At 37.3% G+C, this 72,089-nt stretch overlaps 2 long non-coding RNA genes across 2 annotated transcripts; both read left to right on the top strand.

Annotated features, from left to right (window-relative positions):
• The first annotated feature begins 27,251 nt into the window (after positions 1-27,251).
• Positions 27,252-31,324, top strand: LOC148771708 (uncharacterized). The gene is made up of 2 exons (XR_016030515.1): positions 27,252-27,560; positions 31,100-31,324. It is a non-coding gene; the product is annotated as an uncharacterized LOC148771708 (long non-coding RNA).
• An 11,773-nt stretch (positions 31,325-43,097) lies between these two features.
• LOC148771707 (uncharacterized) lies at positions 43,098-47,170 on the top strand. Its single transcript, XR_016030514.1, has 2 exons — positions 43,098-43,406; positions 46,946-47,170. It is a non-coding gene; the product is annotated as an uncharacterized LOC148771707 (long non-coding RNA).
• Positions 47,171-72,089: the final 24,919 nt, after the last annotated feature.

Raw genomic sequence — 72,089 nt, 5'->3', positions numbered from 1 at the left:
TGTGGCACTTGATTGATATTTGCGATGTTTATGTGTGGGTCATAAGCATGATTTCGAAAAGTTGCATTAAAAGGTTTTTAAATTGAAAGATTAATGGAATATCGGGTAATAAACAACTCGGATATAGTGGGCCGGTATCCAACTAGGATGATGTGTGTTGTTGTTTGATTCCACTTAGTGAAAACGGGCTCGTAACAGGTTTGTTATCCAGGTACAGAAATTAATCTTTCACGGATCCGATAAAACAAAAAATGTTTTTTCATGATTTTTACAAAAAGGGCATTTTGGTCATTATGCAGAAGTGCGTGATTTTGTGTGAATAATGTGTTTTCGTGAGTTATGTGATTTTATCGACTGTCTTGTACGGAACGTGGGTAAGAATGGGTATATAATATTATATTATGTATCATGTATTTTCAAAGTTTGATATTTCATCGGATTTCTTAATGAGCTTTATAGCTCATATAGATGCCTTTTAATTGCAGGTAGTAGTGCTAATAATCCTCAACTGGGATGGATCGAGTAGCGGATCGAGGTCTTGCCCGGGATTTTGGAAGTTGTACGAGGACCTATGAACGATGCTAAATATTTTGGGTTTTCCTTTTTGGTGATGTAATATAAAACCTCCGTATTTCCCCTTTCGTATCTTTTGAACTCAAATCCGGTATGGATCGTACTTAACTCTTATTATAAAATAGTCCGTTTGGTAATTTTGTTATTTCACGCCTCAATTAGTAATTTTTGAATTATTCACCAAAATACCCTTTCAAAACTCTGATTTCTTCTCGAACCGAAAATCGATAGTGATATTGTAGCACTCGAACGAAAAACCTCCTTTCGAAACTTGTTTCCAAACGAAACCTTTATTCGGCCATAGTAACCTAAAGAAAGATTTCGAAAAATTCTAAGTTTTGATAATTGCGTTTTGGTCCCATTCCAAAGTTTTAAAAATTACAAAGAGATCCTTTGCTTCCGCTAGTGTAATGAATATTCCGATAAACCGGTTCTATTTATCGCCCGACCAGAAGGGGGGTGCTACAGCTGTTAAGTGTGTATTTTTACACTTTATCGTATCTTTTTATTTGAGCTTTTGGTGTGTTTTAACGATAATTGGTGCTTAAAAAGTTGATTTATTGTATTTTAGGTACAAATTGAAGAATTGGAAAAGTATGGGGTCAAAACTGCAATTTTGGCGAAAATATGGGTCAAAAGTGAAAATATCAAAATTCTGAAGAAACAAGGCTCGGACCCCCGTCCCAGTTTTAGTGCAAATTATGGGACCCCCGTCCCATACCCCGAAGTTGCGCAGTAAAGGGATTTTAATTGCACAAGGAAACTGCCTTCTTGCCCAAGTTCTTCACCCTATATAAGACCAATCCAAGCACACAATTAGGGATCTTTTTACGCAATTTCAAGAGCAACAAAGCAATAACGAAGACGAAGAATTCGAAGACTCTAAGCATAGATTTATCGTTTATGACTTATTTTATTTGTGTTTCTCCTTTAATCATGAGTAGCTAATTTTCTTATTTCTAGGATTTTATTTGGAACCCTATGTGGGATTTATGAACCCAATTCTATGATTTTATGTATTACTTGTACGATACGTGCACTTGCGTGTAGGTTTTCGACCAACAAGATTTTGGCGCCGTTGCCGGGGAATATTTTAATTATTTATTTTATTCTAGCTCTAGATTTGAAAAATTTTCACGATTCACCCATTTAATTTTTGTTTTATTTTTTTTAGGTACTGTGTATGCGTAGAAGACTCGATCTTGCTAGAGAACCGTTTGATCCCGAAATCGAACGTACTTTTCGAGCGGCTAGGAGACTTCAACGCGAAAACAATACAATGGAGGACGAAGAACGCAGACGGGCCGCGGGCAATTTACTCGAGGCCAACGGAAACCAAGTCCAAGACCCACCCCCTCAAATTCCAGCACAGCCGGCAGTTCGTCCACGAGCACTTCAAGACTACATAATCCCAACTCTAGACGGATTCCGCCCGAGCATCCAATATCCACCCATTGAGGCGCACAATTTTGAGATCAAGCAAGGCCTTTTGACGATGCTCCAAAATAACGGGCTATTTAGTGGGTTGGCAGGTGAAGATCCCCATCTTCACATTGTCAATTTTCTAGATACCTGTAATTCCCACCGTCAAAACGGCGTTTCCCAAGAGGCGCTTCAATTAATTCTCTTCAAGCACTCCCTACAAGGAAGAGCTCGCCAGTGGTTGATGTCCCAAGCCCCCCACTCTATCTCGTCATGGCCTCAACTCCTCAACCTTTTCATGAAAGTCTATAGCTCACCCGAGAAGGACGAGAGAATCCGACGAGAAATTCACAATTTTGTCCAAGAGCAAGGCGAGCAATTATACGAGGCATGGGAGAGATTTAAAACTCTTTTGCGGCAGTGTCCAACACATGGAATCGAACAATGGCGGCAAATCCACATCTTCTACCAAGGGATTAACGAGAATGCACGAACGGTCTTAGATGCATCAACCGGGGGAAATTTTATGAGTCAATCGATACCGGATGCTTTCATCATGTTGGATCAAATTGCTCAAAATCGGTTTGCCAAGTCAAGCAAGAGGACGGTTAGTGGAGCTAAGAAAGTTCCCGGAGTGTTGGAGTTAGATGCAATTACGGCCCTTCAAGCTCAAGTGACCCAAATTGCTCAACAAAATCAACTCCTTCTACAGCACATCAAAGCAAGTCCACCACAACAAGTTCAAGTAGTTGATTCTCCATGTTGTGAAATTTGCGGTGGAAATCACTACACGCTCCAATGCCAACAAGATGTGGAGTCGCTCAACTACGTCAACAATGCGCCTCGCCAATTCCAAAATCAAGGGTAGAGATCACAAGGGCAATATGGAGGAAATCAACAAGGCCAAGGGTATCAAAGACCTCAAGGTCAATTTCAAAATCAAGCCCCTCCTCAACAAAGCTATCAAGGCAACAATCCACCGGCCCAAAAATCAAATACGGATGAGATATTGGCCCAATTCATGACCGCTACCCAAGCCTCGCTGCGGAATTTGGAGAATCAATTCGCTCAATTCGTTGTGAATCAAGAGAAACGTCCGGCGGGAGCATTGCCATCGAATACGGAAGATCCTCGAAAGCAAAAGTTCGAGACGTGCCAAGCTATCGATTTCAAGATCGAGAAAAAGGAAGAAAGTCAAGTCAAGCCGCAAGTCACTGTAGCCGAATGGGTCGAACCAATCCCATATCCACAAAGATTGTTAACGAAAAAGATCGAGGTCGAGACCTGCCAAGCAGTCACCTTGAAGAACGGTAAGCAATTGGAGGAAGCCCCACGAAAGGAGAAGAGAAACACGGTAATCGAGAAGCCGAAAGTGAATGAGGAAAAAAAATCAACTCATGAAGAGTCACCATCAACGGTGCCTTCACAAGTCCCTCCAATTCCTTATCCTCAAAAGTTTATAATAAAGAAGCTCGATGCCGAATATCAAAGATTTTTGGACAAGTTGAAGGAAATTCGCATAAATATTCCTTTCATTGAAGCACTTCAAAAGATGCCAAAGTGGGTGAAATTCCTCAAGGACCTCGTGAAGAAAAGTAAGAAATTGCATGGGAACGAGATGATCCAACTCACGGAGCAAATTAGTGCAATTCTTACTCGGCCTCTTCCACAAAAACTCGGCGATCCAGGTAAGTTTACTATTCCTTGCACTATAGGAGGTAAAAATTTTAGATCGCTCATTGATTTAGGTGCTAGCATTAATCTTATGCCGTACTCTACTTTTAAAAATCTTGGGTTAGGAGAAATTGAACCGACGGCTATAACTCTTCAATTAGCCGATAGATCTTTAGTTTACCCAAAAGGTATTTTAGAGAATGTGCTAGTGAAAGTCAATAAATTTATCTTCCCTGTCGATTTCGTTATACTTGATATAGATGAGGATAGGGAGATACCTCTTATCGTAGGGAGACCGTTTTTAGCCACGTCGAAAACTTTCATTGATTGTGCTAGTGGTGATCTTACAATGACTGTGCATGATCAAACAATCAAATTCAATGTTTTTAGTGCTAATAAAAATCCATATGATAATAATGATTGTTTTGCTATTGAGCTTATGGATTTTACAAATAATGAAAAGTTTGATGTTTCGATCTTGGACAATGGGAAAGCATCTTTGAGTGCAGGAGATGATGGCGGAAACGGGAATCGGACGGAGCAAGTTTATTTCATGGACTCACTTTTAAATCCTCCGAGACAAAGTCATGCGAGTCGAGGTCTTAACAACGATGAGAATGCAAGGAAGATGTTGCCACCCAAAAGCTCGAGCAAGTCACGAGAGAAGGATGAGTCAAGCTATTGTGGTCGTAAGGAGAAAATCAAAAAGGAATTGCACAAAGGACAATTGGTGTTATTGTGCAAATCCCGTCTTTGGTTATTTCCAAGGAAGCGCAAATCAAAGTGGTCGCGGCCATTTATTGTCCAAGAAATTCTTCCTCACGAGGTGGTCAAGATAAAGGAGCGGGATTCAAATCGTACGTTCAACGTAAAACGGAGCCGGCTCAAACCGTATTGGGAAGCGAGTGAAGATTGCCAAGTGACTTCGGTCACTTTTGCTTGAAATTAAAGAAGCAACGTCCGGCTGAAGACTTTAAACTTAGCGCTTCTCGGGAGGCAACCCGAGCTTTATTGTTTTTCGTATTTTTCTTTAATTTTTCGTTTTTTTTTATATCATAAGCATGCATTCTAATTTATAATTTTAATTTTACTTTACAGGGTCGAAAACGTGATCGAGAGTCGAGTCGGACGTCCGCAAAAAAAAAAAAAAAAAAAAAAAAAAACAAAAAAAATTGCACCACTGCCTGTGGGACGGCCGTCCCAAAATATTCCTAAAATGTGGGACGGCCGTCCCAAAACCAGTAACGAGAAAAAAATTTCGGACGGCCGTCCGAATTTTAGCACAAAAACCGGGACGGCCGTCCGAACCTAGTTGGGGCGTTTTAAATGTTTAAAAATCAGATTTTCTCCCCCATTATTTCCTAAACCCTCCTCTTTCCTTCTCTCCAACTCTCACACACAAAAGGAAGCTAGAGTATCAAACCAAATTCTCCAAAATCTACTCTTTCAAGGCACGCCCACAAGGTGTTCGATAATTTGCTCCAACCAAATTTTGAGTTCGATTGTCAACCAATTCTTACCGAATCTATTCCAATCTCTCTCCCAACTTTCTTGTCCAACAAAAGAAGCCGCACGAGTGAAGCTTCATCTTCTAAAGGCAAAGGAAAAGGCAAGAAAAGTGCCACCAAAACGACGATTCCTCTTCCAAAGCCGCTCCTCAAGCCCGAGACGACCCCGAAGCCTCAAGCTCCCGTGCCGATCGACGATTCCAAATGAAGATGGAGCGAGAGAGCTTTCCGATGATGAGAAGCATGAGAGAGCTAGGGAGGAGCACCCCGATCACATCGACTCCGACTAAATCAGGTGTTTTCTACCCTTAAACTTTGAGCTAATTTCGTTGAGGGCAACGAAAATTTTAAGTTTGGGGGTGTTGTGCTTATTTGTTTTAGTTTGCATGCATTAGGTTTTATTCGTTTTTATTGTTTTTCTCGTTTTTTCGGAATATAAAAAAAAAAAAAAAAAAAAAAATTGCTTGAGTCGAATGCATCTATGATTTATGATGATGAGAGATGATCAATGTTTGATGATGAAATTGCTTGTTTTATGTGATAAGGATTTGATGTTTGTTTAGCTTTTGATTCAACGGGACTTAGAAGCGAATTATTGTTAGGAATCACATTTTGTGCATTGCTTTTGTTGAATGTTTTGTATTTTAAATTTGGAATTAATTTGTGCTAGATCATGCTATGTTCGGTTTTAAGACTCACCTTAGGAAATTTATGATACGAAGTATTGAGTAGTGAGTGATTTGGGATATGATTTGGGCCTTCTTTGAACCGTTTGAGCCTTTCAAGCCGACATTTTTATCGAAATTATCCTTAGAACCTTGATTTGAGCCTCGGAGAAAAGGTGTTCTTTCTTTTAGCCAATGTGTAAGGTAGAATAGGTGGAGATTCTTGAAAATTACCCCTTGGAGTTCGGTCGAAAAATTTTATAAGGTCCTTCTTCTTCTTCGGGAAAAAAAAAAAGAGAAAAAAAACGAGAAAAGAAAAAAAAAAAGAAGACAAATATCTATGCTTCTATATATATATATATAAAAAATAAAATAAAAAAAAAAAAAAAAAAGAGAGAGAAGAAGAAGAGACTAGAAGGGAGAAATAGGGACTAGTTGTTGAATTATTTTTGAAAACTCGATCCATTGCCTCAAAAGCAAAAGTGGAGACTTTTGAACTTTTGAGAATCGAGTTTATTAAAGTCCGTAGAGGTGAATTCATTGTTTCAAACGCCTATCTTTCAAATTTTGGCGTAATCACCTAAATTCAAGAAGAATAGCCACACATACCCATATTTCCTACCTCGAACCAAAGAGCCTAACAATTGAAAGCCACAAAGCCCCAATGATCCCAATAGCTTAATATTCGATATTAGTAGAGTAGAATAATTTGGTGAGTATTTGGAGTCAAGCATATGCATGTAAGTATAAATTTTTTCTATCTTTAATTTGCAAATATTGGATGCTTGAAGCAATTGTATGAATTGTGGTTTTTGGTAATGGTGAGTGACTAAGTGTTGTTGAATTTTAAGCTTGCGAATGCCTAAGAATTGTCATTATAATTACAAGTTCTGAAAACGTGAAGCTGGTCATTGATCTATGTGATGAGATGTTATCGTTGAGTTATTTGCTTATTGGTAAATTTTGCTTGAGGACAAGCAAAAGTTCAAGTTTGGGGGTGTGTTAAGTGTGTATTTTTACACTTTATCGTATCTTTTTATTTGAGCTTTTGGTGTGTTTTAACGATAATTGGTGCTTAAAAAGTTGATTTATTGTATTTTAGGTACAAATTGAAGAATTGGAAAAGTATGGGGTCAAAATTGCAATTTTGGCGAAAATATGGGTCAAAAGTGAAAATATCAAAATTCTGAATAAACAAGGCTCGGACCCCCGTCCCAGTTTTAGTGCAAATTATGGGACCCCCGTCCCATACCCCGAAGTTGCGCAGTAAAGGGATTTTAATTGCACAAGGAAACTGCCTTCTTCCCCAAGTTCTTCACCCTATATAAGACCAATCCAAGCACACAATTAGGGATCTTTTTACGCAATTTCAAGAGCAACAAAGCAATAACGAAGACGAAGAATTCGAAGACTCTAAGCATAGATTTATCGTTTATGACTTATTTTATTTGTGTTTCTCCTTTAATCATGAGTAGCTAATTTTCTTATTTCTAGGATTTTATTTGGAACCCTATGTGGGATTTATGAACCCAATTCTATGATTTTATGCAAGTTTTAATTCCGGATTATTTCTTCTACTTGTTTTATTAAGTTCATGAAACTGGCCACTTTATGCGCTTTTATGTTATTGTTAATCGCATGAATCGGAAGATCGGGTTAATAATTAGAACTGTGGTAGAAGAGCCTTTGTGGTATTAACATAGGAATATAGTTAATCTCTTAGGTAGCCATTATTGAGATTTGTGCTTAATGCTTTGTTCTAGAATTAATTGCATAGGAATATAGTAATTGAATCTAGAGTATTAGAATTGTAATACACGCGGAAGCGGGTTATGATTATTTTAGCATCTCAGGTTAATGATCCGGGTTAATTGCTTGCATAATTGAAGGAATTGGGGGAGTAATAATCACATAGGGGGAAGAATAAAATCCTAGGCTTGTCTACTTTGATTAATCTTCGTATTTTAAATTGCTTTCTTGTTTTTGCTTGTTTTTAATTTAGTTCAATTTAGTTTATTAATCCTTATTCGACTGTGTAGGGTGGGCTTGATAATAATTGGTAGAATTTGGCGTCTAGGATTAGATAATTAAATATTCCCTGTGGGTTCGATATCCGGACTTAATTGTCCACTATATTACTTGTACGATACGTGCACTTGCGTGTAGGTTTTCGACCAACAACAGCTAGTAAAGATACGCACATAAGTAAAAGTACAAAAGCATGCACAAAAGTACTCACGCAAAAGTGCATTCGTAAAAAGGATCATGAAAACACAAACTACAATCTTGGGACATTAATACAAATCAACAAACATGCACAAACACACTCTCTCAAATGGACATGCACAAACAGACATGTAAAAAAACATGCGCAAAAGTGCATTCGCAACAACGTTTTTAAAAACACGAACTACAACACTAGGACTTTAATACGCATAGCAAAACAACAGCAAAAACACTAGATACAAAAGATACAGTGGAGTGTAGAAATAACACCCGACGTTTACGTTTACGTAGATTTTTTTTTGGATTAATTTTTTTTTTAATTGGTCGATTTAGTATCTTATAGGTACAAATCGATAATTAGGTGTCCATGAAGCAAAAATGATCAAAGAGTAAGAAAATAGTTGAAATTAGGAAAACAAAATCAAATTAGAAGAGAGGATCCCTCAACATCTTTGGTAGTGTCCACGAAGTCGAGCATAACTTTCTCATCCGGCCTCCAAATCAACTGGTTCCCGCGGCATTAGAAAGCTATTTAAGCTGGCTACAATTCTTGTCTAACGTCAAATTTCCAAATTTGGACTCGAACATGGTCAAAATTTGATTCCAAAAGCGATCATGAAAATATGTACTACAGTTCGAGGACATGAATGTGGATCACAAAATGTGCACAAGAACACTCGATTGAAAAGGTACGCACATAAGCAAAAGTACAAAACCATGCACAAAAGTAGTCACGCAAAAGTGCATTCGCAAAAAGGATCATCAAAACACAAACTACAATCGTACGACATTAATACAAATCAACAAACATGCACAAACACACTCGCTCAAATGGAGATGCACAAACGTATATGTAAAAAAAACATGCGCAAAAGTGCATTTGCAACAGCGTTCTTTAAAACACGAACTACAACACTAGTACTTTAATACGCATAACCAAGCAACAACAAAAACACTAGATACAAAAGATACATAGGAGTGTAGAAATAACACTTTACGTTTACGTTTGCGTGGATTTTTTTTTGGACTAATTTATATATCTGCTTTTATTGGTGGATTAAGTATCTTATAGGTACAAATCGAAAATTAGGTGTCCATGAAGCAAAAATGATCAAAGAGTAAGAAAAGAGTTGCAATTAGGAAAATAAAATCAAATTAGAAGAGAGGATCCCTCAACATCTTTGGTAGTGTCCACGATGTCGAGCATAACATTCTCATCCGGACTCCGAATCAACTTGTTCCGGCGGCATTTGAAAGCTATTTCAGTTGGATACAATTCCTGTCTTACGTCAAATTTCCAAATTCGGACTCGAACATGGTCAAAATTGGATTCCAAAAGCGATCATGAAAATACGTACTACAGTTCGAGGACATGAATGTGCATCACGAAACATGCACAACAACACTCGCTAGAAAAGATACGCACATAAGTAAAAGTACAAAAGCATGCACAATAGTACTCACGCAAAAGTGCAATCGCAAAAAGGATCGTGAAAACACAAACTATAATCCTAGGACATTAATACAAATAACCAAACATGCACAAACACACTCGCTCAAATGGACATGCACAAACGTACATGTAAAAAAACATGTGCAAAAGTGCATTCGCAACGACGTTCTTAATTTATATTTCTGTTTTTATTGGTGGATTTAGTATCTTATAGGTACTAATCGAATATTAGGTATCCATGAAGCAAAAATGATCAAAGAGTAAGAAAAGAGTTGCCATTAGGAAAATAAAATCAAATTAGAAGAGTGGATCCATCAACATCTTTGGTAGTGTCCACGAAGTCGAGCATAACTTTCTCATCCAGACTCCGAATCAACTGGTTCTGGCAGCATTAGAAATATATTTTAGCTGGCCACAATTCCTATCTAACGTAAAATTTCCATATTCGGACTCGAATATGGTAAAAATTGGATTCTATAAGCGATCATGTAAATACGTACTACAGTTCGAGGACATGAATACGTATCACGAAACATGCACAAAAACACTCACTTAAAAAGATACGCACATAAGTACAAGTACAAAAGCATGCACAAAAGTACTCACGCAAAAGTGCAATCGCAAAAAGGATCGTGAAAACACAAACTACAATCCTAGGACATTAATACAAATAACCAAACATGCACAAACACACTCGCTCAAATGGACATGCACAAACGTACATGTAAAAAAACAATGGCAAAAGTGCATTCGCAACGACGTTCTTAATTTATATTTCTGTTTTTATTGGTGGATTTAGTATCTTATAGGTACTAATCGAATATTAGGTATCCATGAAGCATAAATGATCAAAGAGTAAGAAAAGAGTTGCAATTAGGAAAATGAAATGAAATTAGAAGAGAGGATCCCTCAACATCTTTGGTAGTGTCAACGAATTCGAGCATAACTTACTCATCCGGACTCCAAATCAACTGGTTCTGGCAGCATTAGACAGCTATTTCAGCTGGCTTCAATTCCTGTCTAACGTCAAATTTCCAAATTCGGACTCGAACATGGTCAAAATTGCATTCCAAAAGCCATCATGAAAATACGTGCTACAGTTCAAGGACATGAATCCGGGTCAAGAAACGTGCACAAAAACACTCGCTAAAAACATATGCACATAAGTAAAAGTACAAAAGCATGCACAAAAGTACTCACGCAAAAGTGCATTCGCAAAAAGGATCATGAAAACACAAACTACAGTCCTAAGACATTCATACAAATCAACAAACATGCACAAACACACTCGCTCAAATGGACATGCACAATCTTACATGTAAAAAACCATGCGCAAAAGTGCATTTGCATCAACATTCTTAAAAAACACGAACTATAATACTAGGACTTTAATACGCATAACCAAACAACAGCAAAAATACTAGATACAAAAGATACAGTGGACTGTAGAAATAACACTCTACGTTTACGTTTACGTGGATTTTTTTTGGATTAATTTATATTTTTGTTTTAATTGCTGAATTTAGTATCTTATAGGTAGAAATCGATAATTAGGTGTCTAAGAAGCAAAAATGATCAAAGAGTAACAAAAGAGTTGCAATTAGGAAAATAAAATCAAATTAGAAGGAGGATCCCTCAACATCTTTGGTAGCGTCCACGAAGTCGAGCATAACTTTCTCATCCGGACTCCGAATCGACTAGTTTTGGCAACATTAGAAAGCTATTTTAGCTGGCTACAACTCTTGTCTAACGTCAAATTTCCGTTTAGGACTCGAACAGGTCAAAGTTGGATTCCAAAACCGATCAATGAAGTACGAGGACATGAATGCGCATCACGAAACATGCACAAAAAAGTACTCACGCAATGCGCTAGAAAAGATACACACATAAGTAAAAGTTCAAAAGCATGCACAAAAGTACTCACGCAAAAGTGCATTCGCAAAAAGGATCATGAAAACACAAACTACAATCCTAGGACATTAATACAAATCAACAAACATACACAAACACACTCGCTCAGATGGACAAGCACAAAATTACATGTAAAAAACCATGCGCAAAAGAGCATTCGCAACCACGTTCTCAAAAACACCGATTACAACACTAGAACTTTAATACGCATAACCAAACAACAACAAAAACACTAGATACAAAAGATACAATGGAGTGTAGAAATAACACTCTACGTTTACGTGTACGTGGAATTTTTTTTTGGATTAGTTTATATTTCTGTTTTAATTGGTGGATTTAGTATCGTACAGGTACAAACCGAAAATTAGGTGTCCATGAAGCGACATCGATCAAAGTGTAAGAAAAGAGTTGCAATTAGGAAAATAAAATCAAATTAGAAGAGAGGATCCCTCAACATCTTTGGTAGTGTCCACGAAGTCGAGTTTAACTTTCTCATCCACACTCCAAATCAACTGGTTCTTGCGGCATTAGAAAGCCATTTCAGCTGGCTACAAATTTCCAAATTCGGACTCGAACATGGTCAAAATTGGATTCCAAAAGCGATCATGAAAATACGTACTACAGTTGGAGGACATGAATGCGCATCAAGAAACATGCACAAAAACAGTTGCTAGAAAAGATACGCACATAAATAAAAGTACAAAAGCATGCACAAAAGTACTCACGCAAAAGTGCATTCGTAAAAAGGATCATGAAAACACAAACTACAATCCTTGGACATTAATACAAATCAACAAACATGCACCAACACACCCGCTCAAATGGAGATGCACAAACGTTCATGTAAAAAAACATGCGCAAAAGTGCATTCGCAACCACGTTCTTAAAAACACCAACTACAACACTAGGACTATAATACGCATAACCAAACAACAGCAGAAACACTAGATACAAAAGATACAGTGGAGTGTAGAAATAACACTCTACGTTTACGTTTACGTGAATTTTTTCTTGGATTAATTTATATTTCTGTTTTAATTTGTGTATTTAGTATCTTATAGGTACAAATCAAAAATTAGGTGTCCATGAAGCGAAAATGATCAAAGAGTAAAAAAAGAGTTGCAATTAGGAAAATAAAATCAAATTAGAAGAAAGGATCCCTCAACATCTTTGGTAGTATCCAATAAGTCGAGCATAACTTTCTCATCCCGACTCCAAATCAACTAGCTCCGGCGGCATAAGAAAGTTATTTCAATAGGCTACAATTCCTATCTAACGTGAAATTTCCAAATACGGCCTCGAACATGGTCAAAATTGGATTCCAAAAGCGATCATGAAAATACGTACTACAATTCGAGGACATAAATGCGCATCAAGAAACATGCACAAAAACACACGCTAGAAAAGATACGCACATAAGTAAAAGTACAAAAGCATGCACAAAATTACTCACGCAAAAGTGCATTCGCAAAAAGGATCATGAAAACACAAACTACAATCTTAGGACATTAATACAAATCAACAAACATGCACAAACACACTCGTTCAAATGGACATGCACAAACGTACATGTAAAACAACATGCGCAAAAGTGCATTTGCAACAACGTTCTTAAAATAACGAACTACAAAACTAGGACTTTAATACGCATAACAAAACAACACCAAAAATACTAGATACAAAAGATAAAGTGTAGTGTAGAAATAACACTCTACGTTTACGTTTACGTGAATTTTTTCTTGGATTAATGTATAGTTCTGTTTTAATTGGTGGATTTAGTATCTTATAGGTACAAATCGATAATTAGGTTTCCATGAAGCAAAAATGATCAAAGAGTCATAAAAGAGTTTCAATTAGGAAAATAAAATCAAATTAGAAATGAGGATCCCTCAACATCTTTGGTAGTGACCACGAAGTCGAGCATAACTTTCTCTTCCGGACTCCAAATCAACTGCTTCAGCCTGCATTAGACAGCTATCTCAGCTGGCTACAATTCGTATCTAACGTCGAATTTCCATATTCGGACTCGAACATGGTCAAAATTGGATTCCAAAAGAGATCATGAAAATACGTGCTACAGTTCAAGGACATGAATGCGCATCAAGACACGTGCACAAAAAGCACTCGCTAGAAAAGATACGCACATACGTAAAAGTACAAAAGCATGCACAAAAGTACTCCCGCAACGGTACATTCGCAAAAAGGATATTGAAAACACAAACTACAATCCTAGGACATTGATACAAATCAGCAAACATGCACAAACACACTCGCTCAAATGGACATGCACAAACGTACATGAAAAAAACCATGCGCAAAAGTGCATTCGCAGCAAAGTTCTTGAAAACACGAACTACAACACTAGGACTTTAATATGCATAACCAAACAACAACAAAAATACTAGATACAAAAGATACAGTAGAGTGTAGAAATAACACTCTACGTTTACGTTTACATGGATTTTTTTTTAGGATTAATTTATATTTTTGTTTTAATTAGTGGATCTAGTATCTTATAGGTAGAAATCGATAATTAGGTGTCCATGAAGCAAAAATGATCAAAGAGTAAGAAAAGAGTTGCAATTAGGAAACTAAAATCAAATTAGAAGAGAGGATCCCTCAACATCTTTGGTAGTGTCCACGAAGTCAAGCATAACTTTCTCATCCGGACTCCGAATCAACTGGTTCTTACGGCATTAGACAGCTATTTCAGAAGGCTACAATTCCTGTCTAACGTCAAATTTCCAAATTCGGACTCAAACATGGTCAAAATTGGATTCCAAAAGCCATCATGAAAATACGTGCGACAATTCGAGGACATGAATGCGCATCAAGAAAACTGCACAAAAACACTCGCTAGAAAAGATACGCACATATGTAAAAGTACAAAAGCATGCACAAAAGTACTCACGCAAAAGTGCATTCGCAAAAAGGATCATAAAAACACAAACTACAATCCTAGGACATTAATACAAATCAACAAACATGCACAAACGCACTCGCTCAAATGGAAATGCACAAACGTACATGAAAAGAATATGCGCAAAAGTGCATTCGCAACAACGTTCTTAAAAGCACGAACGAGGACACTAGGACTTTAATACGCATAACAAAATAACAAAAAAAACACTAGATACAAAAGATACACTTTTACGTTTACGTGGATTTTTTTTTTTTTGGATTAATTTATATTGCTTTTCTAATTGGTGGATTTAGTATCTTATAGGTACAAATCGATAATTAAGTGTCCATGAAGCAAAAATGATCAAAGAGTAAGAAAGGAGTTGCAATTAGGAAAAAAAATCAAATTAGAAGAGAGGATCCATCAGCATCTTTGGTAGTGTCAACGAAGTCGAGCATAACTTTCTCATCGGGACTCCAAATCAACTGGTTCCGACAACATTAGAAAACTATTTCAGCTGGCTACAATTCCTGTCTAACGCAAAATTTCCAAATTTGGACTCGAACATGGTCAAAATTAGGTTCTAAAAGTGATCATGAAAATTCGTGCTACAGTTCGAGGATATGAATGCGCATCAAGAAACGTGCACAAAAACACTCGCTAGAAAAGATACAAACATAAGTAAAAGTACTAAAGCAAGCACAAAAGTACTCACGCAAAAGTGCATTCGCAAAAAGGATCATGAAAACACAAACTACAATCCTAGGACATTAATACAAATCAACAAACATGCACAAACACACTCGCTCAAATGGACATGCACAAACGTACATGAAAATAACATGCACAAAAGTGCATTCGCAACAACGTTCTTAAAAAGACGAACGAAAACACTAGGACGTTAATACGCATAACAAAATAATTACAAAAGCACTAGATACAGAAGATACAGTGGAGTGTAGAAATAACACTCCATATTTACGTTTACGTGGATTTTTTTTTTTGGATTAATTTATATTTCTGTTTTAATTGGTGGATTTAGTATCTTATAGGTTCAAATCGATAAATAGGTGTCCGTGAGGCAAAAATGATCAAAGAGTAAGAAAAGAGTTGCTATTAGGAAAATAAAATCAAATTAGAAGAAAGGATCTCTTAGAATCTTTGGTAGTGTCCACGAAGTCGAGCATAACTTTCTCATCCGGACTCCAAATCAACTTGTTCCAGCGATATTACAAAGCTGTTTCAGCTGGCTACAATTCTCGTGTAACGCAAAATTTCCAAATTTGGACTCGAACATGGTCAAAATTAGATTCTAAAAGTGATCATGAAAATACGTGCTACAGTTCGAGGATATGCATGTGCATCAAGTAATATGCAAAATACACTCGCTAGAAAAGATATGCACATAAGTGAAAGTACAAATGCGTGCACAACAACACTCTCGCAAAAGTGCATTCGTAAAATGAATCATGAAAACACAAACTACAATCCTAGGTCATTAATACAAATCAACAAACATGCACAAACACACTCGCTCAAATGGACAGGCACAAATGTACATGTAAAAAAACATGCGCAAAAGTGCATTCGCAACAACGTTCTTAAAAACACGAACGAGAACACTAGGACTTTAAGACGCATAACAAAATAACAACAAAAACACTAGATACAAAAGATACATTGGAGTGTAAAAATAACACTCCACGTTTACGTGTACGTGGCTTTTTTTGTTTGGATTAATTTATATTTCTTTTTTAATTGGTGGATTTAGTATCTAATAGGTACAAATCGATAAATAGGTGTCCCTGAGGCAAAAATGATCAAAGGGTAAGAAAAGAGTTGCTATTAGGAAAATAAAATCAAATTAGAAGAGAGGATCTCTCAGAATCTTTGGTAGTGTCCACGAAGTCGAGCATAACTTTCTCATCCGGACTCCAAATCAACTGGTTCTGACGACATTACAAATCTATTTCAGCTGGCTACAATTCCTGTCTAACGCAAAATTTCCAAATTTGGACTCGAACATGGTCAAAATTAGATTCGAAAAGGGATCATGCAAATACGTGCTACAGTTCGAGGATATGAATGCGCATCAAGTAACATGCACAAAAACACTCGCTAGAAAAGATACGCATATAAGTAAAAGTACAAAAGCATGCACAAAAGTACTCACGCAAAAGTGTATTCGCAAAAACGATCATGATAACACAAACTACAATCCTAGGACATTAATACAAATCAACAAACATGCACAAACACACTCGCTCAAATGGACATGCACAAACGTACATGAAAAAAACCATGCGCAAAAGTGCATTCGCAACAACGTTCTTAAAAACACGAACTACAACACTAGGACTTTAAAACGCAAAACCAAACAACAGCAAAAACACTAGATACAAAAGATAATGTGGAGTGTAGAAATAACACTCTACGTTTACGTTTACGTGGATTTTTTGTTGGATTAATTTATATTTTTTTTTAATTGGTGGATTTAGTATCTTATAGGTACAGATCGATAAATAGGTGTCCGTGAGGCAAACATGATCAAAGAGTAAGAAAAGAGTTGCAATTAGGAAAATAAAATCAAATTAGAAAAGAGGATCCCTCAGCATGTTTGGTAGTGTCCACGAAGTCCAGCATAACATTCTCATCCGGACTTCAAATCAACTGGTTCTGGCGGCATTAGAAAGCTATTTGAGCTGGCTACAATTCCTGCCTAACGTCAAATTTCCAAATTTGGACTCGAACATGCGCAAAATTGGGTTCCAAAAGCGATCATGAAAATAAGTGCTACAGTTCGAGGACATGAATGCGCATCAAGAAACGTGCACAAAAACACTCGCTAGAAAAGATACGAACCTAAGTAATAGTACTAAAGCATGCACAAAAGTACTCACGCAAAAGTGCATTCGCAAAAAGGATCATGAAAACACAAACTACAATCCTAGGACATTAATACAAATCAACAAACATGCACAAACGCACTCGCTCAAATGGAAATGCACAAACGTACATGAAAAGAATATGCGCAAAAGTGCATTCGCAACAACGTTCTTAAAAGCACGAACGAGAACACTAGGACTTTAATACGCAAAACCAAACAACAGCAAAAACACTAGATACAAAAGATAATGTGGAGTGTAGAAATAACACTCTACGTTTATGTTTACGTGGATTTTTTGTTGGATTAATTTATATTTTCTTTTTAATTGGTTGATTTAGTATCTTACAGGTACAAATCGACAAATAGGTGTCCGTGAGGCAAACATGATCAAAGAGTAAGAAAAGAGTTGCAATTAGGAAAATAAAATCAAATTAGAAGAGAGGATCCCTCAGCATGTTTGGAAGTGTCCACGAAGTCAAGCATATCACTCTCTTCCGGACTCCAAATCGACTGGTTCCGGCGGCATTAGAAAGCTATTTAAGCTGGCTACAATTCCTATCTAACGTCAAATTTCCAAATTCGGACTCGAACATGGTCAAAATTAGATTCCAAAAGCGACCATGAAAATAAGTGCTACAGTTCGAGGACATGAATGTGCATCAAGAAACGTACACAAAAACACTCGCTAGAAAAGATACGCACATAAGTAAAAGTACAAAAGCATGCACAAAAGTACTCACCCAAAAGTGCATTCGCAAAAAGGATTATGAAAACACAAACTACAATCCTAGGACATTAATACAAATTAACAAACATGCACAAACACACTCGCTCAAATGGACATGCACAAACGTACATGTAAAAAAACATGCGCAAAAGTGCATTCGCAACAACGTTCTTAAAAACACAAACTATAACACGCATAACCAAACAACAGCAAAAACACTAGATACAAAAGATACGACGGAGTGTAGAAATAACACTCTACGTTTACCTTTATGTGGATTATTTTTTTTTTGATTAATTTATATTTCGGTTTCAATTGGTGGATTTAGTAACTTATAGGTACAAATCGATAATTAGGTGTCCATGAATCCAAAATGATCAGAGAGTAACAAAAGAGTTGCAATTAGGAAAATAAAATCAAATTAGAAGAGAGGATCCCTCAACATCTTCGGTAGTGTCCATGAAGTGGAGCAAAACGTTTTCATCCGGAATCCAAATTAACTGGTTCCGGTTGCATTAGAAAGCTATCTTAGCTGGCTACAATTCCCGTCTAACGTCAAACTTCCAAATTCGGACTCGAACATGGTCGAAATTGGATTCCAAAAGAGATCATGAAAATACGTACTACAGTTCGAGGACATGAATGCGCATCAAGAAACATGCACAAAAACACACGCTAGAAAAGATACGCACATAAGTAAAAGTATAAAAGCATGCACAAATGTACTCACGCAAAAGAGCATTCGCAAAAAGGATCATGAAAACAGAAACTACAATCCTAGGACATTAATACAAATTAACAAACATGCACAAACACACTCGCTCAAATGGACATGCACAAACGTACATGTAAAAAAACATGCGCAAAAGTGCATTCGCAACAACGTTCTTAAAAACACAAACTATAACACGCATAACCAAACAACAGCAAAAACACTAGATACAAAAGATACGACGGAGTGTAGAAATAACACTCTACGTTTACCTTTATGTGGATTATTTTTTTTTTGATTAATTTATATTTCGGTTTCAATTGGTGGATTTAGTAACTTATAGGTACAAATCGATAATTAGGTGTCCATGAAGCCAAAATGATCAGAGAGTAACAAAAGAGTTGCAATCAGGAAAATAAAATCAAATTAGAAGAGAGGATCCCTCAACAGCTTCGGTAGTGTCCATGAAGTGGAGCAAAACGTTTTCATCCGGACTCCAAATTAACTGGTTCCGGTTGCATTAGAAAGCTATTTTAGCTGGCTACAATTCCCGTCTAACGTCAAACTTCCAAATTCGGACTTGAACATGGTCGAAATTGGATTCCAAAAGAGATCATGAAAATACGTACTACAGTTCGAGGACATGAATGCGCATCAAGAAACATGCACAAAAACACACGCTAGAAAAGATACGCACATAAGTAAAAGTATAAAAGCATGCACAAATGTACTCACGCAAAAGAGCATTCGCAAAAAGGATCATGAAAACACAAACTACAATCCTATGACATTAATACAAATCAACAAACATGCACAAACACACTCGCTCAAATGGACATGCAGAAACGTACATGTAAAAAACCATCCGCAAAAGTGCATTCGCAACAACGTTCTTTAAAACATGAACTACAACACTATGACTTTAATACGCATAACCAAATAACAGCAAAAACACTAGATACAAAAGATAAAAAAGCCGATACGTGGATTTTTTTTGGATTAATTTATATTTCTATTCTAATTGGTGGATTTAGTATCTTCTAGATACAAATCGATACTTAGGTGTTCGTGAAGCCAAAATGATCAAAGAGTAAGAAAAGAGTTGCAATTAGGAAAATAAAATCAAATTATAAGAAAGGATCCCTCAATTTCTATTATAACACTGGGACTTTAATACGCATAACAAAACAACTGCAAAAACACTAGATACAAATGACACAGTAGAATGTTGAAATAACACTCTACATTTACGTTTACGTGGTTTTTTTTTTGGATTAATTTATGTTTATGTTTTAATTAGTGGATTTAGTATCTTATAGGTACAAATCGATAATTGGGTGTCCATGAAGCAAAAATGATCAAAGAGTAAGAAAAGAGTTGCAATTAGGAAAATAAAATTAAATAAGAGCAGAGGATCGCTCAGTGGTAGTGTCCACGAAGTCGAGCATCACTTTCTCATCCGGACTCCAAATCAACTGGTTCCGGCGGCACTAGAAAGCTATTTAAGATGGCTACAATTCCAGTCTAACGTCAAATTTACAAATTCAGACTCGAACATGGTCAAAAATGGATTCTAAAAGCGATCATGAAAATACATGTTCGAGGACATGAATGCGCATCAAGAAACGTGCACAAAAACACTCGCTAGAAAAGATACGCACATACGTAAAAGTACAAAAGCATGCACAAAAGTACTCACGCGAAAGTGCATTCCCAAAAAGGATCATGAAAACACAAACTACAATCCTAGGACATTAATACAACTCAACTAACATGCAACAAACACACCCGTTCCAATGCACATGCACAAACATACATGTAAAAAAACATGCGCAAAAGTGCATTCGCAACAACGTTCTTAAAAACACAAACTACAACACTAGGACCTTAATACGCATAGCAAAACAACAACGAAAACACTAGATAGAAAAGATACAGTGGAGTGTAGAAATAACACTATACGTTTACATTTACGTGGATTTTTTTTTGGATTAATTTATATTTCTGTTTTAATTGGTGGATTTAGTATCTTATAGGTACAAATCGATAATTAGGTGTCCATGAAGCAAAAATGATCAAAGAGTAAGAAAACAGTTGCAATTAGGAAAATAAAAACTAATTAGAAGAGAGGATCCCTCAACATTTTTGGTCGTGTCCACGAAGTCCAGCATAACTTTCTCATCCGGATTCCAAATCAATTGGTACCGGCGGCATTAGAAAGCTATTTAAGCTGGCTACAATTCCTCTCTAACGTCAAATTTCCAAATTCAGACTCGAACATGGTCAAAATAGGATTCCAAAAGTGATCACGAAAATACGTACTGCAGTTCGAGGACATGAATGCACATCAAGAAACATGCACAAAAACACTTGCTAGAAAAGACACGCACATAAGTAAAAGTACAAAAGCATGCACTAAAGTACTCACGCAAAGGTGCATTCGCAAAAAGGATCACGAAAACACAAACTACAATCCCAGGACATTAATACAAACTAACAAACATGCACAAACACACTCGCTCAAATGGACATGCACAAACATACATGTAAAAAAACATACGCAAAAGTGCATCAACAACAACGTTCTTAAAAACACGAACTACAACACTAAGACTTTAATACGCATAGCTAAACAACAACAAAAACACTAGATACAAAAGATACAGTGGAATGTAGAAATACCACTCTACGTTTACGTTTACGTGGATTTTTTTTTTTTGCATTAATTTATATTTCTGTATTAATTGATGGGTTTAGTATCTTATAGGGACAAATCGATAATTAGGTGTCCATGAAGCAAAAATGATCAAAGAGTAAGAAAAGAGTTGCAATTTGGAAAATAAAATCAAATTAGAATAGAGGATCCCTCAACATCTTTGGTTGTGTCCACGAAGTCGAGCATAACTTTCTCATCCGGAATCCAAAACAACTGGTTCCCTCGGCATTAGAAAGCTATTTAAGCTGGCTACACTTCGTGTCTAACGGCAAATTTTCCAATTCGGACTCCAACATGGTCAAAATTGGATTCCGAAAGCGATCATGAAAATATGTACTACAGTTCGAGGATGTGAATGTGCATCACGAAATGTGCACAAGAACACTCACTAGATAAGGTACGCACATAAGTAAATGTACAAAAGCATGCACAAAAGTACTCACGCAAAAGTGCATTCGCAAAAAGGATCATGAAAACACAAACTACAATCCTAGGACATTAATACCAACCAACAAACATGCACAAACACACTCGCTCAAATGGAAATGCACAAACATAAATGTAAAAAAAACATGTGCAAAAGTGCGTTCGCAACAACGTTCTTAAAAACACGAACTACAACACTAGGACTTTAATACGCATAACCAAACAACAGCAAAAACACTAGATACAGTAGATACAGTGGAGTGTAAAAATAACACTTTACGTTTACGTTTATGTGGATTTGTTTTGGCATGAATTCATATTTATGTTTTAATTGGTGGATTTAGTATCTTATAGGTACAAATCAATAATTAGGTGTCCATGAAGCAAAAATGATCAAAGAGTAAAAAAAGAGTTGCAATTAGGAAAATAAAATCAAATTAGAAGAGAGGATCCCTCAACATCTTTGGTAGTGTCCACGAATTTGAGCATAACTTTCTCATCCAGACTCCAAATGAACTGGTTCAGTGTCATAAGAAAGCTATTTCAGCTGGCTACAATTCCTGTCTAACGGCAAATTTCCAAATTCAGACTCGAACATGGTCAAAATTGGATTCCGAAAGCGATCATGAAAATACGTACTACAGTTCGAGGAAGTGAATGTGCATCACGAAATGTGCACAAGAACTCTCGCTAGAAAAGATACGCACATAAGTAAATGTACGAAAGCATGCACAAAAGTACTCACGCAAAAGTGCATTCGCAAAAAGGATCATGAAAACACAAACTACAATCCTAGGACATTAATACAAACCAACAAACATGCACACACACACTCGCTCAAATGGAAATGCACAAACATACATGTAAAAAAACATGCGCAAAAGTGCATTCGCAACAACGTTCTTAAAAAAACGAACTACAACACTAGGACTTTAATACGCATAACCAAACAACAACAAAAACACTAGATACAATAGATACAGTGGTGTGTAGAAATAACACTTTACGTTTACGTTTACGTGGATTTGTTTTTGCATGAATGTATATTTATGTTTTAATTGGTGGATTTAGTATCTTATAGGTACCAATCGATAATTAGGTGTCCATGAAGCAAAAATGATCAAAGAGTAAGAAAAGAGTTGCAATTAGGAAAATAAAATCAAATTAGACGAGAGGATCCCTCAACATCTTTGGTAGTGTCCACGAAGTCGAGCATAACTTTCTCATCCGGACTCCAAATCAACTGGTTCCGGCGTCGTAAGAAAGCTATTTCAGCTGGCTTCAATTCCTGTCTAACGTCAAATTTCGAAATTCGGACTCGAACATGGTCTAAATTGGATTCCAAAAGCGATCATGAAAATACGTGCTACAGTTCGAGGACGTGAATGCATATCAAGAAACATGCACAAAAACACTCGCTAGTGTAACACCCCGGCTTTCCAAAACCCAAAAACCCTAAAACCCGAGAATAATATCCCTAACTCGAGAATCCTTAGGTAATATTATTACGTGATAATATTTATATGACTTACGTGAATTTAATTATTTATGTGTTATATTTAATTGGTAGATTTATTTTCTAACAAATTTATGTGACTTGTGTGAATTAGACTACTATATGCTATATTTGATTTATTAAATGTGATAATGTACTACCCTAGACTATCCTATACCTACATAGCATACATGCATACATACATGAATTTTGCATGCATTGCTTTATGATATAATATTATATTATATATGTATATGTACATAGCCGTGTGAGTGTGTGTGTTAGTAAAAAATGTGGGAAATTAAATTATTATTTAATTAGTTGCACATGGCACATAGTTGAGTTTTACACTCTTCCTTCTCATTTCCTTCCACATAAACCCCCTTGCTTGTCTTCCTCTCTCCATTCCACCGAACCCTCACCACCACCTCCATTCTTCTCCTTCTTCCACCTCATCTCTTGTTTTTCAAAGAAAATGAAAAATAATTTTGAAAGTCCTCTATTTAACCATGGACTTTGATTAGCCTACAACATCATTCACCGAGAAAAAAAAATAAAATACATATCTCCCTTAAAGAAATCAACTCCATCTCCTTCACCATCAAAATAGTTTGGCTAGAGCTTGGCATCAACCTTTGAAGCACTTCCCTTCGATTTTTCCTGCATCTTTTCTTTCGGCTTCTTAAGGTAAGAAATTTCGATTTCTTGCTGCAATTAAATGCCATCAATAGTATTAAAAGAGTTTTCAAAATTACTTAAAAGATTGGGAAAGATTTTGAAGAAATTGGTGCTTTTTGGGGAAAAATGGAAAAGAAGTGTTTAATGTTGATTTCTTGTTCTTGCATGCATCATCTATGTTGGTAGTGGGTAGATATAACTTTTATTGGCCAAATTATTAAAAATTTCAGATTTCAAAAAGGGGTTTTCAAGAAAAATGAATTTTTTTAACTTTTATGGGGTTGCATGTGTAAATCGAAAGATTCTTGGATCAAATCTGTAATTTTTGAGAAGTCAGTCCTAAATTTATTGAACATAAATTTCGGATTAAAGAAGTTTTGTAAGAAAAAGTGATTTTTCAACATCTAGTGGTCGTGTCCACGAAGTCCAGCATAACTTTCTCATCCGGATTCCAAATCAATTGGTACCGGCGGCATTAGAAAGCTATTTAAGCTGGCTACAATTCCTCTCTAACGTCAAATTTCCAAATTCAGACTCGAACATGGTCAAAATAGGATTCCAAAAGTGATCACGAAAATACGTACTGCAGTTCGAGGACATGAATGCACATCAAGAAACATGCACAAAAACACTTGCTAGAAAAGACACGCACATAAGTAAAAGTACAAAAGCATGCACTAAAGTACTCACGCAAAGGTGCATTCGCAAAAAGGATCACGAAAACACAAACTACAATCCCAGGACATTAATACAAACTAACAAACATGCACAAACACACTCGCTCAAATGGACATGCACAAACATACATGTAAAAAAACATACGCAAAAGTGCATCAACAACAACGTTCTTAAAAACACGAACTACAACACTAAGACTTTAATACGCATAGCTAAACAACAACAAAAACACTAGATACAAAAGATACAGTGGAATGTAGAAATACCACTCTACGTTTACGTTTACGTGGATTTTTTTTTTTGCATTAATTTATATTTCTGTATTAATTGATGGGTTTAGTATCTTATAGGGACAAATCGATAATTAGGTGTCCATGAAGCAAAAATGATCAAAGAGTAAGAAAAGAGTTGCAATTTGGAAAATAAAATCAAATTAGAATAGAGGATCCCTCAACATCTTTGGTTGTGTCCACGAAGTCGAGCATAACTTTCTCATCCGGAATCCAAAACAACTGGTTCCCTCGGCATTAGAAAGCTATTTAAGCTGGCTACACTTCGTGTCTAACGGCAAATTTTCCAATTCGGACTCCAACATGGTCAAAATTGGATTCCGAAAGCGATCATGAAAATATGTACTACAGTTCGAGGATGTGAATGTGCATCACGAAATGTGCACAAGAACACTCACTAGATAAGGTACGCACATAAGTAAATGTACAAAAGCATGCACAAAAGTACTCACGCAAAAGTGCATTCGCAAAAAGGATCATGAAAACACAAACTACAATCCTAGGACATTAATACCAACCAACAAACATGCACAAACACACTCGCTCAAATGGAAATGCACAAACATAAATGTAAAAAAAACATGTGCAAAAGTGCGTTCGCAACAACGTTCTTAAAAACACGAACTACAACACTAGGACTTTAATACGCATAACCAAACAACAGCAAAAACACTAGATACAGTAGATACAGTGGAGTGTAAAAATAACACTTTACGTTTACGTTTATGTGGATTTGTTTTGGCATGAATTCATATTTATGTTTTAATTGGTGGATTTAGTATCTTATAGGTACAAATCAATAATTAGGTGTCCATGAAGCAAAAATGATCAAAGAGTAAAAAAAGAGTTGCAATTAGGAAAATAAAATCAAATTAGAAGAGAGGATCCCTCAACATCTTTGGTAGTGTCCACGAATTTGAGCATAACTTTCTCATCCAGACTCCAAATGAACTGGTTCAGTGTCATAAGAAAGCTATTTCAGCTGGCTACAATTCCTGTCTAACGGCAAATTTCCAAATTCAGACTCGAACATGGTCAAAATTGGATTCCGAAAGCGATCATGAAAATACGTACTACAGTTCGAGGAAGTGAATGTGCATCACGAAATGTGCACAAGAACTCTCGCTAGAAAAGATACGCACATAAGTAAATGTACGAAAGCATGCACAAAAGTACTCACGCAAAAGTGCATTCGCAAAAAGGATCATGAAAACACAAACTACAATCCTAGGACATTAATACAAACCAACAAACATGCACACACACACTCGCTCAAATGGAAATGCACAAACATACATGTAAAAAAACATGCGCAAAAGTGCATTCGCAACAACGTTCTTAAAAAAACGAACTACAACACTAGGACTTTAATACGCATAACCAAACAACAACAAAAACACTAGATACAATAGATACAGTGGTGTGTAGAAATAACACTTTACGTTTACGTTTACGTGGATTTGTTTTTGCATGAATGTATATTTATGTTTTAATTGGTGGATTTAGTATCTTATAGGTACCAATCGATAATTAGGTGTCCATGAAGCAAAAATGATCAAAGAGTAAGAAAAGAGTTGCAATTAGGAAAATAAAATCAAATTAGACGAGAGGATCCCTCAACATCTTTGGTAGTGTCCACGAAGTCGAGCATAACTTTCTCATCCGGACTCCAAATCAACTGGTTCCGGCGTCGTAAGAAAGCTATTTCAGCTGGCTTCAATTCCTGTCTAACGTCAAATTTCGAAATTCGGACTCGAACATGGTCTAAATTGGATTCCAAAAGCGATCATGAAAATACGTGCTACAGTTCGAGGACGTGAATGCATATCAAGAAACATGCACAAAAACACTCGCTAGTGTAACACCCCGGCTTTCCAAAACCCAAAAACCCTAAAACCCGAGAATAATATCCCTAACTCGAGAATCCTTAGGTAATATTATTACGTGATAATATTTATATGACTTACGTGAATTTAATTATTTATGTGTTATATTTAATTGGTAGATTTATTTTCTAACAAATTTATGTGACTTGTGTGAATTAGACTACTATATGCTATATTTGATTTATTAAATGTGATAATGTACTACCCTAGACTATCCTATACCTACATAGCATACATGCATACATACATGAATTTTGCATGCATTGCTTTATGATATAATATTATATTATATATGTATATGTACATAGCCGTGTGAGTGTGTGTGTTAGTAAAAAATGTGGGAAATTAAATTATTATTTAATTAGTTGCACATGGCACATAGTTGAGTTTTACACTCTTCCTTCTCATTTCCTTCCACATAAACCCCCTTGCTTGTCTTCCTCTCTCCATTCCACCGAACCCTCACCACCACCTCCATTCTTCTCCTTCTTCCACCTCATCTCTTGTTTTTCAAAGAAAATGAAAAATAATTTTGAAAGTCCTCTATTTAACCATGGACTTTGATTAGCCTACAACATCATTCACCGAGAAAAAAAAATAAAATACATATCTCCCTTAAAGAAATCAACTCCATCTCCTTCACCATCAAAATAGTTTGGCTAGAGCTTGGCATCAACCTTTGAAGCACTTCCCTTCGATTTTTCCTGCATCTTTTCTTTCGGCTTCTTAAGGTAAGAAATTTCGATTTCTTGCTGCAATTAAATGCCATCAATAGTATTAAAAGAGTTTTCAAAATTACTTAAAAGATTGGGAAAGATTTTGAAGAAATTGGTGCTTTTTGGGGAAAAATGGAAAAGAAGTGTTTAATGTTGATTTCTTGTTCTTGCATGCATCATCTATGTTGGTAGTGGGTAGATATAACTTTTATTGGCCAAATTATTAAAAATTTCAGATTTCAAAAAGGGGTTTTCAAGAAAAATGAATTTTTTTAACTTTTATGGGGTTGCATGTGTAAATCGAAAGATTCTTGGATCAAATCTGTAATTTTTGAGAAGTCAGTCCTAAATTTATTGAACATAAATTTCGGATTAAAGAAGTTTTGTAAGAAAAAGTGATTTTTCAACATCTAGTGGTCTTGCATGCGTAGATCTAGAGATTTTGGGGTAAAATATGTAATTCTCGAAATTTCTTCATAAAGTAACTTTTCAACTTCGTTTCCTGCATCTAATAAAGTAAAATTTCAGATTGTTAGGGGTTTTTCATGAAAAAGTGGTTTTTGAACTTCTAGTGTTGTTGCATGTGTAAATCTTGAAACTCTTGGGTCAAAACTGCAATTTCCGAAAAATATCTCATTTCTAAAGTTTGAATCTGTTTTTCCAGCAAGTATTAAGTGGGGAAAAGTTTTCTTTACAAAGGTTTTAAAGTAATTAAGGTTATATTAGAGTTTTTGATTTTTAAAATAAAAAGGGGAATTTTCTAGTTTTTAATTTCAAGAAAATTCGAAAATTTGTGAGTTAGTTAGGAATTCTAGGATTTAATTTGGGAATTTTTGGAATTAGTTTGCTATTATTTCGAAATTAGGATAGTTTGCATGTCATTTATTATGTTTTGTGCCTTTATTTTCATGTCTTTAATTTAATGTCTATGAATGATGAGATTTGGGGATTTTATATTTTTAATTGCTGCCTGGATGTGGATTAATTGCTGTGAGAATTTATTGGAATGAATTATTACCTAGAAGTGGTAATTAATTCATTAAATGAAAGGTGAAAAAGGGGTACTTGCTTTACAAGCATGGTTTGATATTAAATGGTGATGTTTAATGTGTTGGCTGCATGTGTGTGTGCTGAATGTGCATGTGGTGTGTGTTGGGGATCGTGCATGTATACGCAGCGGAATTTAAATTTTTTTCGATTGAACTAGTTTCGATTACATGCATAAACTAATCACATAGTATACGTACCTTAACGCTTCCGCCATACATATGGTAATTATCGATTTTATTAAAAACATGTAAAACCGAAAATTATAAAACATGCTTGTTCATCATACAATAAAATCGAAACACGTAATCACATATTACTCATGCTCATAAATTAAAATTCACACAAACATGATCTAATCAATCTACGAAAGTTTCGATTTAAATACCTCTTGTAGCGTGAGATTTCGACGAATCGAAATCTAAAACCAATCACGTACAAGCTGCTAATTACCAATCCTCGGGGCTGCAACTCACGGCTGGAGCAAACTGAACCAGCAAGCGGCGGACGGCGGCGCGTGGCAGCAGCGGCGGCGGCGCGTGGACGGTGCAGCGGCGCGTGCGGCGGTGCAGCGGCGGTGCGTGGATTCCGTCGGGGCAGCAGCTCCTCTCCAATTAGGTTTCACCTCGTATTTTTGACCCACTCGAACTACAGAACTAGATGTAAACGAGTTAGATAAACAACAAGAATAAACGAAGGAGTAGAGAGAAGAAAACCGGCGACAATCGGCGGCGATCGGCGGCGGCGCGGCGGGGCTGCAACGGCCGAGAGGGCTGAGCGGCTAGGGCTTGGACGGCTAGGGTTTTGAAGCATAAAAATCCGATCTCAAACTCTTGTTTGAGGTCTATTTATATTAGGGTTTTCAACCCTTGTGGGTTTAAGTCATTGGGCTTGACCCACTGATGCATTAAGCCCATTCCCTCGTCGGCCTCGTTTCTACTAAACGATCGTTCACAAAATTATAACAAAATTATATTTGCGACGAGCCCAAAGTCCTCGTCAATACGAGTGCCTCTTCGAAATTTCCAATTTCCAAAATTGGAAACTTCCACTTCAGTGGACTTGCTAAATCGGGAAACTTCCCAATTTAGAAAGTTCACTAAATTCCGCATTACGCTATTTCTCTACGTTTATTCCGATTCGCAATTCAAAATTAGGAATCTGGGATTCAATCATATCGACATCCAATCGTTCCAAGATTAACACATTAATCTATGCTTGTTGTTATCAATGATCTATATTACACGAGAAGTGTGACCCTCAATGGTTCAGGTGTATGCTAGCCGTGGGCTCACAACTCTTTGTGATTCGAACAACACATTGTTCTTATACGAACTCCTCCCAAGATTCCCGATTAGAGTAAAACTCATTTTACCTAATCCCCGATCAAATCGGTGCCAAACGAATCAAGATTGGCGTCTAGCAACTACGCATCATGATTCCCTAGATACAAGTGAAGTGCCTGCAAGAACCTTATGATGTAGTTAGCGTACAGTACGATCCTTTAGCAGCACATGTCCCGATTGAACTAGAGGCATTGGTTCACCGAGACCTCTTATAAAGTTCAATAACCGTGCGAACGTTCTAGGTATTATAAATCCGTTCGTGTGTGACTTAGGGAAACACATTTCCCTAATCACCCCACTATCAACTCTGGCAAGAGATTCCTTGGATTATAAACCGTCAGAACACACAGGTTTAACAGTTACATTACATTGCTGAGTTATCTCACGATTCTACTAGATCAACTCACAGTAATAGAGTAACTCGTTAGGACTATATCTATGCTGCTTGCATGGGATAACAGATATAGAATGCCAAATGAAATATTTTATTATTATTACGAAAGAAAAACGATTGTTTTATTACAAGGAAAAGAGAAGGACCACAGCCACAAGTTGGCTTGCTGGTCACCTACTCTAACAGTGTGTGCCGTGTATGGTTGTGTGTGTTTATATGTGTCAATTTGGGGATTTTTGCCCAAATTATGAATATGTGGTGAATTGTGATATTTCTGTGATTTTGTGGCACTTGATTGATATTTGTGATGTTTATGTGTGGTCATAAGCATGATTTCGAAAAGTTGCATTAAAAGGTTTTTAAATTGAAAGATTAATGGAATATCGGGTAATAAACAACTCGGATATAGTGGGCCGGTATCCAACTAGGATGATGTGTGTTGTGGTTTGATTCCACTTAGTGAAAACGGGCTCGTAACAGGTTTGTTATCCAGGTACATAAATTAATCTTTCACGGATCCGATAAAACGAAAAATGTTTTTTCATGATTTTTACAAAAAGGGCATTTTGGTCATTATGCATAAGTGCGTGATTTTGTGTGAATAATGTGTTTTCGTGAGTTATGTGATTTTATCGACTGTCTTGTACGGAACATGGGTAAGAATGGGTATATAATATTATATTATGTATCATGTATTTTCAAAGTTTGATATTTCATCGGATTTCTTAATGAGCTTTATAGCTCATATAGATGCCTTTTAATTGCAGGTAGTAGTGCTAGTAATCCTCAACCGGGATGGATCGAGTAGCGGATCGAGGTCTTGCCCGGGATTTTGGAAGTTGTACGAGGACCTATGAACGATGCTAAATATTTTGGGTTTTCCTTTTTGGTGATGTAATATAAAACCTCCGTATTTCCCCTTTCGTATCTTTTGAACTCAAATCCGGTATGGATCGTACTTAACTCTTTTTATAAAATAGTCCGTTTGGTAATTTTGTTATTTCACGCCTCAATTAGTAATTTTTGAATTATTCACCAAAATACCCTTTCAAAACTCTGATTTCTTCTCGAACCGAAAATCGATAGTGATACTGTAGCACTCGAACGAAAAACCTCCTTTCGAAACTTGTTTCCAAACGAAACCTTTATTCGGCCAAAGTAACCTAAAGAAAGATTTCGAAAAATGCTAAGTTTTGATAATTGCATTTTGGTCCCATTCCAAAGTTTTAAAAATTACAAAGAGATCCTTTGCTTCCGCTAGTGTAATGAATATTGCGATAAACCGGTTCGATTTATCGCCCGACCAGAAGGGGGGTGCTACAGCTAGTAAAGATACGCACATAAGTAAAAGTACAAAATCATGCACAAAAGTACACACGCAAAAGTGCATTCGCAAAAAGGATCATGAAAACACAAACTACAATCTTGGGACATTAATACAAATCAACAAACATGCACAAACACACTCTCTCAAATGGACATGCACAAACAGAAAATTGGATTCCAAAAGCGATCATGAAAATATGTACTACAGTTCGAGGACATGAATGTGCATCACAAAATGTGCACAAAAACACTCGATAGAAAAGGTACGCACATAAGTAAAAGTACAAAACCATGTACAAAAGTAGTCACGCAAAAGTGCATTCGCAAAAAGAATCATGAAAACACAAACTACAATTCTAGGACATTATTACAAATCAACAAACATGCACAAACAGACTCGCTCAAATGGACATGCATAAACGTACATGTAAAAAAACATGCGCAAAAGTGCCTTCGCAACGACGTTCTTAAAAACACTAACTACAACTCTTGGACATTAATACGCATGACCAAACAACAGCAAAAACTCTAGATAAAAAAGTTACAGTGGAGTGTAGAAATAACACTCTACGTTTACGTTTACGTGGATTTCTTTTTGGATTAATTTATATTTCTGTTTTAATTGGTGGATTTCGTATCTAATAGGTACAATCGAAAATTAGGTGTCCATGAAGCAAAAATGATCAAAGAGTAAGAAATGAGTTGCAATTAGGAAAATAAAATCAAATTCGAAGAGAGGATCCCTCAACATCTTTGGTAGTGTCCACGAAGTCGAGCATAACTTTCTCATCCAGACTCCAAATCAACTGGTCCCGGTGGCATTGGAAAGCTATTTCAGCTGGCTACAATTCCTGTCTAACGTCTAATTTCTGATTTCGGACTCGAACATGGTCAAAATTGGATTCCAAAAGCGATCACGAAAATACGTACTACAATTCGAGGACATGAATGCGCATCAAGAAACATGCACAAAAACACTCGCTAGAACATGTATGCACATAAGTAAAAGTACAAAAGCTTGATAAAAGTACTCACGCAAAAGTGCATTCGCAAAAAGGATAATGAAAATACAAACTACAATCCTAGGACATTAATACAAATCAACAAACATGCACAAACAGACTCGCTCAAATGGACATGCATAAACGTACATGTAAAAAAACATGCGCAAAAGTGCCATCGCAACGACGTTCTTAAAAACACTAACTACAACACTTGGACATTAATACGCGTGACCAAACAACAGCAAAAACTCTAGATAAAAAAGTTACAAAGGAGTGTATAAATAACACTCTACGTTTACGTTTACGTGGATGTTTTTTAGGATTAATTTATATTTATGTTTTAATTGGTGGATTGAGTATCTTATTGGTACATATCAAAAATTAGGTGTCCATGAAGCAAAAATGATCAAAGAGTAAGAAAAGAGAGGATCCCTCAACATCTTTGGTAGTGTCCACGAAGTCGAGCATAACTTTCTCATCCGGACTCCAAATCAACTGGTTCTGGTGGCATTATAAAGCTATTTCAGCTAGCTACAATTCCTGTCTAAAGTCAAATTTCCAAATTCGGACTCGAACATGGTCAAAATTGGATTCCAAGAGCGATCATGAAAATACGTACTACAGTTCGAGGACATGAATGCGCATCAAGAAACACGCACAAAAATACTCGCTAGAAAAGATAGGCACATCAGTAAAAGTACAAAAGCATGCACAAAAGTACTCACGCAAAAGTGCATTCGCAAATACGATCATGAAAACACAAACTACAATCCTAGGTCATTAATTCAAATCAACAAACATGCACAAATAAACTCGCTCAAATGGCCATGCACAAACGTACATGTAAAAAAGCATGCTCAAAAGTGCGTTCGCAACAACGTTCTTAAAAACACGAACTACAACACTAGGACTTTAATACCCAAAACCAAACAACAGAAAAAACACTAGATACAAAAGATACACTGGAGTGTAGAAATAACACTCAACGTTTATGTTTACGTGGATGTTTTTTTGGATTAATTTATATTTCTATTTTAATTGGTGGATTTAGTATGTTATAGGTACATATTGAAAATTAGGTGTCCATTAAGCAATAATGATGAAAGAGTAAGAAAATAGTTGCAATTAGGAAAATAAAATCAAATTGGAAGAGAGGATCCCTCAACATATTTTGTAGTGTCCATAAAGTCGAGCATAACTTTCTCATCCGGACTCCAAATCAACTGGTTCCGACGGGATTAGAAACTATTTAAGCTGGCTACTATTCCTGTCTAACGTCAAATTTCCAAATTCGGACTCGAACATGGTCAAAATTGGATTCCAAAAGCGATCATGAAAATACGTACTCTTGTTCGAGGACATGAATGCGCATCAAGAAACATGCACAAAAGTGCATTCGCAACAACTTTCTTAAAAGCAAGAACTACAACACTAGGACTTTAATACGCATAACCAAACAACAGCAAAAACACTAGAAACAAAATATACTGTGGAGTGTAGATTTAACACTCTACGTTTAGGTTTACGTGGATTTTGTTTTGATTAATTTATCTTTCTGTTTTAATTAGTGATTTAGTATCTTATGGGTACAAATCGAAAATTAGGTGTCCATGAAGCAAAAATGATCAAAGAGTAAGAAAATAGTTGTAATTAGGAAAAGAAAATCAAATTAGAAGAGAGGATCCCTCAACATCTTTGGTAGTGTCCACGAAGTCGAGCATAACTTTCTCATCCGGACTCCAAATCAACTTGTTCCAGCGGCATTGGAAAGCTATTTCAGCTGTCTACAATTAATGTCTAACGTCAAATTTCCAAATTCGGACTCGAACGTGGTCAAAATTGGATTCCAAAAGCGATCACAAAAATACGTACTACCATTCGAGTACATGAATGCGCATCAAGAACCATGCACAAAAACACTCGTTAGAAAGGATATGCACATAAGTAAAAGTACAAAAGCATGCACAAAAGTCCGCACGCAAAAGTGCATTCGCCAAAAGGATAATTAAAATACAAACTACAATCCTAGGACATTAATACAAATCAACAAACATGCACCAACACACTCGCTCAAATGGACATGCACAAAAGTACTTTTAAAAAAACATGCGCAAAAGTGCATTCGCAATAATGTTCTTATAAACACGAACTACGGCACTAGGACATTAATACGCATAACCAAACAACAGCAAAAACACTCGATACAAAAGATACAGTGGAGTGTAGAAATACACTCTACGTTTACGTTTACGTGGACTTTTTTTTGGATTAATTTATTATTCTGTTTTAATTGGTGGATTTAGTATCTCATAGGTACAAATCAAAAAATTAGGTGTCCATGAAGCAAAAATGATCGAAGAGTAAGAAAAGAGTTGCATTAGAAAAATAAAATCCAATTAGAAGAGAGGATCCCTCAACATCTTTGGTTGTGTCCACGAAGTCGAGCATAACTTTCTCATCGGGACCCCAAATCAACGTGTTCCGGCTGCATTAGAAAGCTATTTCAGGTGGCTACAATTCCTGTCTAATGTCAAATTTCAAAATTCGGACTCCAACATGGTAAAAATTGGATTCCAAAAGCGATCATGAAAATACATACTACAATTCGAGGACATGAATGCGCATCACGAAACATGCACAAAAGTTCATTCGCAACAACGTTCTTAAAAACACGAACTACAACACTAGGACTTTAATACGCATAACCAAACAACAACAAAAACACTAGATACAAAAGATACAGTGGAGTGTCGAAATAACACTCTACGTTTACGTTTACGTGGATTTTTTTTCGGATGAATTTACATTTCTGTTTTAGTTGGTGGATTTAGTATCTTATCGGTAGATATAAAAATTAGCTGTCCACGAAGAAAAAATGATCAAAGAGTAAGAAAAGAGTTGGAATTAAGAAAATAAAATAAAATTAGAAGAGAGGATCCCTCAACATCTTTGGTCGTGTCCACGAAGTCGAGCATAACTTTCTCATCTGGACTCTAAATCAACTGGTTCCGGTGGCATTAGAAAGCTATTTCAGATGTCTACAATTCTTGACTAACGTCAAATTTCCAAATTCGGACTCGAACATGGTCGAAATTGGATTCCAAAAGCGATCATGAAAATATGTACTACAGTTCGAGGACATGAATGCGCATCAAGAAAAATGCACAAAAACACTCGCTAGAAAAGATACGCACATAATTAAAAGTACAAAAGTATGCACAAAAGTACACACGCAAAAGTGCATTCGCAAAAAGGATCGTGAAAACACAAACTACAATCGTAAGACATTAATACAAATCAACAAACATGCACACACACTCTCTCTCAAATAGCCATGCACAAACGTACATGTAAAAAACCATGCGCAACAGTGCATTCACAACAACGTTCTTAAAAACTTAAACTACAACACATGTACTTTAATGCGCAAAACCAAAAAACAACAAAAACATTAGATACAAAAGACTTAGTGGAGTGTAGAAATAACACTCTACGTTTACGTTTACGTGGATTTTTTGTTGGATTAATTTATATTTTTTTTTAATTGGTGGATTTAGTATCTTATAGGTACAGATCGATAAATAGGTGTCCGTGAGGCAAACATGATCAAAGAGTAAGAAAAGAGTTGCAATTAGGAAAATAAAATCAAATTAGAAAAGAGGATCCCTCAGCATGTTTGGTAGTGTCCACGAAGTCCAGCATAACATTCTCATCCGGACTTCAAATCAACTGGTTCTGGCGGCATTAGAAAGCTATTTGAGCTGGCTACAATTCCTGCCTAACGTCAAATTTCCAAATTTGGACTCGAACATGCGCAAAATTGGGTTCCAAAAGCGATCATGAAAATAAGTGCTACAGTTCGAGGACATGAATGCGCATCAAGAAACGTGCACAAAAACACTCGCTAGAAAAGATACGAACCTAAGTAATAGTACTAAAGCATGCACAAAAGTACTCACGCAAAAGTGCATTCGCAAAAAGGATCATGAAAACACAAACTACAATCCTAGGACATTAATACAAATCAACAAACATGCACAAACGCACTCGCTCAAATGGAAATGCACAAACGTACATGAAAAGAATATGCGCAAAAGTGCATTCGCAACAACGTTCTTAAAAGCACGAACGAGAACAATAGGACTTTAATACGCAAAACCAAACAACAGCAAAAACACTAGATACAAAAGATAATGTGGAGTGTAGAAATAACACTCTACGTTTATGTTTACGTGGATTTTTTGTTGGATTAATTTATATTTTCTTTTTAATTGGTTGATTTAGTATCTTATAGGTACAAATCGACAAATAGGTGTCCGTGAGGCAAACATGATCAAAGAGTAAGAAAAGAGTTGCAATTAGGAAAATAAAATCAAATTAGAAGAGAGGATCCCTCAGCATGTTTGGAAGTGTCCACGAAGTCAAGCATATCACTCTCTTCCGGACTCCAAATCGACTGGTTCCGGCGGCATTAGAAAGCTATTTAAGCTGGCTACAGTTCTTGTCTAACGTCAAATTTCCAAATTCGGACTCGAACATGGTCAAAATTAGATTCCAAAAGCGACCATGAAAATAAGTGCTACAGTTCGAGGACATGAATGTGCATCAAGAAACGTACACAAAAACACTCGCTAGAAAAGATACGCACATAAGTAAAAGTACAAAAGCATGCACAAAAGTACTCACCCAAAAGTGCATTCGCAAAAAGGATTATGAAAACACAAACTACAATCCTAGGACATTAATACAAATTAACAAACATGCACAAACACACTCGCTCAAATGGACATGCACAAACGTACATGTAAAAAAACATGCGCAAAAGTGCATTCGCAACAACGTTCTTAAAAACACAAACTATAACACGCATAACCAAACAACAACAAAAACACTACATACAAAAGATACGACGGAGTGTAGAAATAACACTCTACGTTTACCTTTATGTGGATTATTTTTTTTTTTGATTAATTTATATTTCGGTTTCAATTGGTGGATTTAGTAACTTATAGGTACAAATCGATAATTAGGTGTCCATGAATCCAAAATGATCAGAGAGTAACAAAAGAGTTGCAATTAGGAAAATAAAATCAAATTAGAAGAGAGGATCCCTCAACATCTTCGGTAGTGTCCATGAAGTGGAGCAAAACGTTTTCATCCGGAATCCAAATTAACTGGTTCCGGTTGCATTAGAAAGCTATCTTAGCTGGCTACAATTCCCGTCTAACGTCAAACTTCCAAATTCGGACTCGAACATGGTCGAAATTGGATTCCAAAAGAGATCATGAAAATACGTACTACAGTTCGAGGACATGAATGCGCATCAAGAAACATGCACAAAAACACACGCTAGAAAAGATACGCACATAAGTAAAAGTATAAAAGCATGCACAAATGTACTCACGCAAAAGAGCATTCGCAAAAAGGATCATGAAAACAGAAACTACAATCCTAGGACATTAATACAAATTAACAAACATGCACAAACACACTCGCTCAAATGGACATGCACAAACGTACATGTAAAAAAACATGCGCAAAAGTGCATTCGCAACAACGTTCTTAAAAACACAAACTATAACACGCATAACCAAACAACAGCAAAAACACTAGATACAAAAGATACGACGGAGTGTAGAAATAACACTCTACGTTTACCTTTATGTGGATTATTTTTTTTTTGATTAATTTATATTTCGGTTTCAATTGGTGGATTTAGTAACTTATAGGTACAAATCGATAATTAGGTGTCCATGAAGCCAAAATGATCAGAGAGTAACAAAAGAGTTGCAATCAGGAAAATAAAATCAAATTAGAAGAGAGGATCCCTCAACAGCTTCGGTAGTGTCCATGAAGTGGAGCAAAACGTTTTCATCCGGACTCCAAATTAACTGGTTCCGGTTGCATTAGAAAGCTATTTTAGCTGGCTACAATTCCCGTCTAACGTCAAACTTCCAAATTCGGACTTGAACATGGTCGAAATTGGATTCCAAAAGAGATCATGAAAATACGTACTACAGTTCGAGGACATGAATGCGCATCAAGAAACATGCACAAAAACACACGCTAGAAAAGATACGCACATAAGTAAAAGTATAAAAGCATGCACAAATGTACTCACACAAAAGAGCATTCGCAAAAAGGATCATGAAAACACAAACTACAATCCTATGACATTAATACAAATCAACAAACATGCACAAACACACTCGCTCAAATGGACATGCAGAAACGTACATGTAAAAAACCATCCGCAAAAGTGCATTCGCAACAACGTTCTTTAAAACATGAACTACAACACTATGACTTTAATACGCATAACCAAATAACAGCAAAAACACTAGATACAAAAGATAAAAAAGCCGAGAGTAGAAATAACACCCTACGTTTACGTTTACGTGGATTTTTTTTGGATTAATTTATATTTCTATTCTAATTGGTGGATTTAGTATCTTCTAGATACAAATCGATACTTAGGTGTTCGTGAAGCCAAAATGATCAACGAGTAAGAAAAGAGTTGCAATTAGGAAAATAAAATCAAATTATAAGAAAGGATCCCTCAATTTCTATTATAACACTGGGACTTTAATACGCATAACAAAACAACTGCAAAAACACTAGATACAAATGACACAGTAGAATGTTGAAATAACACTCTACATTTACGTTTACGTGGTTTTTTTTTTGGATTAATTTATGTTTATGTTTTAATTAGTGGATTTAGTATCTTATAGGTACAAATCGATAATTGGGTGTCCATGAAGCAAAAATGATCAAAGAGTAAGAAAAGAGTTGCAATTAGGAAAATAAAATTAAATAAGAGCAGAGGATCGCTCAGTGGTAGTGTCCACGAAGTCGAGCATCACTTTCTCATCCGGACTCCAAATCAACTGGTTCCGGCGGCACTAGAAAGCTATTTAAGATGGCTACAATTCCAGTCTAACGTCAAATTTACAAATTCAGACTCGAACATGGTCAAAAATGGATTCTAAAAGCGATCATGAAAATACATGCTACAGTTCGAGGACATGAATGCGCATCAAGAAACGTGCACAAAAACACTCGCTAGAAAAGATACGCACATACGTAAAAGTACAAAAGCATGCACAAAAGTACTCACGCGAAAGTGCATTCCCAAAAAGGATCATGAAAACACAAACTACAATCCTAGGACATTAATACAACTCAACTAACATGCAACAAACACACCCGTTCCAATGCACATGCACAAACATACATGTAAAAAAACATGCGCAAAAGTGCATTCGCAACAACGTTCTTAAAAACACAAACTACAACACTAGGACCTTAATACGCATAGCAAAACAACAACGAAAACACTAGATAGAAAAGATACAGTGGAGTGTAGAAATAACACTATACGTTTACATTTACGTGGATTTTTTTTTGGATTAATTTATATTTCTGTTTTAATTGGTGGATTTAGTATCTTATAGGTACAAATCGATAATTAGGTGTCCATGAAGCAAAAATGATCAAAGAGTAAGAAAACAGTTGCAATTAGGAAAATAAAAACTAATTAGAAGAGAGGATCCCTCAACATTTTTGGTCGTGTCCACGAAGTCCAGCATAACTTTCTCATCCGGATTCCAAATCAATTGGTACCGGCGGCATTAGAAAGCTATTTAAGCTGGCTACAATTCCTCTCTAACGTCAAATTTCCAAATTCAGACTCGAACATGGTCAAAATAGGATTCCAAAAGTGATCACGAAAATACGTACTGCAGTTCGAGGACATGAATGCACATCAAGAAACATGCACAAAAACACTTGCTAGAAAAGACACGCACATAAGTAAAAGTACAAAAGCATGCACTAAAGTACTCACGCAAAGGTGCATTCGCAAAAAGGATCACGAAAACACAAACTACAATCCCAGGACATTAATACAAACTAACAAACATGCACAAACACACTCGCTCAAATGGACATGCACAAACATACATGTAAAAAAACATACGCAAAAGTGCATCAACAACAACGTTCTTAAAAACACGAACTACAACACTAAGACTTTAATACGCATAGCTAAACAACAACAAAAACACTAGATACAAAAGATACAGTGGAATGTAGAAATACCACTCTACGTTTACGTTTACGTGGATTTTTTTTTTTGCATTAATTTATATTTCTGTATTAATTGATGGGTTTAGTATCTTATAGGGACAAATCGATAATTAGGTGTCCATGAAGCAAAAATGATCAAAGAGTAAGAAAAGAGTTGCAATTTGGAAAATAAAATCAAATTAGAATAGAGGATCCCTCAACATCTTTGGTTGTGTCCACGAAGTCGAGCATAACTTTCTCATCCGGAATCCAAAACAACTGGTTCCCTCGGCATTAGAAAGCTATTTAAGCTGGCTACACTTCGTGTCTAACGGCAAATTTTCCAATTCGGACTCCAACATGGTCAAAATTGGATTCCGAAAGCGATCATGAAAATATGTACTATAGTTCGAGGATGTGAATGTGCATCACGAAATGTGCACAAGAACACTCACTAGATAAGGTACGCACATAAGTAAATGTACAAAAGCATGCACAAAAGTACTCACGCAAAAGTGCATTCGCAAAAAGGATCATGAAAACACAAACTACAATCCTAGGACATTAATACCAACCAACAAACATGCACAAACACACTCGCTCAAATGGAAATGCACAAACATAAATGTAAAAAAAACATGTGCAAAAGTGCGTTCGCAACAACGTTCTTAAAAACACGAACTACAACACTAGGACTTTAATACGCATAACCAAACAACAGCAAAAACACTAGATACAGTAGATACAGTGGAGTGTAAAAATAACACTTTACGTTTACGTTTATGTGGATTTGTTTTGGCATGAATTCATATTTATGTTTTAATTGGTGGATTTAGTATCTTATAGGTACAAATCAATAATTAGGTGTCCATGAAGCAAAAATGATCAAAGAGTAAAAAAAGAGTTGCAATTAGGAAAATAAAATCAAATTAGAAGAGAGGATCCCTCAACATCTTTGGTAGTGTCCACGAAGTCGAGCATAACTTTCTCATCCAGACTCCAAATGAACTGGTTCTGTGTCATAAGAAAGCTATTTCAGCTGGCTACAATTCCTGTCTAACGGCAAATTTCCAAATTCAGACTCGAACATGGTCAAAATTGGATTCCGAAAGCGATCATGAAAATACGTACTACAGTTCGAGGAAGTGAATGTGCATCACGAAATGTGCACAAGAACTCTCGCTAGAAAAGATACGCACATAAGTAAATGTACAAAAGCATGCACAAAAGTACTCACGCAAAAGTGCATTCGCAAAAAGGATCATGAAAACACAAACTACAATCCTAGGACATTAATACAAACCAACAAACATGCACACACACACTCGCTCAAATGGAAATGCACAAACATACATGTAAAAAAACATGCGCAAAAGTGCATTCGCAACAACGTTCTTAAAAACACGAACTACAACACTAGGACTTTAATACGCATAACCAAACAACAGCAAAAACACTAGATACAATAGATACAGTGGTGTGTAGAAATAACACTTTACGTTTACGTTTACGTGGATTTGTTTTTGCATGAATGTATATTTATGTTTTAATTGGTGGATTTAGTATCTTATAGGTACCAATCGATAATTAGGTGTCCATGAAGCAAAAATGATCAAAGAGTAAGAAAAGAGTTGCAATTAGGAAAATAAAATCAAATTAGACGAGAGGATCCCTCAACATCTTTGGTAGTGTCCACGAAGTCGAGCATAACTTTCTCATCCGGACTCCAAATCAACTGGTTCTGGCGTCGTAAGAAAGCTATTTCAGCTGGCTTCAATTCCTGTCTAACGTCAAATTTCGAAATTCGGACTCGAACATGGTCTAAATTGGATTCCAAAAGCGATCATGAAAATACGTGCTACAGTTCGAGGACGTGAATGCATATCAAGAAACATGCACAAAAACACTCGCTAGTGTAACACCCCGGCTTTCCAAAACCCAAAAACCCTAAAACCCGAGAATAATATCCCTAACTCGAGAATCCTTAGGTAATATTATTACGTGATAATATTCATATGACTTACGTGAATTTAATTATTTATGTGTTATATTTAATTGGTAGATTTATTTTCTAACAAATTTATGTGACTTGTGTGAATTAGACTACTATATGCTATATTTGATTTATTAAATGTAATAATGTACTACCCTAGACTATCCTATACCTACATAGCATACATGCATACATACATGAATTTTGCATGCATTGCTTTATGATATAATATTATATTATATATGTATATGTACATAGCCGTGTGAGTGTGTGTGTTAGTAAAAAATGTGGGAAATTAAATTATTATTTAATTAGTTGCACATGGCACATAGTTGAGTTTTACACTCTTCCTTCTCATTTCCTTCCACATAAACCCCCTTGCTTGTCTTCCTCTCTCCATTCCACCGAACCCTCACCACCACCTCCATTCTTCTCCTTCTTCCACCTCATCTCTTGTTTTTCAAAGAAAATGAAAAATAATTTTGAAAGTCCTCTATTTAACCATGGACTTTGATTAGCCTACAACATCATTCACCGAGAAAAAAAAATAAAATACATATCTCCCTTAAAGAAATCAACTCCATCTCCTTCACCATCAAAATAGTTTGGCTAGAGCTTGGCATCAACCTTTGAAGCACTTCCCTTCGATTTTTCCTGCATCTTTTCTTTCGGCTTCTTAAGGTAAGAAATTTCGATTTCTTGCTGCAATTAAATGCCATCAATAGTATTAAAAGAGTTTTCAAAATTACTTAAAAGATTGGGAAAGATTTTGAAGAAATTGGTGCTTTTTGGGGAAAAATGGAAAAGAAGTGTTTAATGTTGATTTCTTGTTCTTGCATGCATCATCTATATTGGTAGTGGGTAGATATAACTTTTATTGGCCAAATTATTAAAAATTTCAGATTTCAAAAAGGGGTTTTCAAGAAAAATGAATTTTTTTAACTTTTATGGGGTTGCATGTGTAAATCGAAAGATTCTTGGATCAAATCTGTAATTTTTGAGAAGTCAGTCCTAAATTTATTGAACATAAATTTCGGATTAAAGAAGTTTTGTAAGAAAAAGTGATTTTTCAACATCTAGTGGTCTTGCATGCGTAGATCTAGAGATTTTGGGGTAAAATATGTAATTCTCGAAATTTCTTCATAAAGTAACTTTTCAACTTCGTTTCCTGCATCTAATAAAGTAAAATTTCAGATTGTTAGGGGTTTTTCATGAAAAAGTGGTTTTTGAACTTCTAGTGTTGTTGCATGTGTAAATCTTGAAACTCTTGGGTCAAAACTGCAATTTCCGAAAAATATCTCATTTCTAAAGTTTGAATCTGTTTTTCCAGCAAGTATTAAGTGGGGAAAAGTTTTCTTTACAAAGGTTTTAAAGTAATTAAGGTTATATTAGAGTTTTTGATTTTTAAAATAAAAAGGGGAATTTTCTAGTTTTTAATTTCAAGAAAATTCGAAAATTTGTGAGTTAGTTAGGAATTCTAGGATTTAATTTGGGAATTTTTGGAATTAGTTTGCTATTATTTCGAAATTAGGATAGTTTGCATGTCATTTATTATGTTTTGTGCCTTTATTTTAATGTCTTTAATTTAATGTCTATGAATGATGAGATTTGGGGATTTTATATTTTTAATTGCTGCCTGGATGTGGATTAATTGCTGTGAGAATTTATTGGAATGAATTATTACCTAGAAGTGGTAATTAATTCATTAAATGAAAGGTGAAAAAGGGGTACTTGCTTTACAAGCATGGTTTGATATTAAATGGTGATGTTTAATGTGTTGGCTGCATGTGTGTGTGCTGAATGTGCATGTGGTGTGTGTTGGGGATCGTGCATGTATACGCAGCGGAATTTAAATTTTTTTCGATTGAACTAGTTTCGATTACATGCATAAACTAATCACATAGTATACGTACCTTAACGCTTCCGCCATACATATGGTAATTATCGATTTTATTAAAAACATGTAAAACCGAAAATTATAAAACATGCTTGTTCATCATACAATAAAATCGAAACACGTAATCACATATTACTCATGCTCATAAATTAAAATTCACACAAACATGATCTAATCAATCTACGAAAGTTTCGATTTAAATACCTCTTGTAGCGTGAGATTTCGACGAATCGAAATCTAAAACCAATCACGTACAAGCTGCTAATTACCAATCCTCGGGGCTGCAACTCACGGCTGGAGCAAACTGATCCAGCAAGCGGCGGACGGCGGCGCGTGGCAGCAGCGGCGGCGGCGCGTGGACGGTGCAGCGGCGCGTGCGGCGGTGCAGCGGCGGTGCGTGGATTCCGTCGGGGCAGCAGCTCCTCTCCAATTAGGTTTCACCTCGTATTTTTGACCCACTCGAACTACAGAACTAGATGTAAACGAGTTAGATAAACAACAAGAATAAACGAAGGAGTAGAGAGAAGAAAACCGGCGACAATCGGCGGCGATCGGCGGCGGCGCGGCGGGGCTGCAACGGCCGAGAGGGCTGAGCGGCTAGGGCTTGGACGGCTAGGGTTTTGAAGCATAAAAATCCGATCTCAAACTCTTGTTTGAGGTCTATTTATATTAGGGTTTTCAACCCTTGTGGGTTTAAGTCATTGGGCTTGACCCACTGATGCATTAAGCCCATTCCCTCGTCGGCCTCGTTTCTAATAAACGATCGTTCACAAAATTATAACAAAATTATATTTGCGACGAGCCCAAAGTCCTCGTCAATACGAGTGCCTCTTCGAAATTTCCAATTTCCAAAATTGGAAACTTCCACTTCAGTGGACTTGCTAAATCGGGAAACTTCCCAATTTAGAAAGTTCACTAAATTCCGCATTACGCTATTTCTCTACGTTTATTCCGATTCGCAATTCAAAATTAGGAATCTGGGATTCAATCATATCGACATCCAATCGTTCCAAGATTAACACATTAATCTATGCTTGTTATTATCAATGATCTATATTACACGAGAAGTGTGACCCTCAATGGTTCAGGTGTATGCTAGCCGTGGGCTCACAACTCTTTGTGATTCGAACAACACATTGTTCTTATACGAACTCCTCCCAAGAGTCCCGATTAGAGTAAAACTCATTTTACCTAATCCCCGATCAAATCGGTGCCAAACGAATCAAGATTGGCGTCTAGCAACTACGCATCATGATTCCCTAGATACAAGTGAAGTGCCTGCAAGAACCTTATGATGTAGTTAGCGTACAGTACGATCCTTTAGCAGCACATGTCCCGATTGAACTAGAGGCATTGGTTCACCGAGACCTCTTATAAAGTTCAATAACCGTGCGAACGTTCTAGGTATTATAAATCCGTTCGTGTGTGACTTAGGGAAACACATTTCCCTAATCACCCCACTATCAACTCTGGCAAGAGATTCCTTGGATTATAAACCGTCAGAACACACAGGTTTAACAGTTACATTACATTGCTGAGTTATCTCACGATTCTACTAGATCAACTCACAGTAATAGAGTAACTCGTTAGGACTATATCTATGCTGCTTGCATGGGATAACAGATATAGAATGCCAAATGAAATATTTTATTATTATTACGAAAGAAAAACGATTGTTTTATTACAAGGAAAAGAGAAGGACCACAGCCACAAGTTGGCTTGCTGGTCACCTACTCTAACAGTGTGTGCCGTGTATGGTTGTGTGTGTTTATATGTGTGAATTTGGGGATTTTTGCCCAAATTATGAATATGTGGTGAATTGTGATATTTCTGTGATTTTGTGGCACTTGATTGATATTTGTGATGTTTATGTGTGGTCATAAGCATGATTTCGAAAAGTTGCATTAAAAGGTTTTTAAATTGAAAGATTAATGGAATATCGGGTAATAAACAACTCGGATATAGTGGGCCGGTATCCAACTAGGATGATGTGTGTTGTGGTTTGATTCCACTTAGTGAAAACGGGCTCGTAACAGGTTTGTTATCCAGGTACATAAATTAATCTTTCACGGATCCGATAAAACGAAAAATGTTTTTTCATGATTTTTACAAAAAGGGCATTTTGGTCATTATGCATAAGTGCGTGATTTTGTGTGAATAATGTGTTTTCGTGAGTTATGTGATTTTATCGACTGTCTTGTACGGAACATGGGTAAGAATGGGTATATAATATTATATTATGTATCATGTATTTTCAAAGTTTGATATTTCATCGGATTTCTTAATGAGCTTTATAGCTCATATAGATGCCTTTTAATTGCAGGTAGTAGTGCTAGTAATCCTCAACCGGGATGGATCGAGTAGCGGATCGAGGTCTTGCCCGGGATTTTGGAAGTTGTACGAGGACCTATGAACGATGCTAAATATTTTGGGTTTTCCTTTTTGGTGATGTAATATAAAACCTCCGTATTTCCCCTTTCGTATCTTTTGAACTCAAATCCGGTATGGATCGTACTTAACTCTTTTTATAAAATAGTCCGTTTGGTAATTTTGTTATTTCACGCCTCAATTAGTAATTTTTGAATTATTCACCAAAATACCCTTTCAAAACTCTGATTTCTTCTCGAACCGAAAATCGATAGTGATACTGTAGCACTCGAACGAAAAACCTCCTTTCGAAACTTGTTTCCAAACGAAACCTTTATTCGGCCAAAGTAACCTAAAGAAAGATTTCGAAAAATGCTAAGTTTTGATAATTGCATTTTGGTCCCATTCCAAAGTTTTAAAAATTACAAAGAGATCCTTTGCTTCCGCTAGTGTAATGAATATTGCGATAAACCGGTTCGATTTATCGCCCGACCAGAAGGGGGGTGCTACAGCTAGTAAAGATACGCACATAAGTAAAAGTACAAAATCATGCACAAAAGTACACACGCAAAAGTGCATTCGCAAAAAGGATCATGAAAACACAAACTACAATCTTGGGACATAAAATACAAATCAACAAACATGCACAAACACACTCTCTCAAATGGACATGCACAAACAGAAAATTGGATTCCAAATGCGATCATGAAAATATGTACTACAGTTCGAGGACATGAATGTGCATCACAAAATGTGCACAAAAACACTCGATAGAAAAGGTACGCACATAAGTAAAAGTACAAAACCATGTACAAAAGTAGTCACGCAAAAGTGCATTCGCAAAAAGAATCATGAAAACACAAACTACAATTCTAGGACATTATTACAAATCAACAAACATGCACAAACAGACTCGCTCAAATGGACATGCATAAACGTACATGTAAAAAAACATGCGCAAAAGTGCCTTCGCAACGACGTTCTTAAAAACACTAACTACAACTCTTGGACATTAATACGCATGACCAAACAACAGCAAAAACTCTAGATAAAAAAGTTACAGTGGAGTGTAGAAATAACACTCTACGTTTACGTTTACGTGGATTTCTTTTTGGATTAATTTATATTTCTGTTTTAATTGGTGGATTTCGTATCTAATAGGTACAATCGAAAATTAGGTGTCCATGAAGCAAAAATGATCAAAGAGTAAGAAATGAGTTGCAATTAGGAAAATAAAATCAAATTCGAAGAGAGGATCCCTCAACATCTTTGGTAGTGTCCACGAAGTCGAGCATAACTTTCTCATCCAGACTCCAAATCAACTGGTCCCGGTGGCATTGGAAAGCTATTTCAGCTGGCTACAATTCCTGTCTAACGTCTAATTTCTGATTTCGGACTCGAACATGGTCAAAATTGGATTCCAAAAGCGATCACGAAAATACGTACTACAATTCGAGGACATGAATGCGCATCAAGAAACATGCACAAAAACACTCGCTAGAACATGTATGCACATAAGTAAAAGTACAAAAGCTTGATAAAAGTACTCACGCAAAAGTGCATTCGCAAAAAGGATAATGAAAATACAAACTACAATCCTAGGACATTAATACAAATCAACAAACATGCACAAACAGACTCGCTCAAATGGACATGCATAAACGTACATGTAAAAAAACATGCGCAAAAGTGCCATCGCAACGACGTTCTTAAAAACACTAACTACAACACTTGGACATTAATACGCGTGACCAAACAACAGCAAAAACTCTAGATAAAAAAGTTACAAAGGAGTGTATAAATAACACTCTACGTTTACGTTTACGTGGATGTTTTTTAGGATTAATTTATATTTATGTTTTAATTGGTGGATTGAGTATCTTATTGGTACATATCAAAAATTAGGTGTCGATGAAGCAAAAATGATCAAAGAGTAAGAAAAGAGAGGATCCCTCAACATCTTTGGTAGTGTCCACGAAGTCGAGCATAACTTTCTCATCCGGACTCCAAATCAACTGGTTCTGGTGGCATTATAAAGCTATTTCAGCTAGCTACAATTCCTGTCTAAAGTCAAATTTCCAAATTCGGACTCGAACATGGTCAAAATTGGATTCCAAGAGCGATCATGAAAATACGTACTACAGTTCGAGGACATGAATGCGCATCAAGAAACACGCACAAAAATACTCGCTAGAAAAGATAGGCACATCAGTAAAAGTACAAAAGCATGCACAAAAGTACTCACGCAAAAGTGCATTCGCAAATACGATCATGAAAACACAAACTACAATCCTAGGTCATTAATTCAAATCAACAAACATGCACAAATAAACTCGCTCAAATGGCCATGCACAAACGTACATGTAAAAAAGCATGCTCAAAAGTGCGTTCGCAACAACGCTCTTAAAAACACGAACTACAACACTAGGACTTTAATACCCAAAACCAAACAACAGAAAAAACACTAGATACAAAAGATACAGTGGAGTGTAGAAATAACACTCAACGTTTATGTTTACGTGGATGTTTTTTTGGATTAATTTATATTTCTATTTTAATTGGTGGATTTAGTATGTTATAGGTACATATTGAAAATTAGGTGTCCATTAAGCAATAATGATGAAAGAGTAAGAAAATAGTTGCAATTAGGAAAATAAAATCAAATTGGAAGAGAGGATCCCTCAACATATTTTGTAGTGTCCATAAAGTCGAGCATAACTTTCTCATCCGGACTCCAAATCAACTGGTTCCGGCGGGATTAGAAACTATTTAAGCTGGCTACTATTCCTGTCTAACGTCAAATTTCCAAATTCGGACTCGAACATGGTCAAAATTGGATTCCAAAAGCGATCATGAAAATACGTACTCTTGTTCGAGGACATGAATGCGCATCAAGAAACATGCACAAAAGTGCATTCGCAACAACTTTCTTAAAAGCAAGAACTACAACACTAGGACTTTAATACGCATAACCAAACAACAGCAAAAACACTAGAAACAAAATATACTGTGGAGTGTAGATTTAACACTCTACGTTTAGGTTTACGTGGATTTTGTTTTGATTAATTTATCTTTCTGTTTTAATTAGTGATTTAGTATCTTATGGGTACAAATCGAAAATTAGGTGTTCATGAAGCAAAAATGATCAAAGAGTAAGAAAATAGTTGTAATTAGGAAAAGAAAATCAAATTAGAAGAGAGGATCCCTCAACATCTTTGGTAGTGTCCACGAAGTCGAGCATAACTTTCTCATCCGGACTCCAAATCAACTTGTTCCAGCGGCATTGGAAAGCTATTTCAGCTGTCTACAATTAATGTCTAACGTCAAATTTCCAAATTCGGACTCGAACGTGGTCAAAATTGGATTCCAAAAGCGATCACAAAAATACGTACTACCATTCGAGTACATGAATGCGCATCAAGAACCATGCACAAAAACACTCGTTAGAAAGGATATGCACATAAGTAAAAGTACAAAAGCATGCACAAAAGTCCGCACGCAAAAGTGCGTTCGCCAAAAGGATAATTAAAATACAAACTACAATCCTAGGACATTAATACAAATCAACAAACATGCACCAACACACTCGCTCAAATGGACATGCACAAACGTACTTTTAAAAAAACATGCGCAAAAGTGCATTCGCAATAATGTTCTTATAAACACGAACTACGGCACTAGGACATTAATACGCATAACCAAACAACAGCAAAAACACTCGATACAAAAGATACAGTGGAGTGTAGAAATACACTCTACGTTTACGTTTACGTGGACTTTTTTTTGGATTAATTTATTATTCTGTTTTAATTGGTGGATTTAGTATCTCATAGGTACAAATCAAAAAATTAGGTGTCCATGAAGCAAAAATGATCGAAGAGTAAGAAAAGAGTTGCATTAGAAAAATAAAATCCAATTAGAAGAGAGGATCCCTCAACATCTTTGGTTGTGTCCACGAAGTCGAGCATAACTTTCTCATCGGGACCCCAAATCAACGTGTTCCGGCTGCATTAGAAAGCTATTTCAGGTGGCTACAATTCCTGTCTAATGTCTAATTTCAAAATTCGGACTCCAACATGGTAAAAATTGGATTCCAAAAGCGATCATGAAAATACATACTACAATTCGAGGACATGAATGCGCATCACGAAACATGCACAAAAGTTCATTCGCAACAACGTTCTTAAAAACACGAACTACAACACTAGGACTTTAATACGCATAACCAAACAACAACAAAAACACTAGATACAAAAGATACAGTGGAGTGTCGAAATAACACTCTACGTTTACGTTTACATGGATTTTTTTTCGGATGAATTTACATTTCTGTTTTAGTTGGTGGATTTAGTATCTTATCGGTAGATATAAAAAATTAGCTGTCCACGAAGAAAAAATGATCAAAGAGTAAGAAAAGAGTTGGAATTAAGAAAATAAAATAAAATTAGAAGAGAGGATCCCTCAACATCTTTGGTCGTGTCCACGAAGTCGAGCATAACTTTCTCATCTGGACTCTAAATCAACTGGTTCCGGTGGCATTAGAAAGCTATTTCAGATGTCTACAATTCTTGACTAACGTCAAATTTCCAAATTCGGACTCGAACATGGTCGAAATTGGATTCCAAAAGCGATCATGAAAATATGTACTACAGTTCGAGGACATGAATGCGCATCAAGAAAAATGCACAAAAACACTCGCTAGAAAAGATACGCACATAATTAAAAGTACAAAAGTATGCACAAAAGTACACACGCAAAAGTGCATTCGCAAAAAGGATCGTGAAAACACAAACTACAATCGTAAGACATTAATACAAATCAACAAACATGCACACACACACTCTCTCAAATAGCCATGCACAAACGTACATGTAAAAAACCATGCGCAACAGTGCATTCACAACAACGTTCTTAAAAACTTAAACTACAACACATGTACTTTAATGCGCAAAACCAAAAAACAACAAAAACATTAGATACAAAAGACTTAGTGGAGTGTAGAAATAACACTCTACGTTTACGTTTACGGGGATTTTTTTTCTAGGATGTATTTATATTTTTATTTTAATTGGTGGATTTCGTATCTTATAGGTACAAATCGAATATTAGGTGTCCATAAAGCAAAAATGATCAAAGAGTAAGAAAAGAGTTGCAATTAGGAAATTAGAATGAATTTAAAAGAGAGGATCCCTCAACATCTTTGGTAGTGTCCACGAATTCGAGCATAACTTTCTCATCCGGACTCCAAATCAACTGGTTTCAACGGCATTAGAAAGCTATTTCACCTGGCTATCATTCTTGTCTAACGTCAAATTTCCAAATTCGGACTCGAACATGGTCAAAATTGGATTCCAAAAGGGATAATGAAATTACGTACTACAGTTCGAGGACATGAATGCGCATCAAGAAACATGCACAAAAACAGTCGCTAGAAAAGATACGCTCATAAGTAAGTACAAAAGCATGTACAAAAGTACTCACGCAAAAGTGCATTCGCAAAATGGATCATGAAAACACAAACTACAATCCTAGGAAATTAATACAAAACAACAAACATGCACAAACACACTCGCTCAAATGGACATGTACAAACGTACATTTAAAAAAACATGCGCAAAAGTGCATTCGCAATAACGTTCTTAAAAACACGAACTACAACACTAGGACTTTAATACGCATAACAAAACAACAACAAAAACACTAGATACAAAAGATACAGTGGAGTGTATAAATAACACTCTACGTGTACGTTTACGTGGATTTTTTTTTTTTGATTCATTTATATTTCTGTTTAAATTGGTGGATTTAGTATCTCATAAGTACAAATCGAAATTTAGGTGTCCATGAAGCGAAAATGATCAAATAGTAAGAAAAGAGTTGCAATTAGGAAAATAAAATCTAATTAGGAGAGAGGATCCCTCAACATCTTTGGTAGTGTCCACGAAGTCGAGCATAACTTTCTCATATGGACTCTAAACCAACTGGTTCCGGCGGCATTGGAAAGCTATTTCAGGTGGCTACAGTTCCTGTGTAACGTCAAATTTGCAAATGCGGACTCGAACATGGTCAAAATTGGATTCCAAAAGCGATCATGAAAATACGTACTGCAGTTCGAGGACATGAAGGCGCATCAGGAAAAATGCACAAAAAAACTCGCTAGAAAAGATACGCACATAATTAAAAGTACAAAAGTATGCACAAAAGTACTCACGCAAAAGTGCATTCGCAAAAATGATCATGAAAACACAAACTACAATCCTAAGACATTAATACAAATCAATAAACATGCACACACACACTCTCTCAAATAGCCATGCACAAACGTACATGTAAAAAGACATGCGCAACAGTGCATTCGCAACAACGTTCTTAAAAACATAAACTACAACACTTGGACTTTAATACGCAAAACCAAACAACAACAAAAACAGTACATACAAAAGATTTAGTGGAGTGTAGAAATAACACTCTACATTTACGTTTACGTGGATTTTTTTTAGGATGTATTTATATTTCTGTTCTAATTGGTGGATTTAGTATCTTATAGGTACAAATCGAATATTAGGTACCCATGAAGCAAAAATGATCAAAGAGTAACAAAAGAGTTGCAATTAGAAAATTATAATCAAATTAGAAGAGAGGATCCCCAACATCTTTGGTAGTGTTCACGAAGTCGAGCATATCATTCTCATCCGAACTCCAAATAACCTGGTTCCGGCGGCTTTAGAAAGCTATTTTAGCTGTCTACGATTCCTGTCTAACGTCAAATTTCCAAATTCGGACTCGAACATGGTCAAAATTGGATTCCATAAGCGATCATGAAAATACATACTACAGTTCGAGGACATGAATGCGCATCAAGAAACATGCACAAAAACACTCGTTAGAAAAGATACGCACATAAGTAAAAGTGCAAAAGCATGCACAAAAGTACTCACGTAAAAGTGCATTCGCAAAAAGGATAATGAAAATACAAACTACAATCCTAGGACATTAATAGAAATCAACAAACATGCACAAACACAGTCGCTCAAATGGACATGCACAAACGTACATGTAAAAAAACATGCGCAAAAGTGCATTCGCAACAACGTTCTTAAAAACACGAACTACAATAGTAGGACTTTAATTCGCAAAAAGCAAACAATAGAAAAAACACTAGATACAAAAGATACAAAGGAGTGTAGAAATAACACTCTACATTTACGTGTACGTGGATGTTTTTTTAGGATTAATTTGTATTTCTGTTTTTATTGTTGGATTTAGTATCTTATAGGTACAAATCGAAAATTAGGTGTACATGAAGCAAAAATGATCAAAGAGTAAGTAAAGAGTTGCAATTAGGAAAATAAAACCAAATTGGAAGAGAGGATCCCTCAACATCTTTGGTAGTGTCCACGAAGTTGTGCATAACTTTCTCATCCGTACTCCAAATAAACTGGTTCCGGCGGCATTAGAAACCTATTTCAGCTGGCTCCAATTCCTGTCTAACGTCAAATTTCCAAATTCGGACTCGAACATGGTCAAAATTGGATTCCAAAAGCGATTATGAAAATATGTACTACAGTTCGAGGACAAGAATGCGCATCAAGAAACATGCACAAAAACACTCACTAAGAAAGATACGCACATAGGTAAAGTACAAAATCATGCACAAAAGTACTCACGCAAAGGTGCATTCGCAAAAAGGATCATGAAAACACAAACTACAATCGTAGGACATTAATACAAGATAAAAACATGCACAAACACACTTGCTCAAATGGACATGCACAAACGTACATGTAAAAAAACATGCGCAAAAGTTCATTCGCAACGAAAATCTTAAAAACACGAACTACAACACTAGGACTTCGATACGCATAACGAAACAACAGCAAAAACACTAGATACAAAAGACACAATGGAATGTAGAAATAACACTCTACGTTTACGTTTACGTGGATTTTTTTTTTGGATTAATTTATATTTCAGTTTTATTTGGTGGATTTAGTATATTATAGGTACAAATCGAAAATTACGTGTCTATGAAGCAAAAATTATCAAAGAGTAAGAAAAGAGTTGCAAATAGGAGAATAAAATCAAATTAGAAGAAAGGATCCCTCAACATCTTTGGTAGTGTCCATGAAGTCGAGGATAACTTTCTCATTCGGACTACAAATCAACTGGTTTCGGCAGCATAAGAAAGCTATTTCACCTGGCTATAATTCATGTCTAACGTCAAATTTCCCAATTCGTACTCGAACATTGTAAAAATTGGATTCCAAAAGGGATAAGGAAAATACGTACTACAGTTCGAGGACATGAATGCGCATCAAGAAACATGCACAAAATCAGTCGCTAGAAAAGATACGCACATAAGTAAAAGTGCAAAAGCATGCACAAAAGTACTCACGCAAAAGTGCATTCGCAAAAAGGATCATGAAAACACAAACTACAATCCTAGGACATTAATACAAAACAACAAACATGCACAAAACACACTCGCTCAAATGGACATGCACAAACGTACATGTAAAAAAACATGCGCAAAAGTGCATTCGCAACAACGTTCTTAAAAACACGAACTAAAACACTAGGACTTTAATATGCAACCAAACAACAACAAAAACACTAGATACAAAAGATACAGTGGAGTTTAGAAATAACTTTCTACGTTTACGTTTACGTGGATTTTTTTTTGGATTAATTTATATTTCGGTTTTAATTGGTGGATTTAGTATCTCATAGGTACAAATCCAAAATTAGGTGTCCATGAAGCAGAAATGATCAAAGAGTAAGAAAAGAGTTGCAATTAGGAAAATAAAATAAAATTAGAAGAAAGGATCCCTCAGCATCTTTGGAATTGTCCACGAAGTCGAGCATAACATTATCATCCGAACTCCAAATCAACTGGTCCCAGCGGCATTAGAAAGCTATTTCAGTTGGCTACAATTCCTGTTTAATGTCAAATTTCAAAATTCGGACTCCAACATGGTCAAAATTGAATTCCAAAAGCAATAATGAAAATACGTACTACAATTCGAGGACATGAATGCGCATCATGAAACATGCACAAAAGTGCATTCGCAACAACATTCTTAAAAACACGAACTACAACACTAGGACTTTAATACGCGTAACCAAACAATAGCAAAAACACTAGATACAAAAGATACAGTGGAGTGTAGAAATAACACTCTACGTTTACGTTTACGTGGATTTTTTTTTGGATTAATTTATATTTCGGTTTTAATTGGTGGATTTAGTATCTTATAGGTACAAATTGGAAATTAGGTGTCTATGAAGCAAAAATGATCAAAGAGTAAGAAAAGAGTTGCAATTAGGAAAATAAAATCAAATTGAGCATAACTTCTTTGGTAGTGTCCACGAAGTCGAGCATAACTTTATCATCCGGACTCCAAATAAACTGGTTCAGGCGGCATTAGACAGCTATTTCAGCACGCTAAAGTTCCTGTATATCGTCAAATTTCTATATTCGGACTCGAACATGGTCAAAATTGGATTCCAAAAGCGATCACGAAAATTTGTGCTACAGTTCAAGGACATTAATGCGCATCACGAAACATGCACAAAAACACTCGCTAGAAAAGATAAGCACATAAGTAAACGTACAAAAGCATGCACAAAAGTACTCACGCAAAAGTGCATTCGCAAAAAGGATCATAAAAACACAAACTACAATCCTAGGACATTAATACAAAACAACAAACATGCACGAACGTACATGTAAAAAAACATGCGCAAAAGTGCATTCGCAACAACGTTCTTGAAACCACGAACTACAACACTAGGACTTTAATACGCGAATTCAAACAAGAGCAAAAACACTAGATACGAAAGATACATTGGAGGGTAGAAATAACACTCTACGTTTACGTTTATTTCTTTGGATTAATTTATATTTTCCGTTTTAATTGGTGGATTTAGTATCTCATAGGTACAAATAAAAAATTAGGTGTCCATGAAGCAAAAATGATCAAAGAGTAAGAAACTAGTTGCAATTAGGAAAATAAAATAAAATTAGAAGAGAGGATCCCTCTGTTGGAGTAGGTGACCAACAAGCCAACTTGTGGCTGTGGTCTTTCCTTTTATCTTGAAATAAAACAATCGTTTTTCGTTCGTAATAATAAAATATCTTATTTGGCATTCTATATCTGTTATCCCATGCAAGTAGCATAGATATAGTCCTAACGAGTTACTCTATTACTGTGAGTTGGTCTAGTAGAATCGTGAGATAACTCAGCAATGTAATGTAACTGTTAAACCTTGTTCCTAGTCGATGGGTTACGCCAATAATGAGGATACCGGCCTTTCCCTTTTGAGACTAGCACTTAGTGTATGTGTACTGCGTCTCATCAGTCCTCGGTGTTGTGACATCGGCATACTTGAGTGGGTGCTCATACTAGATGATTTCACTGAACTCCCTCGCCCTAGAAATCTATAAGTGGTTCTCATTCATCGAGTAATAGGTTTCTAAGATATAGTTGTACACCATTAGTCCTTAAGACCCAGACATCACCGTGACTTCACTAGAGGACCGATTGTATCGTGACCTGTCTCTGAGTCCCACCGCGGACCACTCCAAGGGCCAATGTTCGTGCAATCCGAAATCTAGTGTGAAGTCTGTGCATTGTAGTAGGGGATTCGAGCGCTTGAGTAGTCATGGATGTCCTGTGTGTTCTGACGGTTTATAATCCAAGGAATCTCTGGCCAGAGTTGATAGTGGGGTGATTAGGGAAATGTGTTTCCCTAAGTCGCACACGAACGGATTTATAATACCTAGAACGTTCGCACGATTATTGAACTTTATAAGAGGTCTCGGTGAACCAATGCCTCTAGTTCAATCGGGACATGTGCTGCGAAAGGATCGTACTGTACGCTAACTATATCATAAGGTTCTTGCAGGCACTTCACTTGTATCTAGGGAATCATGATGCGTAGTTGCTAGACGCCAATCTTGATTCGTTGGGCACCGATTTGATCGGGATTAGGTAAAATGAGTTTTACTCTAATCAGGACTCTTGGGAGGAGTTCGTATAAGAACAATGTGTTGTTCGAATCACAAAGAGTTGTGAGCCCACGGCTAGCATACACCTGAACCATTGAGGGTCACACTTCTCGTGTAATATAGATCCTTGATAACAACAAGCATAGATTAATGTGTTAATCTTTGAACGATTGGATGTCGATATGATTGAATCCAAGATTCGTAATTGTGGATTGCGAATCGGAATAAACGTAGAGAAAGAGAGACATGCGGAATTTAGTGAACTTTCTAAATTGGGAAGTTTCCCGATTTAGCAAGTCCACTGAAGTGGAAGTTTCCAATTTTGGAAATTGGAAATTTCGAAGAGGCACTCGTATAGACGAGGACTTTGAGCTCGTCACAAATATAATTTTGTTATAATTTTGTGGACGATCGTTTATTAGAAACGAGGCCGACGAGGGAATGGGCTTAATGCATCAGTGGGTCAAGCCCAATGACTTAAACCCACTAGGGTTGAAAACCCTAGGTATAAATAGACCTCAAACAAGAGTTTGAGATCAGATTTTTCAGCACCAAACCCTAGCCGCCCAAGCCCTAGCCGCTCCTCCACTTCGGCCGTTGCTGCCCCGCCGCGCCACCGCCGATCACCGCCGGTTTTCTCCTCTCTTCTCCTTCGTTTACTTGCTGTTTATCTAACTCGTTTACATCTAGTGCTGTAGTTCGAGTGGATCGAAAATACGAGGTGAAACCTAATTGGAGAGGAGCTGCTGCCCCGGCGAATCCACGCACCGCCGCTGCACCGCCGCACGCGCCGCTACGCCGCTCACGCGCCGCCGCTGCTGCTGCCACGCACCGCCGCTGCTGCTGGCACGCGCCGCCGCTGCTGCTGCCATTCACCGCCGTTCGTCGCTTGCTGGATCAGCTTGTTCCAGCCGTGAGTTGCAGCCCCGAGGATTGGTAATTTGCAGCTTGTACGTGATTGGTTCTAGGTTTCGATTCGTCGAAATCTCACGCTACAAGAGGTAAATAAATTGAAACTTTCGTAAATTAATTCGAGCATGTTTGTATGAATTATAATTTATGATTATGAGTAATATGTGATTACGTGTTTCGATTTTATTGAATGATGAACAAGCATGTTTCGTAATTTTCGGTTTTACGTGTTTTTCAATTAAATCGATAATTACCATATGCATGGCGGAAGCGTTAAGGTACGTTGACTATGTGATTAGTTTATGCATGTAATCGAAACTAGTTCGATATAAAATTTTTAAATTCCGCTGCGTATACATGCACGATCCCCAACAGTGGTATCAGAGCCACGGGTTAATCGTTTATTTGTCAACGTGTTTATCGCTTTCGAAAGCATGCTTCGATTTGTTGAATTGTTGAATTATTGGTGTTATCAAATTGGGTGTTTTAATATTAATTGAATATTTTGAATATTTCAGAAAATATAAAATTTTTAAACTCGATTTTTTTTGCTGTTTTTCAGCTGACCGAACCGGTCCGGTCGGACCGGTCTGACCGGTCCGGTCAGCACAAACAAAAAAAAAATATATATATTTTTTATTTGATTTTCTGAGATTAATATTAAAAATTAATTGATTTTTAATTTTTGAAATTATTTATCAATTAAACCCAATTAGATAATTGATCCATTAATTTAATAGTGTTGGATTAATTATTTAATTTAATCGTTAAATTAGTTTAATTAATGGAACAAAAATTAGATGGCAAATAATTAATGGACTTCATTCTTATTTGATTGATTTATGAATGAAGGGAGTTCGTTAATTATATTTGCAATTAATCGTATTTATTAATTAATTCATGAGATGAATAATTGTGATTAAGTACGATCATGACCGTATGTCTCTCTTAGGATCAATATGCATTTCCACATACCTAGAGAACATAGTTGTAGGAATCACAAACGATCATAACCTAAAACTTCCGATGAGCTAATAAGATTTAATAAATAAAATCCCTCATTCTTAATCAAGAATAATTATCAAGCTATAAAGAAAAACCAAATTGTTGAATTTTTCTTTCCTTCTACCAACAATTAAATTATGCGTAGCCTCTCATAATAGTGCAGTAAGCCGTGTTAGCGGGGAGTGCTATTGTGGGATAAGCTGTAATTTAATTGACATTAGATGGAGATACGGCCATAGATAAAATTATATTGGATTAATGTGGTCGGCTAGATTAACTAGGGATTGTATTAGTTTGATATGGTTGGATCTATGACATCTCATATTGGTAGGCTAGACTTGACACACGAAGATTTTGATATTCGCTAGATTAACTTAGGTCATTATCAAGTGTGAGGTAAATAGAACTTTAGGGTCACATAGTGATGTGATTGATAGTACTCTACCTTTAGGCTTGTGTAATCGGGATAGATTAACTACGGGTTACATTAGCGCTATTGGACCTAAAGCCCATTAATAAAAAATAAGTTTTCTCGATTGTCTGCTAGAGGGTGGTGGAATTCGATAAAATTAGTGGGAGAACAATTAAAACATAAAAGTCCAAAATTTTAATTGTAACGATTATTACGAACTAAACTCTAATTATTGTCTTCTTAAAATTTTCTCAGCAACAATGTCCAAACATCCCCTTTCCTCTATCATCGACCAAAACAAACTCACCGGTCCAAACTATTTGAATTGGCTTCGCAATCTGAAACTTGTGCTCCAAGTCGAGGAGCGTCTCTATGTGCTCAATGAACGTCCCCCCGCTGCTCTCCCTGCGACTGCTACTGCTGACGAGACTGCCACATTTGAGGCATGGAAGAAGGACGACCTCCATGCGAGGTGCTACATGCTAGCATCCATGGTGCCAGAGCTCGCGAGGAAGTATGAGTCTCACGTGCATGCTTATGATATCAAGCATCATCTTGAAAGCATGTACAGTGAGAATACTAGGGCATCAAGGTACTCAGCTACCAAGGAGTTGATCACCATGAGGTTGCGTGATGGGGCTTCGGTCCACGAGCACGGTCTCAAGATGATCACTCTCCTTGAGAAGTTGGTGAGCCTTGATGTCACCCTCCCGGCCGAGCTCTAGGTGGATTTGATCTTACTGTCCCTTCCTAGTTCCTATGAATCGTTGATAGTGAACTTCAACATGAACAAGCTCGATCCACCACTGGATGAGTTGTTGAACATGTTGGTCAGCTATGAGTCCACGATCAAGAAGGAGAAATCTGTTCTCCTAGTTGCTCCTTCTGCAAAGAAAGGTTCTTTCCAGAAGAAAATGAAAGAAAGGAGTTTCGGCCCGAGCAAGAAACTTGAGAAGGGCGAGTCGAGCGGAGTGAAGAATGACAAGGTCACCAAGCAAGTTGATGACGCTTGCCATCATTGTGGAAAGAAGGGCCATTGGCGACGCAACTGCAAGGCTTACCTCGATCAGAAACGTTCTGAAAAGGGTACGTATTTAGTTGAAGTTAATTTGTCCGTTAAATCTTCTGCTTGGGTATTGGATACTGGTTGTGGCTCACATCTTTGTAATGATTTGCAGCTCATGACAAGAAGTAGGAAGCATAATGTAGGTGAGACCTACCTAAGAATGGGCAACGGAGCAAGGGTTGCTGCTGAAGCCATTGGGACAATTTATCTTTCTGTTTTGGATTCCAGTTTTTCCATTGTTTTGAACAATTGTTTATTTGTTCCGTCACTTATTCGAAACCTTATTTCTATTCCTGTTTTGGATAATGAAGGTTTTACTTTTGTTTTTGGAAATTCGATTTGCATTATACAAAAGGATCAAAATATGATTTGTAAGGGACAACTTATAAACAACTTATATGAACTAAATCCAAGTGAAATACCAAAGCAGTTAACTCCACGCCTTATGAACTTTGGCACTCCAAGAAACCCACGTTTAAACATATTAGGATATGGGGTTGTCCCGCTTACGTGAAGCGGCTAGTGGGAGATAAGTTGGATAGAAAATCCGACCTATGCTATTTTGTGGGGTATCCCGAGGATTCCACGGGACACGAATTCTACTATGTTTCCGAGGCAAAGGTGTTCGTCTCGAGAAATGTCGTGTTCCTTGAGAAGGAATTTCTATCGGATAGAAAGGGCAGTGTAGTTGATCTCGAAGAAGTTCGAGAACCACAATCTGAAGTTCAAGCACAACAATCAGATAATGAACCAATTCAACAAACCACTAATATACCTCCTGAACCGTCGCTGCGTAGATCCGAAAGAGTTCGGAGAGCGCCCGATAGGTTATTCCTCGCTGATGAAGTTGACCAAGGATGTGATCCTAGAACTTTCAACGAAGCTGTATCGGATACAGACAAAGGACATTGGCTTAGTGCCATGAAATTCGAAATGGACTCTATGTACTCCAACAAGGTGTGGACCTTGGTAGATCCACCCGAGGGAATCGTTCCCATAGGCTGCAAGTGGATCTATAAGAAGAAAATTGGAGTAGATGGAAAGGTATCGACCTACAAGGCTAGATTGGTAGCGAAGGGTTATACTCAAAAGCAAGGAGTTGACTATGAGGAAACCTTCTCTCCAGTTGCTATGCTTAAGTCCATTAGGATTTTGCTGGCCATCTCTGCGTGGTATGACTACGAGATATGGCAAATGGATGTGAAGACCGCTTTCCTTAATGGGGACATTGAGGAAGAAATTTACATGGCGCAGCCGGAAGGCTTCATATCTTCTGGAGATGAGCAAAAGGTTTGCAAACTCCAGCGATCCATTTATGGATTGAAACAAGCATCCCGTAGTTGGAACAAATGGTTTGACACAACTATCAAAGAGTTTGAATTTGTGAAAAACCCATAGGAACCTTGTGTCTACAAGAAGGTTAGTGGGAGTGCAGTGACTTTCCTTGTACTTTATGTTGATGACATACTACTCATTGGGAATGATGTAGGGATGTTGCAGTCAACTAAAGTATGGTTCTCCACACGTTTCTCGATGAAGGATTTGGGAGAAGCATCCTACGTATTAGGAATACGGATCTATAGAGATAGATCGAGGAGATTGCTTGGCTTGTCCCAATCCATGTACATAGACACCGTTCTTAAACGGTTTAGCATGGAAGAATCCAAGAAGGCATTCTTGCCAATGTCCCATGGGGTTTGTCTCTCGAAATCCATGCGTCTTTAAACGCAAATGGAAATCGAGGAGATGAAAAGGACACCTTATGCATCCGCTATAGGAAGCATAATGTATGGCATGCTATGTACACGACCTGATATTGCGTATGCTGTGAGCGTCACAAGCAGATATCAGTCTGACCCCGGCCCAGCCCATTGGAAGGCTGTGAAGGACATTCTCAAGTACTTGCGAAGAACTCGAGATTTGTTTTTGGTCTATGGGGATACCGAGTTGAAATTAGAAGGCTTCACGGATTCTAGTTTTCAATCGGACGTGGATGACTCGAAGTCAAACTCGGGGTATATATTTAAAGTCAACGGGGGTGCCGTGTGTTGGAAGAGTTCCAAACAAGGCACGACGGCTGATTCCACCACCGAGGCTGAGTATATTGCAGCATCAGATGCTTCAAAGGAAGGGTCATGGATTAGGAAATTCATCCAAGAGTTGGGTGTATTTCCGAACGCTAGCGATCCAGTACGGATGTACTGCGATAACAACGGAGCCGTAGCGCAAGCTAAGGAACCAAGAGCTCATCAGAAGTCGAAGCACGTGTTGAGAAAATACCATGTGATCCGAGAGCTCATAGAGAGAGGTGAAGTCAAGCTAGACAGAGTCACCTCGGAGGACAATATTGCAGATCCCTTCACCAAGCCATTGTCAGGATCAGTCCACGAGAAACATCGAGAGTCGATGGGACTTAGATTTATGAGTAGTTGGCTTTAGGTCAAGTGGGAGATTGTTGGAGTAGGTGACCAACAAGCCAACTTGTGGCTGTGGTCTTTCCTTTTATCTTGTAATAAAACAATCGTTTTTCGTTCGTAATAATAAAATATCTTATTTGGCATTCTATATCTGTTATCCCATGCAAGTAGCATAGATATAGTCCTAACGAGTTACTCTATTACTGTGAGTTGGTCTAGTAGAATCGTGAGATAACTCAGCAATGTAATGTAACTGTTAAACCTTGTTCCTAGTCGATGGGTTACGCCAATAATGAGGATACCGGCCTTTTCCTTTTGAGACTAGCACTTAGTGTATGTGTACTGCGTCTCATCAGTCCTCGGTGTTGTGACATCGGCATACTTGAGTGGGTGCTCATACTAGATGAGTTCACTGAACTCCCTCGCCCTAGAAAACTATAAGTGGTTCTCATTCATCGAGTAATAGGTTTCTAAGATATAGTTGTACACCATTAGTCCTTAAGACCCAGACATCACCGTGACTTCACTAGAGGACCGATTGTATCGTGACCTGTCTCTGAGTCCCACCGCGGACCACTCCAAGGGCCAACGTTCGTGCAATCCGAAATCTAGTGTCAAGTTTGTGCATTGTAGTAGGGGATTCGAGTGCTTGAGTAGTCATGGATGTCCTGTGTGTTCTGAAGGTTTATAATCCAAGGAATCTATGGCCCGAGTTGATAGTGGGGTGATTAGGGAAATGTGTTTCCCTAAGTCGCACACGAACGGATTTATAATACCTAGAACGTTCGCACGGTTATTGAACTTTATAAGAGGTCTCGGTGAACCAATGCCTCTAGTTCAATCGGGACATGTGTTGCGAAAGGATCGTACTGTACGCTAACTATATCATAAGGTTCTTGCAAGCACTTCACTTGTATCTAGGGAATCATGATGCGTAGTTGCTAGACGCCAATCTTGATTCGTTGGGCACCGATTTGATCGGGATTAGGTAAAATGAGTTTTACTCTAATCAGGACTCTTGGGAGGAGTTCGTATAAGAACAATGTGTTGTTCGAATCACAAAGAGTTGTGAGCCCACGGCTAGCATACACCTGAACCATTGAGGGTCACACTTCTCGTGTAATATAGATCCTTGATAACAACAAGCATAGATTAATGTGTTAATCTTTGAACGATTGGATGTCGATATGATTGAATCCAAGATTCGTAATTGTGGATTGCGAATCGGAATAAACGTAGAGAAAGAGAGACATGCGGAATTTAGTGAACTTTCTAAATTGGGAAGTTTCCCGATTTAGCAAGTCCACTGAAGTGGAAGTTTCCAATTTTGGAAATTGGAAATTTCGAAGAGGCACTCGTATAGACGAGGACTTTGAGCTCGTCACAAATATAATTTTGTTATAATTTTGTGGACGATCGTTTATAAGAAACGAGGCCGACGAGGGAATGGGCTTAATGCATCAGTGGGTCAAGCCCAATGACTTAAACCCACTAGGGTTGAAAACCCTAGGTATAAATAGACCTCAAACAAGAGTTTGAGATCAGTTTTTTCAGCACCAAACCCTAGCCGCCCAAGCCCTAGCCGCTCCTCCACTTCGGCCGTTGCTGCCCCGCCGCGCCACCGCCGATCACCGCCAGTTTTCTCCTCTCTTCTCCTTCGCTTACTTGCTGTTTATCTAACTCGTTTACATCTAGTGCTGTAGTTCGAGTGGATCGAAAATACGAGGTGAAACCTAATTGGAGAGGAGCTGTTGCCCCGGCGAATCCACGCACCGCCGCTGCACCGCCGTACGCGCCGCTACGCCGCTCACGCGCCGCCGCTGCTGCTGCCATTCACCGCCGTTCGTCGCTTGCTGGATCAGCTTGTTCCAGCCGTGAGTTGCAGCCCCGAGGATTGGTAATTTGCAGCTTGTACGTGATTGGTTCTAGGTTTCGATTCGTCGAAATCTCACGCTACAAGAGGTAAATAAATTGAAACTTTCGTAAATTAATTCGAGCATGTTTGTATGAATTATAATTTATGATTATGAGTAATATGTGATTACGTGTTTCGATTTTATTGAATGATGAACAAGCATGTTTCGTAATTTTCGGTTTTACGTGTTTTTCAATTAAATCGATAATTACCATATGGATGGCGGAAGCGTTAAGGTACGTTAACTATGTGATTAGTTTATGCATGTAATCGAAACTAGTTCGATATAAAATTTTTAAATTCCGCTGCGTATACATGCACGATCCCCAACAGTGGTATCAGAGCCACGGGTTAATCGTTTATTTGTCAACGTGTTTATCGCTTTCGAAAGCATGCTTCGATTTGTTGAATTGTTGAATTATTGGTGTTATCAAATTGGGTGTTTTAATATTAATTGAATATTTTGAATATTTCAGAAAATATAAAATTTTTAAACTCGATTTTTTCTGCTGTTTTTCAGCTGACCGAACCGGTCTGGTCGGACCGGTCTGACCGGTCCGGTCAGCACAAACAAAAAAAAAAAAAAAAAATGGAAAAATATTTGATTTTCTGAGATTAATATGAAAAATTAATTGATTTTTAATTTTTGAAATTATTTATCAATTAAACCCAATTAGATAATTGATCCATTAATTTAATTTGAATTCAAAGAATAGTGTTGGATTAATTATTTAATTTAATCGTTAAATTTGTTTAATTAATGGAACACAAATTAGATGGCAAATAATTAATGGACTTCATTCTTATTTGATTGATTTATGAATGAAGGGAGTCCGTTAATTATATTTGCAATTAATCGTATTTATTAATTAATTCATGAGATGAATAATTGTGATTAAGTACGATGATGATCGTATGTCTCTCTTAGGATCAATATGCGTTTCCACATACCTAGAGAACATAGTTGTAGGAATCACAAACGATCATAACCTAAAACTTCCGATGAGCTAATAAGATTTAATAAATAAAATCCCTCATTCTTAATCAAGATTAATTATCAAGCTATAAAGAAAAACCAAATTATTGAATTTTTCTTTCCTTCTACCAACAATCAAATTATGCGTAGCCTCTCATAATAGTGCAGTAAGCCGTGTTATCGGGGAGTGCTATTGTGGGATAAGCTGTAATTTAATTGACATTAGATGGAGATACGGTCATAGATAAAATTATATTGGATTAATATGGTCGGCTAGATTAACTAGGGATTGTATTAGTTTGATATAGTTGGATCTATGACATCTCATATTGGTAGGCTAGACTTGACACACGAAGATTTTGATATTCGCTAGATTAACTTAGGTCATTATCAAGTGTGAGGTAAATAGAACTTTAGGGTCACATAGTGATGTGATTGATAGTACTCTACCTTTAGGCTTGTGTAATCGGGATAGATTAACTACGGGTTACATTAGCACTATTGGACCTAATGCCCATTAAAGAAAAATAAGTTTTCTCGCTTGTCTGCTAGAGGGTGGTGGAATTCGATAAAATTAGTGGTAGAACAATTAAAACATAAAAGTTCAAAATTTTAATTGTAACGATTATTACGAACTAAACTCTAATTATTGTCTTCTTAAAATTTTCTCAGCAACAATGTCCAAACATCCCCTTTCCTCTATCCTCGACCAAAACAAACTCACCGGTCCAAACTATTTGAATTGGCTTCGCAATCTGAAACTTGTGCTCCAAGTCGAGGAGCGTCTCTATGTGCTCAATGAACGTCCCCCCGCTGCTCTCCCTGCGACTGCTACTGCTGACGAGACTGCCACATTTGAGGCATGGAAGAAGGACGACCTCCATGCGAGGTGCTACATGCTAGCATCCATGGTGCCAGAGCTCGCGAGGAAGTATGAGTCTCACGTGCATGCTTATGATATCAAGCATCATCTTGAAAGCATGTACAGTGAGAATACTAGGGCATCGAGGTACTCAGCTACCAAGGAGTTGATCACCATGAGGCTGCGTGAAGGGGCTTCGGTCCACGAGCACGGTCTCAAGATGATCACTCTCCTTGAGAAGTTGGTGAGCCTTGATGTCACCCTCCCGGCCGAGCTCTCGGTGGATTTGATCCTACTGTCCCTTCCTAGTTCCTATGAATCGTTCATAGTGAACTTCAACATGAACAAGCTCGATCCACCACTGGATGAGTTGTTGAACATGTTGGTCACCTATGAGTCCACGATCAAGAAGGAGAAATTTGTTCTCCTAGTTGCTCCTTCTGCAAAGAAAGGTTCTTTCCAGAAGAAAAGGAAAGAAAGGAGTTTCGGCCCGAGCAAGAAACTTGAGAAGGGCGAGTCGAGCGGAGTGAAGAATGACAAGGTCACCAAGCAAGTTGATGACACTTGCCATCATTGTGGAAAGAAGGGCCATTGGCGACGCAACTGCAAGGCTTACGTCGATCAGAAACGTTCTGAAAAGGGTACGTATTTAGTTGAAGTTAATTTGTCCGTTAAATCTTCTGCTTGGGTATTGGATACTGGTTGTGGCTCACATCTTTGTAATGATTTGCAGCTCATGACAAGAAGTATGAAGCATAATGTAGGTGAGACCTACCTAAGAATGGGCAACGGAGCAAGGGTTGCTGTTGAAGCCATTGGGACAATTTATCTTTCTGTTTTGGATTCTAGTTTTTCCATTGTTTTGAACAATTGTTTATTTGTTCCGTCACTTATTCGAAACCTTATTTCTATTCCTGTTTTGGATAATGAAGGTTTTACTTTTGTTTTTGGAAATTCGATTTGCATTATACAAAAGGATCAAAATATGATTTGTAAGGGACAACTTATAAACAACTTATATGAACTAAATCCAAGTGAAATACCAAAGCAGTTAACTCCACGCCTTATGAACTTTGGCACTCCAAGAAACCCACATTTAAACATATTAGGATATGGGGTTGTCCCGCTTACGTGAAGCGGCTAGTGGGAGATAAGTTGGATAGAAAATCCGACCTATGCTATTTTGTGGGGTATCCCGAGGATTCCATGGGATACGAATTCTACTATGTTTCCGAGGCAAAGGTGTTCGTCTCGAGAAATGTCGTATTCCTTGCGAAGGAATTTCTATCGGATAGAAAGGGCAGTGTAGTTGATCTCGAAGAAGTTCGAGAACCACAATCTGAAGTTCAAGCACAACAATCAGATAATGAACCAATTCAACAAACTACTAATATACCTCCTGAACCGTCGCTGCGTAGATCCGAAAGAGTTCGGAGAGCGCCCGATAGGTTATTCCTCGTTGACGAAGTTGACCAAGGATGTGATCCTAGAACTTTCAACGAAGCTGTATCGGATACAGACAAGGGACATTGGCTTAGTGCCATGAAATTCGAAATGGACTCTATGTACTCCAACAAGGTGTGGACCTTGGTAGATCCACCCGCGGGAATCGTTCCCATAGGCTGCAAGTGGATCTATAAGAAGAAAATTGGAGTAGATGGAAAGGTATCGACCTACAAGGCTAGATTGGTAGCGAAGGGTTATACTCAAAAGCAAGGAGTTGACTATGAGGAAACCTTCTCTCCAGTTGCTATGCTTAAGTCCATTAGGATTTTGCTGGCCATCTCTGCGTGGTATGACTACGAGATATGGCAAATGGATGTGAAGACCGCTTTCCTTAATGGGGACATTGAGGAAGAAATTTACATGGCGCAGCCGGAAGGCTTCATATCTTCTGGAGATGAGCAAAAGGTTTGCAAACTCCAGCGATCCATTTATGGATTGAAACAAGCATCCCGTAGTTGGAACAAATGGTTCGACACAACTATCAAAGAGTTTGAATTTGTGAAAAACCCGGAGGAACCTTGTGTCTACAAGAAGGTTAGTGGGAGTGCAGTGACTTTCCTTGTACTTTATGTTGATGACATACTACTCATTGGGAATGATGTAGGGATGTTGCAGTCAACTAAAGTATGGTTATCCACACGTTTCTCGATGAAGGATTTGGGAGAAGCATCCTACGTATTAGGAATACGGATCTATAGAGATAGATCGAGGAGATTGCTTGGCTTGTCTCAATCCATGTACATAGACACCGTTCTTAAACGGTTTAGCATGGAAGAATCCAAGAAGGGATTCTTGCCAATGTCCCATGGGGTTCGTCTCTCGAAATCCATGCGTCCTCAAACGCAAATGGAAATCGAGGAGATGAAAAGGACACCTTATGCATCCGCTATAGGAAGCATAATGTATGGCATGCTATGTACACGACCTGATATTGCGTATGCTGTGAGCGTCACAAGCAGATATCAGTCTGACCCCGGCCCAGCCCATTGGAAGGCTGTGAAGGACATTCTCAAGTACTTGCGAAGAACTCGAGATTTGTTTTTGGTCTATGGGGATATCGAGTTGAAATTAGAAGGCTTCACGGATTCTAGTTTTCAATCGGACGTGGATGACTCGAAGTCAAACTCGGGGTATATATTCAAAGTCAACGGGGGTGCCGTGTGTTGGAAGAGTTCCAAACAAGGCACGACGGCTGATTCCACCACCGAGGCTGAGTATATTGGAGCATCAGATGCTTCAAAGGAAGGGTCATGGATTAGGAAATTCATCCAAGAGTTGGGTGTATTTCCGAACGCTAGCGATCCAGTACGGATGTACTGCGATAACAACGGAGCCGTAGCGCAAGCTAAGGAACCAAGAGCTCATCAGAAGTCGAAGCACGTGTTGAGAAAATACCATGTGATCCGAGAGCTCATAGAGAGAGGTGAAGTCAAGCTAGACAGAGTCACCTCGGAGGACAATATTGCAGATCCCTTCACCAAGCCATTGTCAGGATCAGTCCACGAGAAACATCGAGAGTCGATGGGACTTAGATTTATGAGTAGTTGGCTTTAGGTCAAGTGGGAGATTGTTGGAGTAGGTGACCAACAAGCCAACTTGTGGCTGTGGTCTTTCCTTTTATCTTGTAATAAAAAAATCGTTTTTCGTTCGTAATAATAAAATATCTTATTTGGCATTCTATATCTGTTATCCCATGCAAGTAGCATAGATATAGTCCTAACGAGTTACTCTATTACTGTGAGTTGGTCTAGTAGAATCGTGAGATAACTCAGCAATGTAATGTAACTGTTAAACCTTGTTCCTAGTCGATGGGTTACGCCAATAATGAGGATACCGGCCTTTTCCTTTTGAGACTAGCACTTAGTGTATGTGTACTGCGTCTCATCAGTCCTCGGTGTTGTGACATCGGCATACTTGAGTGGGTGCTCATACTAGATGAGTTCACTGAACTCCCTCGCCCTAGAAATCTATAAGTGGTTCTCATTCATCGAGTAATAGGTTTCTAAGATATAGTTGTACACCATTAGTCCTTAAGACCCAGACATCACCGTGACTTCACTAGAGGACCGATTGTATCGTGACCTGTCTCTGAGTCCCACCGCGGACCACTCCAAGGGCCCACGTTCGTGCAATCCGAAATCTAGTGTGAAGTATGTGCATTGTAGTAGGGGATTCGAGCGCTTGAGTAGTCATGGATGTCCTGTGTGTTCTGACGGTTTATAATCCAAGGAATCTCTGGCCAGAGTTGATAGTGGGGTGATTAGGGAAATGTGTTTCCCTAAGTCGCACACGAACGGATTTATATACCTAGAACGTTCGCACGGTTATTGAACTTTATAAGAGGTCTCGGTGAACCAATGCCTCTAGTTCAATCGGGACATGTGCTGCGAAAGGATCGTACTGTACGCTAACTATATCATAAGGTTCTTGCAGGCACTTCACTTGTATCTAGGGAATCATGATGCGTAGTTGCTAGACGCCAATCTTGATTCGTTGGGCACCAATTTGATCGGGATTAGGTAAAATGAGTTTTACTCTAATCAGGACTCTTGGGAGGAGTTCGTATAAGAACAATGTGTTGTTCGAATCACAAAGAGTTGTGAGCCCACGGCTAGCATACACCTGAACCATTGAGGGTCACACTTCTCGTGTAATATAGATCCTTGATAACAACAAGCATAGATTAATGTGTTAATCTTTGAACGATTGGATGTCGATATGATTGAATTCAAGATTCGTAATTGTGGATTGCAAATCGGAATAAATGTAGAGAAAGAGAGATATGCGGAATTTAGTGAACTTTCTAAATTGGGAAGTTTCCCGATTTAGCAAGTCCACTGAAGTGGAAGTTTCCAATTTTGGAAATTGGAAATTTCGAAGAGGCACTCGTATCGACGAGGACTTTGAGCTCGTCACCAATATAATTTTGTTATAATTTTGTGGACGATCGTTTATTAGAAACGAGGCCGACGAGGGAATGGGCTTAATGCATCAGTGGGTCAAGCCCAATGACTTAAA

Source organism: Erythranthe guttata, chromosome 3, assembly GCF_056151865.1.
Source record: "Erythranthe guttata isolate IM_541 chromosome 3, IM_541, whole genome shotgun sequence".
NCBI classification, from domain to species: Eukaryota; Viridiplantae; Streptophyta; class Magnoliopsida; order Lamiales; family Phrymaceae; genus Erythranthe; species Erythranthe guttata.
The sequence above is the reverse complement of the archived record's forward strand: the minus strand, read 5'-3'. Positions and strand labels throughout refer to the sequence as shown.